General features: G+C 45.3%; 2 protein-coding genes across 6 annotated transcripts; one reads left to right on the forward strand and one right to left on the reverse strand.

The window, feature by feature from the left end:
- Positions 1 to 4,344: 4,344 nt before the first annotated feature.
- On the forward strand, positions 4,345 to 24,265 carry NTMT1 (N-terminal Xaa-Pro-Lys N-methyltransferase 1). Of its 4 annotated transcripts, none has more exons than XM_069985908.1 (4): positions 4,345 to 4,363; positions 18,214 to 18,386; positions 21,079 to 21,331; positions 22,255 to 24,265. In XM_069985908.1, exons 2-4 carry the CDS (start codon positions 18,216 to 18,218, stop codon positions 22,509 to 22,511), a joined length of 681 nt encoding a protein of 226 aa, XP_069842009.1. In that variant the 5' UTR covers positions 4,345 to 4,363; positions 18,214 to 18,215; the 3' UTR covers positions 22,512 to 24,265. The 4 variants fall into 4 exon arrangements, with proteins under 4 accessions (XP_069842009.1, XP_069842006.1, XP_069842008.1 ...); XM_069985905.1 differs by lacking the exon at positions 4,345 to 4,363 and adding an exon at positions 9,364 to 9,445; XM_069985907.1 differs by lacking the exon at positions 4,345 to 4,363 and adding an exon at positions 9,369 to 9,441.
- A 3,536-nt stretch (positions 24,266 to 27,801) lies between these two features.
- On the reverse strand, positions 27,802 to 55,921 carry ASB6 (ankyrin repeat and SOCS box containing 6). 2 transcript variants are annotated; one of them, XM_069985921.1, is made up of 7 exons: positions 55,722 to 55,921; positions 33,260 to 33,404; positions 32,923 to 33,074; positions 31,971 to 32,077; positions 31,529 to 31,637; positions 31,295 to 31,381; positions 27,802 to 29,598 (listed from the first exon to the last, which is right to left on the reverse strand). In XM_069985921.1, exons 2-7 carry the CDS (start codon positions 33,379 to 33,381, stop codon positions 28,925 to 28,927), a joined length of 1,251 nt encoding a protein of 416 aa, XP_069842022.1. In that variant the 5' UTR covers positions 33,382 to 33,404; positions 55,722 to 55,921; the 3' UTR covers positions 27,802 to 28,924. The 2 variants fall into 2 exon arrangements, with proteins under 2 accessions (XP_069842022.1, XP_069842021.1); XM_069985920.1 differs by lacking the exon at positions 55,722 to 55,921 and adding an exon at positions 34,043 to 34,206.
- Positions 55,922 to 72,089: the final 16,168 nt, after the last annotated feature.

Here is a 72,089-nt window from a genome sequence, read left to right on the forward strand (position 1 = left end):
CAATAGATTGTTTAAAAAAAAAGGTCCTGAGTTACTAAGACTGGGTCAGCACAGGTCAGCTTCTAAAGGAAATCTGTCAGTCGCTATTAAGGTTCCAAACTGCTGACACTGTTAGGTCAAGGAGACACATGGTACCTTTCATATATCTGTCTGTGATTCCAGAACACAGGAAAATTATTTTCTGGTGCAAAGTGTCAAAGTGCCCCTAAAGTGATGCAAGGTGTAATGCCTCCTTGGTCCCCTTCCCACACCTGATCCTGAATGACAGCTTACTGTCAGTCAAGCAAGCAGGGATAGGATGGGAAGGGGAGCAAGGAGGCCTTACAGCTTGCAGCACTTCAGGAGCTTGAGAAAGCCTCTTTGACACTTGATACTATAGAGTAAAAGCATGTTTTAGGTTCTGGAAGTACAGACAGATATATGAAAGATACCATTTGTCTCCTTGATCTCAGTGTCAGCAGTTTGGAACCTGAAGATTTGAAACTCATACAAAGAGGGCCTGCCAACTGGGCAGCCTCCCTTTAAGACTTAAAGGGGTATTCCTCTCATATATAACTTTTGATATGTTGGTGGCCATAGTGAGAATAACAATTTATTCCATACTTGTTATTATCTATTCAGTCTCTTTCCCCCAGTTTACAGCTGCTGTTTTCTGCTGAAAACACAAAAATATGTATGTGAGCTATTCTCTCTGTCTCCTCCTCCCTTATGAGATAGCTGATGTGAACAAGTCCTTGACTGGCTTTATCTGCAACTTTGTAGTTTCTTTGTAATGCTGGGAGAGTTATTCTTAGGTCACGTTTCTGATAAACTCACTGTGATTAACCCTCCTGGCATTACAAAGAAGCTACAATGTTGTAGATAAAGCCAGTCGGGGACTTGTTCACATCAGCTGTCTCAAAAGGGAGAACACAGATTTTTGTGTTTTCAGCAGAAAGCAGCAGATCAGAACTGAGGAAAGGAGACCAAATAGGTAATAACAAGTATGGAAGGAATTCCCTAAAGTGGGAAGAAGGAGACTAAATTTAGAACTTAAAGAATCTAGGTAAAAACGAAGAGATACAGGGATAGATTTACTCCAATAATCATCTAGGCATAAGAACACACATCTCTATCACTCCTCCATGATGTGCCAGCCATGAACAATGGCATCAGGATAAAGCTTCTGCTGCAGTGTGGTCATCTCATGAACATTGGCACCCAACAGAACTGCATTCATCTTATTAAAGATACAGAATCTCCAGTCGCTTAACACAATGGCCCATCTATGCACCAATCCAATATGCACCATCCAACTATAAAGGGGCAGCATTTTGTCATCTCCAATACAAAGGGGCCTTTGTATGCCCATGAGGAGCGAGCATGCAAATATATTCATTGTATTCTTGATATAAAGGTTGGCTCCTCCATAGACATGTTTCAGTTTTGGGAACAGACCGGCAGAATGATCCAACTGCGTTTATCCAGGGTTGATTGTTTTTGGCCACAGATAATAGCTGCATTAATTTCTATTTGAGTCAGGGAAAACCAATGAAGCCAAGCGTCTCATATGGGATTTACTGACTTTATTTCTACAATGTGCCATTTCACTCCAGTATATTGCTACGGAAAAGCATGTCCACCATATGTGGAAAATGCTTCCCTAGGGAAAACTGCATTGCTTCGCAGAGAAGGGACAATGAGGGATACATTGTATAGAACAATGAAGGCACCCGATGCCATCTGGAAGAGATTTCACAAACTTGTCTGCTGGTTAAGTATAAATTCTGAGGATAGGAAGACTGTGAGGATACATGTGAGGATTGCAGACTATTGCGGCCTATTGGCTAGGTGTGGCCTTCAAAAACCTTTTTGTGGCCTCCAACGTCTCTAAAGCTTTCTGTATAGGTCAGTGGTCTAAAGTCCTGGTTGTACTTGGTCACTTCCAACCTCCATCCAGAATTAAAGCCGATAAGATAGATCCAATATACCCAATATCCATGACTGGAGAGTAACCATCTACATGGCCAATAGAAGATTATTCAGAGCTCTCGTAAAGGATCCCATCATTCTAGAGGAGTATACGAGGTAGACAATTGAATATCCATTAATGGTATAAAGAAACTGATTGTCATGATAAGAAAAGAGTGGGCTGACGTATCCTCCTAGGGTTCACAAGTAGTGTTGAGCAGAGAGGCCAAACTTCAGGTTCGGCAATATTCTTGAAACCAGAACCCTTACCATCTGAATCCCTGTGGCTACAGAACCAAAACAGTCTCTACTCAACACTATTCATGAGGTCCTCTTTCTAACCTTCTCTTTACTATAATATGAGAGCTTACTATTCATTCCTAACAAAATTATGATTGGATTCCATTCCATTGTCTTTGTGTTTCCAGGTTTCTACATGCTTCTAAACATATTGTAATACTTTACATTATAATTTACCTGAATACTTTTATAGGCGAACACATAGTGACTCCAGAGTCACTGTCTGAAATGTAGCCACCTGCAAAGGAGTACAGAAAGCCTATGAGACTTAAGCGGTCCATGTTGCTACCTTGTAAATCAATTCAAGGGTAAAAGAGTGGGAAAAAAAAAACACAAACATGTTCAGTTCAACCAGAGCATATAAAGCACATCAATAAAATAATATAAAATTTACCCTTATTGGGCAACCTACAGGGGGTCTTGGGCCGGTCGTTCATTAATCCACTAGGCTTGTTGGGTAACAGTTCTTTCATGATAGTTCCTAATGGATCTGACTTAACTCCAGAAATATTTGTTGGTGATGGAGACCTGTCTCCCATAATGGTGTCATCCCTTAGGGTGTTTCTGATGGTGTAATCACCTGTGGTGGCGTGATCTCTGGTGGTCTGTGCGGTAGTGTAATCATTGATGGGCTCTGTTGTAATGTAATCTCTAGAGGTCCTTGTGGTGGTGTAATTATTGGTGGCCTTTGTGGTGGTTGATCGTCTATAGTTCTTTGCAGTGTTGTAATCTCTTGGGTTTTTTGTGGTGTTGTAGTCTCTGTTGGTCTGTGTGGTGGGGTAATCATTGGTGGTCTTTGTGGTTGTATACTCTCTAGAGGTCTTTGCGGTGGAGTGATTTCCAGTGGTCTGCGTGGCGATGTGGTCATTGGTGGACTTTGTGGTTGTGTACTCTCTGAGGGTCTTTGTGGTGTTGTAATCTCCAGTGGTCTGTGTGGTGGTGTACTCATTGGTGAACTTTGTGGTTGTATACTCTTTAGGGGTCTTTGTGGTGGAGTAATTTCGAGTGGTCTGTATGGCGATGTAATCATTGGTGGACTGTGTGGTTGTATACTCTTTGGAGGTCTTTTTGGTGGAGATATCACCAGTGGTCTGTGTGGTGCTGTAATCATTGATGGACTTTGTGGTTGTATACTCTCTGGGAGTCTTTGTGGTGGTGTAATCTTCAGTAATCTTTGTGGTGGGGTAATTATGGGTGGTGTCAGTAGTTGCATTCTCTGTGAAGGTCTTTGTTGTAGAGTAATCTCCAGTGTTCTGCATAATGGGGTAATCATTAGTGATCTTAGTAGTTATATATTCTGTGGAGGTCTTTGTGGAGGAGTAATCTCCAGTGTTGTGAGTGGTGGGGTAATCACTGGTGATCTTAGACGTATACTCTGTGGAGGTCTTTGTGGTGAAGTAATCTCCAGTGTTTTGTGCGGTGGGGTAATCATTGGTGGACTTTGTGGTAGTAGAATCACTGGAGATCTTTGCTTCAACACTGTTGCTTGTCCGTAATGTGTAACTTTGCTTAGCCTCTGTATTTTTGGGTGGACTAAGCCTGCTTTTGAGCTCAACCTTGTTTTGCTCGATCTGAGTGCGTAGAGTTGGAAGATGAAAGAAAGCCCCATTTTGAGCTTCTAGGTAATCTTTCCGAGTCCAGGTTGGCATAGGTATGGCTTGATCCTTGATGATGACAGCATTGCCACCCTGCTGAGGCGTTTCTACTTCTTTTCTCTGCTCATTTTGTGTCTTCTGATATTTCACCTTGGAAAGGAAACTGTCCGGTGACCACTTTTGAGGAGAGGCCACATTTGGAGAGTTCGGTGAGAATCCAAGGATTGGGGACGGTGTCTTTTCCAGACGCGGTAATTTCTGTAGTGATCCATTCCTTCTGCCGAGGTCAATAGCAACGGTAAAAGCATCAGGATATTTCCGGCGGAGCTCATTGTAAAATCCATCTAACGTTTTGTTATTATTGCCAGGAACATCCGTCAACATCTTTCTTGATGCGTCTTCCTAACCCAGTTCACAGCGTTCTGGCATGGTACCAAGACTCTACCTTCTGGAAAAAGAAGAAGCCTTATTTGTAGGATTACATTATCTTTCTACCTACAGGCAACATTTATTGACAGGTACATCGGGTCTAGTAGCTTTTACTAAAGAGAGCGCTAACCATGCCAGTCTTTTAATAGGACTTCAAAGGTCACTTTCCCGATCCATGTGAGATAGTAATGTGGAGCCATGCAGAACAATCTTATAAAGGGACATCTACAAGACTAAGCAATGTGGGGGATCTCATAGTCATTCTTATTCACCCTGCACATAAAGCGTCTTTACACTGGCTTCCAGCTGGTTCATGGACGCAATTTACAGCGCTCTGAACCATGGTTTGTATAGGGGTGAATAATACATTCGTAACAGAGATCCCTATGGATACACTGCAGTCTGTCCATAGATCAGCCTATATCAAAACTTACCTTTACACTCTGAAATGTGCACTTTTCATAGGGTATCATTATCAATGCCATACAGGTAGAGCAGGCTATGCACATATAAGAACGTGATGTCAGCTCACCGATCTGTATCACTCTCTGATGCCCCGGACTCACATCTGGCTGATGCGTGATGCAATACTGGAGAAGAAACGATCGGTAGTCCAGCACTTGCAGAAGAATGAATTTTATTTTCCAATTGCACAAAATAAGATCCAACAAACACCTAAGTGCAGTGACCCCACAGGACGCGTTTCAAGAGCAATTGGAAAATAAAATTCATTCTTCTGCAAGTGCTGGACTACCGATCGTTTCTTCTCCAGTAGAGCAGGCTATGCACCTGCATTGGGATGTCTGCAGAGGGATGTCTGCCACCTGGTCAGGACCGTACAACCATCTAATACATGGGTCTCCAAACTGCGGCCCTCCAGCTGTTGCAAAACTACAATTCCCATCATGCTTGGACAGCTAAAACTTTGGTTTGGCTGTCCAGGCATGATGGGAAATGTAGAATTGCAACAGCTGGAGGGCCGTAGTTTGGAGATCCATGAAATGTGTATGAAGGCCTCCTAACTCTCCCCTACGGTAAGGCCTCATTTACAAGCCTCATCTACGTAGAAGGCCTGTAATGGACTAACCCCTAACGCAACGCTGTCATTATAGTGCGGCGCACACCTGCACAATTCCCCCGCTCCCAGCATCTTTTGACAGATGCTGCCCGGGCAGGGGGGGGGGTTAAATCCGTTATAGGCCTCCCACATCCGTGTTCCGTGTAAATGCGGCCTAACTGGGTTCACACTATGTATATTTGAGGCTGTATTTGTGAGGCTGTATAGCAACCAAAACTAGGAGTGGATTGAAAACACAGAAAGGCTCTGTTCACATAATGTTGTAATTGAGTGGATGGCCGCCATTTAATGGCAAATATTTGCTGTTATTTTAAAACAACGGCTGTGGTATTGAAATAATGGCCGTTATTTACTGTTATATGGCGGCCATCCACTCAATTTCAACATTGTGTGAACAGATCCTTTCTGTGTTTTCAATCCACTCCTGGTTTTGGTTGCTATGAGGACCTGACATGAGGACCAAATACAGCCTCAAATATACATAGTGTGAACCCAGCCTAAAGGGTATATGCACGCTACGGAATCCCAACAAATCACCTGTCACGGATTCCGCAGTTGGCACCCGCTAGTGGACTCTGGCGGCCGCGCGCATCTCTGCTGCTCCCATAGACTCCATTCCATGGTTTGCCTGATTGCGCTATCGGCCCGAAGAATGAGCGGATGGCAGAATCTGTCAAACAAAAAGAATGAAGCCTATGGGAGCAGCTGAGATGAGGGTGGCCGCCTGAGTCCGCCAGCGGGTGCAAGCTGCGGAATCTACAATGAGTGTTTCGTCGGGATTGGGTCTGCTGGATTTCAGCAGACTGATCCTTTTGAGTCTGGGGAGAGAAGCCTCTGGCAGCGGTTTTCTAACATCTTCCCATTGAGAACATATATATACTCAACTGAGCATGCAATAGAGGAACAGGAGAAATAGCAGTCGGCCAAACAAGTGTTAGACAATTTAAAGGAAATCTGTCATCAATTTTGCCCTGGTTGAGCCACGAGTTAATGAGGTAATCACTATATCTAGGGATGGTCCGAACCGAGTTCGGTTCGGGTTCGTACAAACCCGAACTCTCGGCGATGATTCCCGCTGTCTGCCCTCTCCGTGGAGAGGGTGGATACAGCGGGAGGACCGCCTGGAAAACTGGGTACAGCCATAGCCATAGTCTGTATCCCAATTTTCCAGGCGGTCCTCCCGCTGTATCCACCCGCTGCACGGAGCAGGCAGACAGCGGTAATCTGATGCCGAGCGGTCGGGTTCATACGAACCCGAACCTCGGCAGTTTCGGACCATCCCTAACTATATCCGAAAAGGGAGATTAGGTGGGGAGAAGCTGCTGGGGACTGCCATGATTTGGCAGCATGAAAGTGAAGGCAGGTTCCCCTAAATTCCTCCTCTGCCAGGTTGTTTACAGGGCATGCTGGGAGTTGTAGTTTTTTGTTGAGCAACATAAAATGCCATTTCGTCACAACAAGAATGCCTATATGCAATGCTGCTGTCTTATAGTAAGACTTCTACATTGGCTACACCATGGTGCAGCCATAGGTAAGAGAAACCATGATAGTAGGTGATATATATATACATATATATATATATATATATATATATATATTTATATATATATATATATATATATATATATATATCAGTGGTAATAGTTGTGGCACTGCAGAAAATGCTATACAATAATATTTGCTGGAAGAAGACAAGTATACATACATACCTGGATAAGCTGTCCCCTGTAAGTGATGTCGAAAGCATATAGATTATCATAGGGACTTGCATTTTCTGTGTCCGGCTATTCTTCTGTCTATACTCTGTTAGTGGCCGTCCAGGTTTTACATTGAGCTCAGGTGAGCTCTGTGCCTGCGGGTGTGATTTAGTCAGTTACGGGGTGTGATTGTGTTACACTGCTGTCATGGTTGCAGCTCTTGGACAATGGCCTGGTATAGACAAGACTTCACTGTGGAAGTTACTCTGCTATTGGCTGCGGGACAAATATAGGTCTTCAGCAATGCAAACTGTAAGACCGTGCTCATAGTATATAGACTATGGGGAATTGCTTATATTACAATTCCTGTGCCCGGAAACTCTGGGTCCTAATGCATAATCCCAACCTCCATGGTACTTCAGGTATAACGCCATGCTGTGCAGTCCCACCTAGTGCCCTAGGCAGGTGCATAGCGGCTTCCCCTTCGACTCATGTACTCATGTGAATACTGAATTTGACAATCCACATATGAAAAAAAAAAAAAAAATGAAAATGAAGTTGACTTTAGATGCTGGTTGGACGTGGATTTCTGTTTTACTTATCAGCATCTGCCGTGTGAAGCAATAGGAAGTAGTGAGTAGTAACGTTGGTATCTAAGGGGTTAAACCTCAGTTCTCCCAACAACTTACACCATGCTGGAACTTCCCTCCCTAGGTGGCTGTATATACCAGCTATACATATACATATACCAACCATACTATCCATGCTATAATGGCAATGCTCATATTAAATATGAGGGATTTGCACTGTGAGCAGTTTCCTAATAACATGTGAGCCCTAGATGCAAGTCCCAGCCATATCCCACAGGGGTCTATGATGCTTTTAGTTTAGGCCTTTAGACTTTTGGTTGGGCCGTATGACAGACACAGGATTTACATATTACATTTGTCAGCTGGATCCTTCTACCATTACATACGGGTAAATGGAGTAACTTTGATATTACATTAGGAAATCACTTACTATGCAATGCCCTACTGTGTAAAAATGATCCATCCAAAGGATAATTCTTATGGCCTGTCCCCACACTGCAGAGTATTTATTTATATGTTGATGAGGGTCCGAGTCTGGTTATTAAAGGGGCATGCAATGATGCCTGCAATATTGCGTGAAGCAAGAAGGTGTGCCCATGTTAAACTACCCCAACTAGACCGAACAAAACTTTACGACTGCCCCGGCACCTCAACAGGGACATGGTGAACAAGCTGGCTCTAACTGAGCACTAGCGTGGTGCTCATAATACAGGATAGATAATGTCATAATGCCCTGATTTGTGCAAAATTAAGGTAAAAAGCAACGATTGTTTGCAAATCTTGGCAGAACTGTAGCCAGGGACAATACACCCCTGAAAGTATAAGTCTCTTTGGGTGGCCATGGGCCCCCTGGGAGCTCAGAGCCCCGGAATACCATCCGAAACGGACCTATTATACTCCACTACTGCTACCCCAGCCCAGCCTAATCCTAAGGCCATTGCGGCCTCTGCTATGTCATAAACCAGGGATGGAGAATCTGCGTCCCTTGAGCTAAAGGTTCCCCATTCCAGTCATAACCCATGGGTGCAGGAAGTGGTTGCAAAACTACAATTCCCATCATGCCTGGATAGACAAAGTGTGCCCGGGCATGATGGGAATTGTAGTGTCCAACAATTGGAAAGGTGCAATGTGCCACAAAGGATCTGGACAAGAACTACAGTCCTCCATTGGGGCTCATCCTTTGTAGCTACTGATATATATATATATATATATATATATATATATGCATATAGCATTTCCCATTGCATGTGAAACCCCATTTAAATGTATGGATTTGACCAGATTTGGGTGCGGAATCTGCGACGTGCGAACAGGACCTTGGAGAGCCCTAATTGTCACCTAATTGCCCTAATAATCTAATAACACAAAGGCTGATAAGCAATTAGGTGCCATAATAGGTTATCATTAGCTCCTAGACTTTTATTACTGCGCCTATGGCCACTGCTGTGACATTATAAGCCTATAATGCCTGCAGTATTGTTATCACAGGAATCACTGAGAATCCCTCATAGCAGGATCACCCCAGTGACGCATCTGTGTTATACATTTAATTCTTTTATCGTTTAGTTGCCGGCGGTAAGATGATTGGATGTCGGAGCTGTCAATCCAGCAGGATCGTGTCGCTGATTGGATAGGTGGTGTGTGAACGTTTGAGCACTGATTGGCTGAATTGGCTTTCTAGGTTTTTGATTGGCTAGCGTGCTGTCAGGCCGGAAGAGTGCTGGACTTGTCCACATGCGCCCTCTAGCACTGAGCGGTGGCTGGAGGCGGCGGGTGGTGGCAGCGAGGTGTCCGGGTGGGAAGTGAGTGAGTATCGGGGCTTGTGTGTGCTGTGGGCGGGTGTGACGCTGCCGTGTGTGCTATGGAGCCGCTGCTGGCATGTTATAGTGTGAACAGGGAAGCTGACAGAGAGAAACCGCATCTGTGTCCGTACTGTACACTGAGCCTAACGTAACTTCCAGGTGTGAACAGTCACAGCATAAGCACAGCCACAAGGGAACAGAGCCAGTGCCTGCCCCTGAGTACAACTGCCCCCATACTGCCACATCTGCCCCTGAGTACAACTGCCCCCATACTGCCACATCTGCCCCTGAGTACAACTGCCCCTGAGTACAACTGTCCCTGAGTACAACTGCCCCTGAGTACAACTGCCCCTGAGTACAACTGCCCCTGAGTACAACTGCCCCTGAGTACAACTGCCCCTGAGTACAACTGCCCCTGAGTACAACTGCCCCTGAGTACAACTGCCCCTGAGTACAACTGCCCCTGAGTACAACTGCCCCTGAGTACAACTGCCCCTGAGTACAACTGCCCCTGAGTACAACTGCCCCTGAGTACAACTGCCCCTGAGTACAACTGCCCCTGAGTACAACTGCCCCTGAGTACAACTGCCCCTGAGTACAACTGCCCCTGAGTACAACTGCCCCTGAGTACAACTGCCCCCATACTGCCACATCTGCCCCTGAGTACAACTGCCCCCATACTGCCACATCTGCCCCTGAGTACAACTGCCCCCATACTGCCACATCTGCCCCTGAGTACAACTGCCCCCATACTGCCACATCTGCCCCTGAGTACAACTGCCCCCATACTGCCACATCTGCCCCTGAGTACAACTGCCCCCATACTGCCACATCTGCCCCTGAGTACAACTGCCCCATACTGCCACATCTGCCCCTGAGTACAACTGCCCCCATACTGCCACATCTGCCCCTGAGTACAACTGCCCCCATACTGCCACATCTGCCCCTGAGTACAACTGCCCCCATACAGCCACATCTGCCCCTGAGTACAACTGCCCCCATACAGCCACATCTGCCCCTGAGTACAACTGCCCCCATACTGCCACATCTGCCCCTGAGTACAACTGCCCCCATACTGCCACATCTGCCCCTGAGTACAACTGCCCCCATACTGCCACATCTGCCCCTGAGTACAACTGCCCCCATACTGCCACATCTGCCCCTGAGTACAACTGCCCCCATACTGCCACATCTGCCCCTGAGTACAACTGCCCCCATACTGCCCCTGAGTACAACTGCCCCCATACTGCCACATCTGCCCCTGAGTACAACTGCCCCCATACTGCCACATCTGCCCCTGAGTACAACTGCCCCCATACTGCCACATCTGCCCCTGAGTACAACTGCCCCCATACTGCCCCTGAGTACAACTGCCCCCATACTGCCACATCTGCCCCTGAGTACAACTGCCCCCATACTGCCACATCTGCCCCTGAGTACAACTGCCCCCATACTGCCACATCTGCCCCTGAGTACAACTGCCCCCATACTGCCACATCTGCCCCTGAGTACAACTGCCCCCATACTGCCACATCTGCCCCTGAGTACAACTGCCCCCATACTGCCACATCTGCCCCTGAGTACAACTGCCCCCATACTGCCACATCTGCCCCTGAGTACAACTGCCCCCATACTGCCACATCTGCCCCTGAGTACAACTGCCCCATACTGCCACATCTGCCCCTGAGTACAACTGCCCCCATACTGCCACATCTGCCCCTGAGTACAACTGCCCCCATACTGCCACATCTGCCCCTGAGTACAACTGCCCCATACTGCCACATCTGCCCCTGAGTACAACTGCCACATCTGCCCCTGAGTACAACTGCCCCCATACTGCCACATCTGCCCCTGAGTACAACTGCCCCCATACTGCCACATCTGCCCCTGAATACTACTGCCCCATACTGCCACAACTGCCCCCATACTGCCACATCTGCCTCTGAGTACAACTACCCCCATACTGCCACATCTGCCCCTGAGTACAACTGCCCCTATACTGATTCAACTGCCACGAGTACAACTACCCCAATGCTGATACAACTGCCCCCATACTGCCACATCTGCCCCTGAGTACAACTGCCACCATAGTGCCACATCTGCCCCTGAATACAACTGCCCCTATACTGATACAACTGCCACATCTGCCCCTGAGTACAACTACCCCCATACTGATACAACTGCCCCATACTGCCACATCTGCCCCTGAATACAACTGCCCCCATATTATCACATCTGCCCCTGAATACAACTGCCCCCATATTATCACATCTGCCCCTGAATACAATTGCCCCCATATTATCACATCTGCCCCTGAATACAACTGCCCCCATACTGTCACATCTGCCCCTTAATACAACTGCCCCCATATTATCACAACTGCCCCCGTACTAGTACATCTTCCCTGAATACAACTGCCCCTGTACTGCCACTTCTGCCTCAGTTATAACTGCCCCAGTACTACCATGTCTGCCCCTTATTATACCTGCCTCAGTGATGCCACATCTGCCCCTTCCCCTCCACCCCAGATCATAGATGTTCCAGTAGACTTCTGGCCCTGGTCACATGACATAAGATGGCGGCGTTACACTGCTACATCCCATCTAATAATAGTGATAATAACTAATAGTCACCGCAGCCACGACTACTGGCAGCAATACGGACCTGCAGGATATGAGCAGCACAGCATGGTGATCTATAGCCGTGATCAGAGGAGGCCTCCGGGATCAGTATATCAGTGATCACTATATCAGTTGTCAGGATATAAGGGATCAGTACATCCGTGATCAGGATATAGGGGATCTGTATATCAGTGATCGGAGGCCTCCTCTTCCTGTATTCAGGGGCGGTCTTGGCATTTCTGGGGCCCCAAGCGAAGTTATGACTGGTTCCCCCCCGACATGCGCTCCACAACAATAGACCGCTGTATACTGCCCCCAGTAGTATATACCCCTTGTTCGCTGCCGCAAGTAGTATATACCACTTGTGCGCTGCCACCAGTAGTATATACCCCTTGTGTGCGTTCCCCAGTAGTATATAGACCCCTGTGTGTTCCTCCAGTTATGTATATGGACCCCCTGTGTGCTGCCCCTGTTGTACATGGACCCCTTTTGTGCTGCCCCAGTTGTATATAGACCCCCTTTGTGCTGCCCCAGTTGTATATAGACCCCCTGTGTGCTGCCCCAGTTGTATATAGACCCCCTGTGTGCTGCCCCCAGTCGTATAGACCCCCTGTGTGCTGCCCCCAGTCGGATAGACCCCTTATGTGCTGCCCCCAGTCGTATATACCCCCTGTGTGCTGCCCCCAGTCGTATATACCCCCTGTGTGCTCCCCCACTAGTATATAGATCCCCTGTGTGCTCCCCACTTGTATATAGGTCCCCTGTGTGCTCCCTCAGTGGTATTTAGCTCCCCTGTGTGCTCCTTCACTTGGATATAGACCTCCTGTGTGCTCCCCCACTTGGATATAGACCCCTGTGTGCTCCTCCAGTAGTATATAAACCCCCTGTTTGGTTCCCCCAGTAGTATATAGACCCCCTGTGTGCCCCACCAGTATTATATAGACCCCTGTGTGCTCTCCCAGTAGTATATAGACCCCTGTGTACTCCTCCAGCAGTATATAGACCCCTTGTGTGCTTCCTCCAGTAGTATACAGACCCCTGTGTGCTCCCCCAGTTGTATATAGACCCACTGTGTGCTACCCCCTGTGTGCCTCACCAGTAGTATATAGACCCCTGTATGTTCCCCAAGTAGTATATAGACCACCTGTGTGCCCCACCAGTAGCATATAGACCCCCTGTGTGCCCCACCAGTTGTATATAGACCCCCTGTGTGCTCCCCCAGTAGTATATAGACCCCCTTTGTGCTCCCCCAGTAGTATATAGCCCCCCTTTGTGCTCCCCCACTTGGATATAGACCTCCTGTGTGCTCCCCAGTTGTATATAGACCCCATTCTGCTGCCCCAAGTAGTATATAGACCCCCTGTGTGCTGCCCCTAGTAGTATATAGACCCCAAGGACAAAGCGGCCACTTGTGACCGAAGGGAAAACACTTTCTGCGGCCACAAGAGTGACTGACAGGAAGGGAGATAATGGCTCCCGCCCTGTCAGTGCTGCTGCTGCATGTAACTATGAGCGCTCATTACTAGTTCTCATAGTTACAGTTCAGATCGCAGCAGCGAGCGGGGCAGTGGCCCTATCCAGCAGTCTTGAGCACAAGAGCGGGGTGTGGGGGCCCCAAGCGGTTGCTTGGGGTGCTTGGTGCCAAAGACTGCTACTGCCTGTATATCAGGGATTAGTTTATAGAGGATCTGTATATCAGTGATCGGAGGCCTCCTCTTCTTTTATATCAGGGATCAGTGTATCATTTATCAGTATATCAGTGATCAGGATGTAGGGAATCTGTATATCAGTGATCGGAGGCCTCTTCTTTCTGTATCTCAGGAATCCGTATATCAGTGATCACTATATAGGGGATCTGTATATCAGTGATCAGTACATCCGTGATCAGGATATAGGGGATCTGTATATCAGGGATCAGTATATAGGGGATCAATGATCGGGGGCCTCCTCTTCCTGTATATCAGTGATCAGTATATACAGGATCTGTATATCAGTGATCAGTATATTGCAGGGCTCCAGACTAAAAAATTTACCTAGGAGCCATTGGCTCCTAACCTGAAAAATTTAGGCGCCAAATAGAATATTTGGTCGCCAACATTTTAAACCATGTAAAATTAATGTTATGTTAAATGGGACTTACTGTGTGCAGAGGCCGCGGCAGCATCCTCCTCCTCCTCCTCCTCCTCCTCCTCCTCCTCCTCCTCCTTTAGATTCTTTCTTTTCTTAGTTTGAAAACGTTCAACATGGAAACTTGCAACTTGACAACCATATCCAGTCTGACAACCATATACAGTCTGACTCAGTACTTCAGCTTCACTTGGCTAGCCTTTTAATGAGGCTTACTCTTCTGAACTTGAACTTAAAGGGAACCTGTCGACCCCCGTGCCGGGGTGACAGGCTCCCAACCCCCCGTTAGAGCCCCCTATATTCACCTCATGGCGCCGGGTCCCGCTTCTGAAGATGGTCGGGTCACGGAGATCTCAGCCGCTGCAGCCCGGCGCGCGCGCTGAGAGATGAGTCCAACGCTCATAGAGAATGATGGGAGAGTCCAGCGCTCCGTCATTCTCTATGAGCGTTGGACTCATCTCTCAGTGTGCGCGTCGGGCTGCAGCGGCTGAGATCTCCGTGACCCGACCATCTTCAGAAGCGGGACCCGGCGCGATGAGGTGAGTATAGGGGGCTCTAACGGGGGGTTGGGAGCCTGTCACCCCGTCACGGGGGGTGACAGGTTCCCTTTAAAAGCTTGCAACAGTCTATACATACTGAGCTAGACTTATGACTGCAGCCATAGTGACCCCCCACAAGATGTGTATATAGATAGATATATCTCTCACCTAGTGACTAATGCAAGTGACCCCCTACAATACAGACACCTGAGGGGCCCTGATAATAATAATTGTGCATATATCTATCTCCCAGTGTCTGCAGCCAGTTTGCCCTACACTTATAGATGGCCCCCTCCCCTTATAGATGACCCCCTCCTCCCCCCCATTATAGATACCCCCTCTTCTCCCCCCCATTATAGATGCCCCCTCCTCCCCCCATTATAGATGCCCCCTCTTCTCCCCCCCTTATAGATACCCCCTCCCCTTATAGATGGCCCCCTCTCCCCCCATTATAGATACCCCCTCTTCTCCCCCCCATTATAGATACCCCCTCTTCTCCCCCCCTTATAGATGCCCCCTCTTCTCCCCCCATTATAGATACCCCCTCTTCTCCCCCCCATTATAGATGCCCCCTCTTCTCCCCCCCTTATAGATTCCCCCTCACCTTATAGATGCCCCCTCTCCCCCCCATTATAGATGCCCCCTCTCCCCCCCCCATTATAGATGCCCCCTCCTCCCCCCCATTATAGATGCCCCCTCCTCCCCCCCATTATAGATGCCCCCTCTTCTCCCCCCCATTATAGATGCCCCCTCTTCTCCCCCCCTTATAGATTCCCCCTCACCTTATAGATGCCCCCTCTCCCCCCCCCCATTATAGATGCCCCCTCCTCCCCCCCATTATAGATGCCCCCTCTTCTCCCCCCATTATAGATGCCCCCTCTTCTCCCCCCATTATAGATACCCCCTCTTCTCCCCCCCTTATAGATACCCCCTCACCTTATAGATGCCCCCTCTCCCCCCCCATTATAGATGCCCCCTCTTCTCCCCCCCTTATAGATGGCCCCCTCTCCCCCCCTTGAAGATGGCCCCTCTTCTCCCCCCATTATAGATGCCCCCCCTTCTCTTCCCCCCATTATAGATGCCCCCCCTTCTCTTCCCCCCATTATAGATGCCCCCCCCCTTGCCTCTATGCTAAGCAATATTTAAAAAAAAACAAACACACAAACTCACCTGACAACCCGCTCCCCCGGCGATCCTCTTGTTCTTCAGGCGCTGTCCCCGGCTGATGCGCGGCTGCCGGAGGTGTCCCGTCCTATCCCCGGCAGCGCGGCGCGTCAGTGAGCTCCTGTATGCCGGGGCTGTGACTTCTGACACAGGAAGCGTCTCTGACGCGCGCTTCCTGTGCCGGAAGTCAGGGCCCCAGGCAGCTCACTGATGCGCCGCGCTGCCGGGGATAGGACGGGACACCCCCGGCAGCTGCGCATCAGCCGCGCATCTTAAAGAGACAGCGCGCTGCCGCCGGGGCCAGTCGCAAATGGCGCCCAGATTAATAAATCTGGGCGCCATTTGCAAAAAGTCAGTCGCATTGGCGACCATTTTGGTCGCCATCTGGAGCCCTGTATTGGGGATCAGTATATAATTGATAAGTATATCAGTGATCAGTATATCGAGGATCAGTGATTGGAGGCCTCCTCTTCCTGTATATTAGTGATCAGTACATAGGGGATCAGTGATCAGATGCCTCAGGGACCCTCTGTGATCTCCACTGATCTCGGCTGTTCGGTCTCTCTGTTTCTGCTCGGTCTATGATCAGTATATAGGGGATCAGTGATCAGAATATAGGGGATCAGTGATCGGAGGCCTCCTCTTCCAGTATATCAGTGATCAGTATATCGGGGATCAGAGGCCTCCTCTTTCAGTATATCAGTGATCAGTATATCGGGGATCAGTGATCAGAGGCCTCCTCTTCCTGTATATCAGTGATCAGGATATAAGGGATCAGTGATCAGACGCCTCAGGGACCCTCTGTGATCTCAGCTGTTCCATCTCTCTGTTTCTGCTCGGTCTGTGATCAGTGATCTCGGGGTGTTTGTCCTTGTAGGCTCCGTATCACAGTCTGGGGGCCCCCTGCTGACCCTATTCTGGGCTCCTCACTCGGTCCTGAGTACAGGAGGTTGTGGCCTTCGGAGAGGGTCTTGGCCCGGACCCTGGTGGGGTCTTCTGGGTCTTGTGACAGTTCATGTCCTTATGTTTTACAGCTGAATCTATAGCTAAGAATTCCTCCTCCCCCGCCCCCCCCCTCGGGTTATTATTGGAACATTCCGGCGCCTCAGCCACGTGTTTCCAGCAATACCATCTCATCACTTACTCCATCCCTTTATATAGAGCTCCATGTACATCCGCTTACACGGGGAAAGGGGAGGACCTCGCCCCCCCCAACCAATATAGGGGATAGTCTTCTGAGCCATTACTCCATAGGATGAGCGTCCCTTAGCTCTCTCTCTGGCAGACACCCGCTGTTATTCTTGGACGTGTAACATGGGCGATGGTCGTGCGTGCTGCACTGCCAGGGGATCACTATTTTTAGTGATCTTTGTGTGTTGGAACAGATGGGGCCTCGTGGTCGGCCTACCCCCCCCCCCCCCCCCCTATTTAGTTCCCGGCCCGTTTGTGACGTGCACTAACATAAAAAAAGAAGAAGTAGCCAATGGGTTAATCTGGCAAATCCTAAAAATAGTAAAAATAGAGGCGCTGTTGGCTGGCACAGCCGGTGTCCTCCATAAGAAGCTGTCACGGTTAGCTCCCTGCATTGCAGCCGTACAGTGAATCTAATCCGTGATAAAGTTTGGTGCGGAAAAGCTGCTCAGACTGAGGTGGGATATAGACCCCAGAGCGTGCCCGGCCGCAGATCACACCTCAGCCTGCTGCCACGGCACAGTAGTAACCGGGAGACTACAGGGCACCTTAAAAAACAGGAGAGATAAGAGGGAGAACGGTGTGTGTATATATATATATTTTATTTAAATTTTTATTTTAATTTGTATCTTTATTTTTCATTTTTTTTTATCAAATTCTTTTATAATTTTTTTGTTTTGATTTTCTTGTTCACACATTGTATTCTTTTTTTTTACAAGAACGGCCGTTGCTGATGATTATAACAATGGCCGTTCTTGTCAAAAAAATAATACACTGTGTGGCTTCCGTGCACACAATTTATTGCACAACAGTCGCCCTTCCTCTACGGCAGTAGAAATAATTGACTTTCCGGCCGGCAGACTGTGAACAATGGACATTGTTCACAGTCTGTTCACATAATGTATGGCCGTTCTCACTAGTGTATGTTGTATTAAGGTGAATGGTTAATTGGAGAGCAGAAAAAAACAAATTTGCTCACATTCCAATTAAAATAAAATGATGTTCATCCGGCTGATACTGCAGTAAGACAGCGGCCGTTGTTTGACACAACCGTTTTTCTTACATAACCTAAGTGTGTTTATTATTATTTTTTCTTTATATTTATTATTTTTTGTTGTTCCTCCTTTCAGTTATGTCCATCATGTCCACCGACATGGTAGAAGATGAATCCCAGTTTTACTGCAAAGCCAAGAAATACTGGAAGAACGTCCCTCCCACGGTGGACGGGATGCTGGGGGGATACGGTCACATATCCAGCATCGATATCAACGGCTCTAAAAAGTTCCTGCAGAGATTCCTGCGAGTGAGTATCCCCGGAGATCCTGATGAGGCTTGTCAGGCCGCGGCTATATTTAGAGCCGATAAGTCAGCGCTGTGTGCGGAGCTGGGAAATCCGGATGAGCTGTGACAGGCGCTGGCGGAGAGGAGCGATGCCAGGACGGGGGGGGGGGGGGGAGGGGGGAGGTTACGTTTCACAGCTTTTAATTGTTTTATCAGCTGTGGAGATGGAGAGGAGTGATCCATCCTGCTAGTGATTTCTTACAGTCGTCACAGTCTTTATATAGCGGTGACATATTCAGCAGCGCTGTACACGATGGACAAGCCTTATCGACGCATTATCAGCAATCCTAATGAATGTCCCTCAATATGGGAGTGCCCCTGAACTGTCCCCTTAGAGGGGTTATCCAGGGTACAAAAAACACAGCTACTTGGCTGCTCCACCCATGTCCTCAGGTTGTGTGTGGTATTACAATTCAACAGAGCTGAGGTGCAAGACCCACACCCGAACTGGGGACAGAAGAGAAGCTGGATCAGGAAGCCGAAATATTGGTGTACAGTCCTCTGTTAGGGTATGTGCACACTGCGGAATGCCGGGTTTATTCTTTGGGCGAACGGCGGAATCTGGCAAACCATAGAATGAGGCCTATGGGACCAGGGGAGATTCACGCGTCCGTCAGCGGGGGCGAGCTGCGGAATCCACGGTGGGTGATCCACCTGGATTCCGTAGTGTGTACATACCCTTACAGATGGAACAGTCCTGGAGTCTGGAGAGTTGAGTGATCACTAGACCACTGGTATTGCAGCATTAACCTTTTCACTTCCCTTCATCAGGATACTAGTACATATAGCTGTACAACTGAAACCAGCATACAGACTGGGTGAGCTGGGTTATGTCTGAGCATTCATTGTAGGGTAGTCTGAAATGTGCTGCACCTATTTGCCCTAGACCACCAGGGATGCTGGAATAAACCCTAGATCACTAGGTATACTGTAAGGGTCCATTTACACCAGGGGTGGGGAACCTTTTCCATGTCGAGGGCCGGTCGGGCATTAATAAAATCATTCGAGGGCCGCATACCGTGCGCGGCAGTTAGTAGCGGGGGTTTGCAGCACCCAGGGCAAGGCAAAGTATTGTTCCCCTAGTTCCCCTGCTATTGTAGTTAACCCCCAGTAATGCCCCTTGTAGTCTAGTTAACCCCCAAGTCATGTCCCTGGTAGCCTAGTTAACCCCCATCAGGCATGTCCCTGGTGGCCTAGTTAACCCCCATCAGGCATATCCCTGGTGACCTAGTTAACCCCCATCAGGCATGTCCCTGGTGGCCTAGTTAACCCCCATCAGGCATGTCCCTGGTGGCCTAGTTAACCCCCATCAGGCATGTCCCTGGTGGCCTAGTTAACCCCCATCAGTCATGTCCCAGGTGGCCTAGTTAACCCCCATCAGTCATGTCCCTGGTGGCCTAGTTAACCCCCATCAGGCATGTCCCTGGTGGCCTATTTAACCCTCCATCAGGCGTATCCCTGGTGGCCTAGTTAACCCCCATCAGGCATGTCCCTGGTGGCCTAGTTAACCCCCATCAGGCATGTCCCTGGTGGCCTAGTTAACCCCCATCAGGCATGTCCCTGGTGGCCTAGTTAACCCCCATCAGGCATGTCCCTGGTGGCCTAGTTAACCCCCATCAGGCATGTCCCTGGTGGCCTAGTTAACCCCCATCAGGCATGTCCCTGGTGGCCTAGTTAACCCCCAAATAAAAAAAATAAACATCCCACTCACCTTACCTCCGCTCCCACGCTGCCCATGTCCTCTTCTGTCCCAGGTCCTCTGTGCCGGTCTTCTCCTGCAGGGGGCGCGCGATGAAATGACGTCATCGCGCGGCCCGCAGGAGACTGAAGACACACGCTGCTCTAGTGGGGAAGGAGCCGTCACAGACAGCATCCTCCTGTGTCCGGCAGCTGTCACAGACACCGGAGGATGCTGTGTATGCCGGCTCCTTCCTCCTCCAGAGCGGCGCGCATCACAGGGGAGCTGCGGGCCGCATCGGGAGGTCTCAGGGGCCGGATGCGGCCCGCGGGCCGGAGGTTCCCCACCCCTGATTTACACAAAAAGATTATCTGCAAAAGATTTGAAGCCAAAGCCAGGAACAGACTATAAACAGATCAGGTCATAAAGGAAAGCCTGAGATTTCCCCTCTTTTCAAATCTTTGAGAAATGATCTGTGATAATCTTTCTGTGTAAATGGACCCTAAGGCTTTTATTGCCCTAGACCACCAGGTATAATGACATTGCCCCACCTCAATGCTAGATTTACATCTTAGGCTGCTTATTACTGCTCTAAAGTGTCCTCTGTGCTGCTGCTCCTGAGTGTGTATAGCGACATAGATTAGTAGTATCCCATAGAAACCTATCAGAATTCAGCTTTTACTCTTTAAAGTGAATGTACCATCAGGCCCGGGCTGACACACTGGAAGTGGGTCGGCCTGCCTCCAGTGCTTCAGCCCGGGCCTGATGGTACAATCACTTTAACCTACACTGGAAACATGAGAGCTGGAACCCGATTGGTGGTTGGTACGGAGGAGTTGTTTATAGTGTGTAACCATGGAATCTGGTCTGCATGGGAGCTGTGTACACAAAAGTTTTTTGTCATTGGCGTAGTGAGTGAGTCCCCCTCCACATAACGTGGACACCCCTAATCCCAGCTGTATCTTCTGTCTTACAGGACGGCCCCAACAAAACCGGCAACTCATGTGCGTTAGACTGTGGAGCCGGCATCGGGCGGATTACCAAACGTCTCCTGCTGCCGATCTTCAAAACCGTGGACATGGTCGACGTCACGGACGAGTTTCTAAGCAAAGCAAAGAGTTACCTGGGAGAAGACGGGAAGAGGGTCGGTAACTACTACTGCTGCGGCTTACAAGACTTTGTCCCCGAGCCGAATCGCTACGACGTCATCTGGATTCAGTGGGTGATAGGTGAGGCCATTGCTGAGATTTGTTCTTATATAGGCACTGACATGTCAAACGTTTTGGATCAGTTGGGGTCTGGGTGTTCAGAACCCCACCAGTCGCTAGGAAAGTGCTGTCCCCACTCTGTCCTTGTGGCAGGAGAAGGCTCCAATAGTAAGTCTATGTGGGTGTCTGCTGCAGCAAGGAGAGATATGGAGAGAGAAGCACTCAGATCAATGCTTCTCACTGCTCTCTGTATCAATCAGTGGCCTGTCTCCTGCAGCAAGGAGAGATATGGGGAGAGAAGCGCTCAGCTGAGTGCTTCTCTCTGCTCTCTATAGCAATCAGTGGCCTGTCTCCTGCAGCAAGGAGAGAATAGGGAGAGAATCACTCAGCTGAGTGCTTCTTATGGCTCTATAGCATTCAGTGGCCTGTCTCCTGCAGCAAGGAGAGATATGGGGAGAGAAGCGCTCAGCTGAGTGCTTCTCTCTGCTCTCTATAGCAATCAGTGGCCTGTCTCCTGTAGCAGGGAGAGAATAGGGAGAGAATCACTCAGCTGAGTGCTTCTTATGGCTCTATAGCATTCAGTGGCCTGTCTCCTGCAGCAAGGAGAGATATGGGGAGAGAAGCGCTCAGCTGAGTGCTTCTCTCTGCTCTCTATAGCAATCAGTGGCCTGTCTCCTGCAGCAAGGAGAGATATGGGGAGAGAAGCGCTCAGCTGAGTGCTTCTCTCTGCTCTCTATAGCAATCAGTGGCCTGTCTCCTGTAGCAGGGAGAGAAGCGCTGAGTGCTTCCCCCTATTATTTATAGCAATCAGTGGGAGTCTGAGCACCCAGTCCCTGACCAATCAAAACTTTCAACATGTCAACATTTTTTTAAATGACCGGTGCACTTTAGAGGAGTTGTACCAAGATCTGAGAAGTTCAGTGTGTCCCTCTTCCCTATGACAGGACACTTGACCGACAGCCACTTAGTGGATTTCCTCAAAAGGTGTAAAGCTGGCCTGAGACCGAACGGCCTAATAGTCATCAAGGACAACATGGCCCATGAAGGAGTCATCATGGACGAGGTGGACAGCAGCATCTGCAGGGACATGGACCTAGTACGTCGCCTCATCAGACAGGCCGGACTCGCTGTACTGGCCCAGGAGAGGCAGGAGAACTTTCCAGAAGAAATCTATCACGTTTATTCCATCGCCATGAGATAACTTTAGACGGCGCTGTTCCTTTAAATAAGACCTCGCCACTGTTCTACTTTGCCAAAAAAAAAAAAAAAGTCAGATCTTGTTAGCATGCTGCTTTCTGAGTACTCTGCCAACAGAAATGAGGACTGCTGGGTAAAGAGTGCCCATCGTGAGACAGGCATGATGGGAATTGTAGTTTTGCAACAGCTGGAGGGCCATAGTTTCCCCATCCCTGCTTTAGAAAAGCACTGCTGGTGTCTTACAGAAACTCTGCCACCCCTGTCCACAGGTTGAGTGTGGTATTGCAGCTTAACCTGATTCACTTCAGTGTACCTGAGCTGCAATACCAGATGATGCAGCCCAGAGAAGACAGCAGCCATGTGTTTTCCTCATCCTGTTTAACAAGGTACATTACATTGGCCACTCGGAGGTCTTGAAAAGCTGGGTGACGAACCCAAAGGCGGCCATATTGGAGGAAATGCTCTTTTACGCTCTCAGTTAGTCTCATAGCACAATGAATACACTCAGCAGCATGATAACTGATAAAAAAGACAATTGAAGAGATTGTCTCGTGGATAGTGTTGGGGGTGGCTTGTGATTGTTTGCCAAAAAAAGATGTGTGGTGTTGTGTGATTAGGAAATGTAGTGAATCCGTCGCCTGTTAGGACTGAGGAGTACACAGTCGCTTTCTTTCAGTAACAGCGCCACCCTTGTCCATGGGTTGTGAGTGGTATTGCAGTATTGCGGCCAGGCTGCAATACCAGACCCATCCCTTGGAGAGCAGGGGTGCTGTTTTTCGATGAAAACACAAGTAGTGAGAACTGGTCATGATTAGAGAGGAGCAAATCTTGAGCTCGACATGTTTTCTACACAGCTTTAAAGTGATATAGTCGCCCCCTTTCCATACAAGCACAATTCTTAAGCTTATATTCAGGAAATTTCTTATCTCACTGTAAGTAGGATTTATTGGTGGTCTCTCCCCTCAAAAATGCAAGCTATTGTTGGTGGACAGTGCCGTATGGGCGGGGCTTAACTATGTAGGTGGGTGCCTCGCCTGCCCCCTCAAGCAGCATCATCGGAATAGATGACCGAGAGGCCTAGGCCATGATGGAGTGGAGGGGTGGAGCTTAGATGTCGATGACGTCATGGAGGGGGTGGAGATATGGGACACCACGGCTGTGAAGCCCCACCCATACGGCACTGTCCACCAGCAATAACATGCATTTGTGAGAGGAGAGACCACCAAGAAATCCTTTATATGGAAAGATATGCAATGTCCAGAATTTAAGATTAAAGGGGTACTCTGGGCTAGCTGGTGTGAGCTGTCGCTTGAGATGTGACGTCTCAAGGCAGCTCAGCCATCCAGCGGTCCTAGCGGGGTCCCAGCTCATCTCAGACCAGGAAGCAGCAGCGGACGGGAGAACGGGGTGGTGCGATCCAGGACCCGGCGCTGGAACCAGGGAGGTAAGTGACCGGCGCCTTTTATATCCACCCCCTCCCCAGCCACATCTTAAAAAAAAAAAAATGCTAGCCCGGAGTACCCCTTTAAGAATGGTGCTGAGATCTGCTTATATGGGAATCCCTTTAAAGCTGTATCTAACTTCTTCAGCCACCGGTAATCAAATGCAGAACGTCCAGATTTGTTCATCTCTAGTCATGATGATACATCAGGCGGCGGCTGTGTACTGCGTGTCTTCGCATACTAAGATGATACAAGAATCTGCGCCCAGTGTGAAGTGAGATGTATTTTGAATATAATAAATTATTTTTTTGGTAAACGTCTTTTTATTTTTTTCTTGGGGGATTTCCTCTCTATCGGTATTTCTCATTGATATGTAACAAAAAAATTCATGGCACTCAAGAAAAATATGAAAATATGGGTGCCAGCATGCATGCCGCTGAGCCACCAGGCAAGCTGTATATGTTTCCAAAAAGACTTTATTCACATCCCAAGTGCAAAAACAGCGACGTTTCTGACCACAGCAGTGCTTTTTTTTTTTTTTTAAGCTTACTGTGGTCAGAAATCTCGTTGTTTTTGCACTTGGGATGTGAATAAACTCTTCATCATTTTCTGCTACTTTGGAGTGCTGCTGCTTCTTTTTGGAAACAGGTATTCCTCATTGGATACCCCTTACCTTCTGAATGACTAAACAGACCTGTCATTCAGGTCCTGGAGTGTGGTTAGAGGAGTCATCTTGGGTGGTGACAAAGTGATCTCAGCGCCCTCACTGCTGTTACTAAGCCCCTGAGAGTCCCCTCCAGGGGGCAGGACTAGGCTGTTTGCCAGTAGTGCACACACAGGTCTTCCTTTCCCTTACAGCTCTGGCCAGTCACAGCACAGCACATACTCCTCCCTGCAATGCCACAGCATAGTGCTAGTGACATTGTACTGGACTTATTGTGGTGCACCGTGCTAGGGGACGATTCACAGAATGCAGTATATAGATGGCATGTGAGGGGGAGAAGTGGTCACTGATGCAAGGTGCTAAGTAAGTAGAAAGAAGCAGCATCTTCTCCCTGCCCCAGCAGCTTTGGTTTTTAGAGATCCCTCTCCCATATAGACTGAGATCTATTAACCAGGTTACCAGGGCAGGTAGAAGCCATCGGGGACCACCTGATGCCTTAGCCAGCATGAAAATGAGGACAGGTTCTCTTTAACCCCCGATCCCTTGAGATTCGGCCTTGTCTTGGTTGGGGATGACCGGGGTGGATAGCACTCTAGGTAGTCCAGAAGAACTAAAACACTGTATCCTATAACTCATCTGCCTGTCACCATTACAATCACTGTGTGGTCAGGGCATATGTATTCTCAGTGCAGCTCCTAATCTCCAGTCATTGGTGTTGTCAGTGGCTGTAATTCCAGGCATACACCATTAGGTGGCATCACCAGTTATAATAAGAATACAGTCCTGTTCACACATGAGCTGCTGTGGCTGCATTTTCAGCCTTAAAAACAGCAGGTATTAATGCAAAATGACTGTTAAAGTGTGGCATGTATTCCAGAGGCTGAGCCCCGGATTTGTGAAGGGGGTGTGCAGCCAATTCACACAAGGATTATCTGCCCTCTTATTATTCTATGAAAGTTTCTGCCACAAATAGGTGACCCTGATTTCCACTGCAAAAATTAGCAAAAAATGTTCTGCTGAAATTTCACGTTTAGAGCCATTGTCACAGGTATATATGAATATCTGTATGTGATTCTCAGCGACACAGGCTGCTAATAGGACCTGAGGTAATGGGGGATATCATACTGCACAGCACTGTGTACCTCTGTATGGAGTGTTGTAGTCAACTATTTCCTACAGCAACGAAAAAAAGTATACCCATACCTATTTTACAGTGCTAGAGATCTCCTTTAAATATTATTGTCTCCACGTAAAACATTTAAACCAAATTTTTTGTGTTGTTACATTACCCGGTACTTTTTTCAACGCCGCCCAGTTCCCGCACTCAGCGCCATTCTCTTATGCACCAGCCCTGCTCTATGCACTGGAGGCAGGCCCGGCGCCCCCCCAATGTGATAATATCCCCTCCCGGGACACGGCCCTGTTGATTCTAATAGAAGCGTGTCACAGAGGGAAGGGGATATTGTCACTTTGGGGGGGGGGGGGGGGGGTGAATAAGAAGAGAAAAAAGGACCACGCCAACAAGGTAGTTTAAAAAAAAAAGTTTTGTACCTAATGGTACATTCACTTTAAAGCGTCACAAAACTTTTAACACATTTATAGAGTCCATCTAATACAAGGAAATAAGAAGTGCTTAGCCGAGTGCTTCTCCTCTATAATAATAGGTAGGAGTCTGGGCACCCAGCCTCCCAATGGCTCACCTTTTGACATGAAAGACACTTTAAAGACACTGTACCGGCACCTTGCTGCCCCCAAACTGGCCATACTGTGTTGTAGAGGTACTCACACCGTGCCTGGTTCGGGGGTTGGCCTGTCTCCCGATGCTGGTATTAAGAGGAAAATATGACGGCATCAGTGCCCTAGGCCAGCGGTGCCTCTCTCCCTGGCCTGGATGGAGACGGGGGGAGAGGTGCCACAAACCTAGGGCACTGATGCCCTAGGCCACGCTAGTTTGACTGCCCACCCCCATGCATTGATAAAAGTTGCTTTTCTTCTAAATACCAACACCAGGAGACAGGCCAACCCCCGGCATGAGTAGATCTACAACACGTTGCCCTAGGCCTGTGGCTTCTCTCTCCCCGCCTCCATCCAGCAGCAAAGTGGGCCGTACAGAGTCACCCTAATGAAGACTATGCAAAACAGCTGACCTCCAGAAATAAATGCATTTGATTGCTGATGCCTTCCCGGTCCGTGGGGAAGGAGGAGAGTGCCTGGGTACCGACAGGAATTCCGGGATTCCAGGCAGTACCCGGGCTGTCTCCTCCTTCCCCACGGACCAAGAAGGCATCAGCAATCAAATGCGGCAGGTTAGAGTACGATCAAACCTACGATTTTCCGATGTTCGATCGTCTCTAATCACCAAACATCATCTCCTCTTTTGAGTTATGGAAACGGCACAGAGCGGACCGGACCCAACGTTTAAGGCTCTTTAAACTGTACAACTTCTGAGGCTTCCTGGTGCCGCGACCCCACTGACTGCTGGATCGAAGGGACATAAACACTATGGGGGAGATTTATCAAACTGGTGTAAATTAGAATTCTCTCAGTTGCCCCTAGCAACCAATCAGATTCCACTTTTCATTCCTCAAAGTCTTTGAAAAATGAAAGATGGAATCTGTCTGGTTGATAGGGGCGCCTAAGACAATTCTACTTTACCCCAGTTTGATAAATCTCCCCCTTTGTCTCTATTTCAACTTGATGTTTCTTGAGACGGATGGATGCTATCACAGTGTTGATGTACCTGAGTGAGACTGTCATGGTGTCTTGTACTTCATATCCCTTAAAGGGGTTATGCTACTCAAACAAACTTTTTCATATATTGCAGTCCATGGTGAGACTAACAATTCCTTCCATACTTGTTATCTATTCAGTCTCCTTACCCCAGTTCTCAGCTGCTTCTTTCTGCTGAAGACACAAAAATGTGTGTGCTAGCTTTTCTCTCAGTCTCCCCCTCCCGAGACGGCTAATGTAAACAAGTCCCTGGCAGGCTTTATCTACAACACTGTAGCTTCTTTGTAACGCTGGGAGGGTGAGGGTACGTGCACACTACGGAGTCCCAGCGGAAAACTCGCTGCAGATTCCACCGTTTGCACCTGCTTGCGGTTACTGTCAGCCGCACACATCTCCGCTGTTCCCATAGGCTTCATTCTATGGTTTGCCAGATTCTGCCGTCAGCCCAAGGAATGAATCTGCTGATTCTTTGGTTGGATGGCGGAATCTAGCAAACCATAGAATGAAGCCTATGGGACAAGTGGAGATGCGCGCGACCGGGGCGAGCTGCAGAATCTGCTGCGATTTTGTAGTCTGCACATACCCTTAAAGGGGAACTATCAGCAGGTTAGACAAATCTGACCTGCCAGCAGCTATCTAGTGCGCATGGGGAGCTGAGCATGAAGGTATGTCCCTTACCTTTATCCTTGGTGCCATTCCTGTGCTGTCTGTTGTGAAATCCGCTGGCCGGTAAGACCGTTAGGAGCACTGGAGGTGGGGCTACCAGTCCGGCCAGCCCGCTCCATTGATTGGCCAGGAGATCGGCGCGCAGGGGTGGCAGCCCTGTTCCTCAGTGCTCCTAAAGGCCTTATCAAGCAGTGGATTTCACAACAAGCAGCACGGGAACTGCGAAGAGGATGAAGGTAATAGACATACCTTCATCCTCAACTCCCTATATGCAATAGAGAGCTATCAGCAGGTTAGATTCGTCTTTCTGTCCAGTCTGACACAGTGCTGCCACAAACTATCCAGAGCAGGAGAGGTTTTCTATGGGGATTTGCTACTGCTCTGCACAGTTCCTGACATGTACAGAGGTGGCACTGTGTCATATCAGAAAGAATATACCACTTCCTGCAGGACATACAGTAGCTGATAGGTACTGGAAATTAAATCAAAGTATAAATAAAACGGAAATTTCATTTGACAGACTCCCTTTGAATGCATACTGGGAGTTGTAGTATCATGCCAGCGGAATATAAAAACAGAAACTGGACCCACCTTACATCCCATAACCCAACCCATTACCGGACTATACTCAGACGTTACCCCATGATGACTCCGCACCTAGCTCACTCACAGCTCCCTTTATTAGAATAAATAGCATGTTCTCCTCATGGGGTGAGAGGAGAGGGGTTCATGCAGAAATTAATTCCCAAATATGGGGTAAATACCCTGACGAGATGGATCGGCCTTCCATAACTACACAAACACAAGAGAGACCTCTGCGGGATGGGGGTGGGGACCTCTGCGCTGCAGAAACTGAAGTTCACGTGTTGGGTGGGAACATAAAGACGGGGGACAAAGTCTCCTCCTGGGCGGCCATTATAGATCCTCTTCATAGGAGGCCGCCGGGTGGATAAGAAGATACAGTTTCAGCCGGTCTGGAAGGGGCAAGGATTTCACTTTAACCTCCACGGGCCAAGGCCTGAGCCTCTGGCGGATGTAGACCCTGCACAGATGCTTCAGGGTAAGGGGCGAGTTCTCCAGCTGTTTCAGGGACTGGTGGAGGGTCTTCACTTTTTCCGCATGGACGCCGCAGCTCGAGGTGTTAACGTCAAAGTTCCTGGGGAGGGAAATCCTGGAGGACTGGGCCACCATCAATTCCAGGACGCTCTCGGCTTTGTTCAGCAGGTCCACAGAATCGCAGTCCTCGCAGCTGCCCAGGTAAGAGCACAGCCTGTCAAAGACCATGTGAAAGCCTGACCAGCAGGAGGCGCCGTGCTGGGAGCAATTGTAAGAGGCACCAAATTCTAGGAGGAAACGCAGGAGAGGGAAGTGGAGCTTGAAGCTCTTGAGGCACGTGTGAGTGAGGGACTCGTGGGGCGGGCACTCGCTGGGGTCAGCACCATGGACCATCAACAGCTGGCTGACCCGGAAGCAGAAGTGGTTGATCAGCTTTGCCTCCTCTTTATCAGCTCCAACAGTCTCTCCCAATAGGAAGATGATGCTTGAAAATACGGTGTCGCAATCCTTGGTGGTGGCCTTGACATCGGCGCCTAGAGAACGGAAGCAGAGGTAAGGAGCGGCCACAGCCTGACACATTGCATACACTTCTATTATCACTATTACTTCTTATTAGAAGGTTCCTTCACCATGTTATCTGCTACCAAGACCTCCAGCGATCAGCTGCGTCAGAAAGTGATCAATTCACCTGCAGCACCACCGCAGGACAAATTAAGTACTGCACCTTTCCTATGACCATATGATGTATGGATCCTCTGGCACAAGAGACATTGGCAAATGAGGGTCCTGTACAAGGAATCACCTCTATTAACACAAAGTCTAAACACTCAGACGACATGAAAATGGTTTTTAACCCATTAGGGTATGTTCTTACTGAGCAAAACAGGTGGAATTCTGCGGCGGAGCTCCCCGCCACAGTGTCACACAGTGTCTCTATGGGATGGCTCCCGCCGCCCAAAGAAGTGACATATCAATAGGTAGGATTTAAAGGAGGAGAAAATTTTTATTAAAGTATTGTATTGCCCCCCAAAAGTTATACAAATTACCAATATAAATTAATGACGGAAAATGCACATAAAGTGCTTTTTTCCCTGCACTTACTACTGCATTAAGGCTTCACTTCCTGGATAACATGGTGATGTCACTTCCTGGATAACATGGTGATGTCACGACCCGACTCCCAGAGCTGTGCGGGCTGTGGCTGCTGGAGAGGATGATGGCAGGGGGACACTGAGGGACACTGAGCATCCCCCTGCCATCATCCTGTCCAGCAGCCACAGCCCGCACAGCTCTGGGAGTCAGGTCGTGACATCACCATTTTATCCAGCAAGTGAAGCCTTGATGCAGTAGTAGGAAAAAAGCTCTTTATAAGTATTTCCCATAATAAGTGTATATAGGTGATTTGTATAACTTTTGGGGGGCAATACAATGCTTTAATTAAAAAAAATTGCTGGACTTTTCTTTTAAATGGCTTAGCATACCTGTCTTTAGTCGTCCAGTGGCAAGAACAGCTCCCCGCAGCGAGATTGCCGGGAGGTGATCAGAAGTCAGTGCAGCCTAAGGCCTCTCTTCAAGGTCTCCCAGGCTGCCTGACATCTGGGATTGCTGCAGCCTGATGCAATCAAGACCTGATATGGATCAATGCAGTATATAGGTATATGCATTGATCCCTATGAGCAATCAGTGCATTGCTCATATGAGTCCCCCCCCCCCTCCCAAGGTGGCTTCAAATCACTTTTCCTTTTCTATTAAATAATAATAATAATTATAAACCCACTTGCTATCCACACGTGCGGAATCGCCTAAACTATTAAACTATCACATCCCTGATTTTGCACAGTAAACAGTGTAAGCGTAAAAACCTGCCAATGTGCACAATTGCTGATTTTTGATCACATCCAGAAAAGTTTAATAATAAAAAGTCACATACACACAAGCAAGCTCCCAATAGAGAAAACAGATCATGGTGCAAAAAATGACGCCTCAAATAACTCCATAGACCAAATAATAGAAACGTTATAAGGATCAGATTAGAGCAATTGTAAACACACATACATTTACAAAGTACAATTGGTGTCGCAAAAAATGCAAGCGCTGTTGCTTATTAAACACGAGGAGGTTAAAACAAAAAAGTGCAAAAACAAAAATTAGCTTGGTCATAAAGGGGTTAAAGCGACAGGCACACTGTTCAGGCTCAGGGGTCCGCCAATACCATCCCCAGTCACTTACCTCCTTCTAACAACAAGCGGATATTCTCAGTGTTGTGTATCAGGACGCCATCACTACTGGCCAGGGCATGCAGCAGCGCCGTCTTACCTGCCGAGACCAAGACAATGCTTTAGGATTAGGGTAAATTTAAAGGAATTGTCTACTTCTAGATGCAGAACTGACAGCAATGCTAAATAGGTGAGGGATCCTGACTAGGACCGTGTTTCCTCTACTCTACCTGCGCCGGTCACTGACCATTTTTGTCTGCTGCGTTCACATCCGCTCCGAGTTTAAGAAGTCGCTGCAGACACGGCAGCCGCTCCGCCTCCTCGCAGGCCAGGTCCAGGGGGCTGCTTTCATGAATCTGGACCAAAGAAAGTATTCACCATGAGTGTGCAGAACTGTAAGGACTACTGTCTGCTGATCATCCTGTACACAGGGCTGAGATATTACCAGCTGATGCTGACAACCATCTAATGTGTATGGGGGGGGTCAGACTCTCCAATGACAGATGATGTCAGGGGAGAGAAGGATCAGCCATATTAGATTTCGACTGCCCAACTCCAGAGCTGTCTGGCAGCGGCTTACCTCCCCTCTACTAATTCAGAGCACATGAACGCTCAGCTGATACCGGGTATGGGGTGAGCAGTAAAGACAATTATACCAATGGGTCACTAGGGGGGAGCTGGATTCTCACCCGGTCCCTCTTGTTAATATCGGCTCCACTCTGCACCAGCAGTTCCACCATGTCAGGCTGGTTCCGGAGGACTGCGATGTGGAGAGGCGTGTAGTACGTCACAGGATCTGGGAAGACAGAACAATGAGGACGACTCTTATTAACTTATAACATGTTACCAGACTTCCAGTAGTGATGGAAACGAGCGGGAGTGAAGTGCTCAGCTGAGAGCTTCTCCCGACTCTATCTATGGAAACTCTGGGCATATCTCTAAGGATTGTTAAAGGGAATCTGTCAGCACCCGGTCCGGATCAGACATGCTGACAGTGTAGTGTAGGTGACAGGCCCCGTGACAGCCTGGTACCTGTAGTAAATGTGTCTGTGCAGTGGATTCTATACAATCTTGGGTCCCAGTGTAATCAAGAGTCAAAGAGGAGTAGTGGCTTTGCGTTAGTGCCGCACTTTGGTACACCTCACCACTACTTCTTCCTCCCTCTTTTTGATGCATATGTACTGCTGCCCTCAGTGCATGCGCCGCTGATCTCTTAGGCTATGCGCTCTTGATGGCACCAATTGCGCATGCGCTGTAGAAGCAGCACACACGCTAAAGGACTGAAGCCTATGCCCTGAGTTGGGACGTGCATGCAAGATTGGTGATGTCAGAAGTGCACGGCCCGAGAGATTAGCGGCGCAAGCAGTGAGGACTACAGATACAAGATACAAGGGGCCACCAGACACCTACACTACACTGTCAGCACCTCGGGTACGGGTTCTGACAGATTCCCTTAAAGTTTTTTTGTTTTTTAAAGTGACGGTACCCTCTTAACAAAGCTGCACAACCAGCATTTGCCATTCAGGTGTCTGAGAAAGCTGAGTGACATTCCTGGTGTCAGATGCTACCCAGCTTTTTAAGGAAAGAGCAGAACAAAATGAAAATAAAAACAATTCCAAAATTGATAGGAAGAATATTTACCCTCAAAGCTGAGGTCGGCCCCGTACTGGAGGAGGATCTCGGCGGCAGGGACCAGCCCCAGCTCGGCCACCTTCAGCAGAGCGTAGCTTATACCCTCTTGGTAGAACGCAGACTTGGAATGTCTCTCCAGCAGTTCATTCAAAGCAGGAAAGCTGTAGACAAGCAGAACAGGAAGTGTGAAGCGCACCGGAAATATGTGTCCCCTCACCACATAACATGTAAACGTGCTGAAGAGAATGGAGCTGAACTGTAATACCACACACAACCTGAAGACAGGGGTGGCGCTGTTTTTGCAAGAAAGTAGCTGTGCATACAGTATGACAGAGCTGTTACTTACCTGCCAGTGTTCTGCGGCACCTCGGTCTGCTCGGGGTCGTGTATGCCCACCGCTCCCAGGATCTCATCTACCAGCGGCTGGTATTCAAATATTATCCTCCGGAAGCCATGGAGGAAAGGCATGCTGGGAAATAAATGGCTGCAGTCTGATGGATGAGATAGAAGTCAATAGAGACTGATGGATACCACATGGCGCCATAGCAATTTAACATATACCTCTGTTTGGCCATCAAAGAGGTTTAGGCAGTTGCTTAGCAACAGGCACTACTGTTGGTGGGTGACTACCTCAGATGCAGCAGTGTCATTCACCTAGTGTTGTGTCAGGGGGTGCAGCCATGGTCACTGCATTGTCCACCTATAGGGGGAGAGCTATAAGCTGCTACTACATGCTATAACAACATAATGAGGAAATGTAGCAGAGCTGAACTTGTTGTGTCTCTGCTACATTCATTTCAATAGGATTCTACATTCGTAGCCTCCTGTGGCTCTCCAGCTGTTGCAAGACTACAACTCCCAGCATGCCCTGACAGCCAAAGGCTGTCAGGGCATGCTGGGAGTTGTAGTTTTGCAACAGGCTGGGGACACTAATCACATATAACATGTACAAAGAAACCAGCTATGGTGATGACATCATCGCACAATGCATTACGTCAAAATTGCAAAAAAAAATACACCCCCTCCGTACAAAAGTCGCAGCGGGTTGTTTGCGACGCTTTTCATATTAACCCTTTAGATCCAATCAACGGTATGACAGCCATCACATAGACAGTACTACAACTCTCACCTGCAGCACAGGGCGCCTAGAATCTAAAACGGAAGCGGATGTTGCGACAAAATAATAAAAAAAAAATACATGTCCCGGGTATGGAGGCGTAGCAGGCAGGGCGGACAGCGGTAATGATTAACTCTGACCACCAGATGTCAGTAGAGAGCGCTGCCCATCGGAGATAGAGGAGAGGTGTCATGCATCGGAACCTCCACCGGAGGGCAGTGCAGAGCTACTGGCGGAATAGATGAGCGCTGCAAAACGCTTTCTCCTCCAGCAGATGGCAGATGTGAGGCGACAAATATATATGTATAATTTTATATTATAGATAGATAGATAGATAGATCTTTTTTACTTGAAGGGAGTTTTATAGCAAATATATATATATATATATATATATATATATATATATATATATATATATATATATATATTTGCTATAAACCTCCCTTTAAGTAAAAAAGATATATATACCCCTCATCGCACAAAACAGCTGTCTGCCTGTTCCTTTTATTGCACCCCCAATGAATAGTAAGGTCGCCCCTCTTTAGCAGCCATCTCTATGGAGGGAGGACCTTAGAGTTCATTAGGGATGTTGCCACAGCCATTTTGGTGCACTGAGGGGTAACGTACATAATACTAAAGGGCTAATTTTATAAAAATGTCACACCAGTGTGTGCCTAATGTCTGCCTAATGTCCACCATTAGCTTTATCATTAAGTAAGGAATGCTAATAGATTCCCTTTAAATGGTCGCTTTAAAACACTTCATGTTGCATGCACAATTAAAGGGGTTATCCAGTGTTAGAAAATCATGACCATTTTCTTCCAGAGACAACACAACTCTTGTCTCCAGTTCCGATGGGGTTTGCGATTCAAGAGTTATTCCGGATATGGGCTGTTTTAACTCCAGTGCCGCTGCCGCAATTCTGCCGCTGTTTGGCCTCTTCCAGGGCAAGTTGCAGGCCCAGCCAGCCAATCTGGCTGCCATGTTTTAAAAAACACCCCTTGGCACGCAAAACAACAGCTGTTGTTTTTAATATTGCAGTGAAGTATATGGACAATGGCCGGAAATAATCGTTATTTCGACAGCTGTAGCTGTTGTTCAATATACTGTGTAAAGCAACGGCCATTGTTTGAATTGACTTCAGTGCAAATCATTGCATTATAAAAAAAAACAGCCGTTTCGTAAATTGAAAGCAACGACCATTCTTTTAAAAAAATAATACGTTGTGTGAACATGGCCTTAGGCTATGTTCAGACTATGTAAGAACAATGGCCGTTGTTTGACACTGCCGCTGTCTTATATGTTCAAGCCAATACTGCAGTATCGACCGCATGAACATAATTTTATTTTAATTAGAATGCTGTTACATTCAGGTGTTCCTGCAGTCCAATTAACCATTGACCTCAATACAATGTACAGCCATGAGAACGGCCGTACATTATGTGAACAGACTGTGAACAACGGCTGTTGTTCACAGTCTCCTGGCTGAAAATAATTGACAATTATTTCCACAGCCGTAGTGGAACAGTGGCCGTAGTGCAATACATTGTGCGCACAGCAGCCGTTGTTCCCCATAGGATTCTACAGAGTGTATTCTTTTTTTTTACAACAACGGCCGTCCTTGCCAAAAAAGAATACACTGTGTGAACATAGCTTAACGCTCCATTTACTTAAATGGAAATGAGTTGCAAAACTGCACCCAAATTGAGACAAGAGTCGTGTTGTCTCTGGAAGACAGAGGCCATATTTTTCTAACGCTGGATAACCCCTTTAAAGTGAGATCTATCAAACCTTGAGCAGTTGCCCATAGCAACCAATCAGATTCCAGCTTTAATTTTTGAAGAGCCTTTTTAAAAACGAAAGGTAGAAGCTGATTGGTTGCTGTGGGAAATGAGCTCCAAACAGGGAACTATGGGATGTAGAGTGAATGGACACTTTATTAGAAGCGTACTCCATCTGTGCCCACCCTGGAGGGCATCTTGGGTCTCAGTGGAATAGATTCTTCCATGTAGACCAACACGCTTTACATAGTCTCTGAAACCCCCTTTAACATATGCTTTTATGCGGCTCCGGGGGTGAAGCTTTACTTTAAATTACATTTTCATAAATGTTACCTTCATAAAACGACCACCTCCGGCGAGTGAGCGAGGGGCACTGCGGCGGGCAGAGGCGAAACAAGGACCCCGCTCATAATGTAAATGGGCCGGGGGAACAGGAAAACACAAAAATATTAATAGCGTTACTTATTCCAAATAAAAATATTCTGCTCCAATGAAACTTTATAGAACCAAAAATAAAATAAAATTGTATATTGGCCCCGATCCAACCCTCCACCAGTGACTCCAATAAAGTGCACCACCAACAGGGCTGCGCTTAATACAGTGTTTAGTGTAATAACTCCCATCTGGCCGGCCCGGCCGCTGCGCACCAGATGCTGGAGGGATGGTGCTAATAAAAGCAACATGGACCCAGGCCTGGTATCTGCCCGACAGGAGACGGCGCACAAATTACCCAATAAAGATACCGAACCCTGATAGTGATCTGATAATGATAGAGAAGAGACACAGGCGGCCATTACCCTGTAAGATCCCCCATTGTCCCTCAATTGTCCTTATTATGCCAGTAGTTATGTCTGTTCCTGGGTAACAAGCATTATTATAGCTGATCGCAGATAGCAAGAGGATATGGGGGAAATGTTAGTTATGAATTAGTCCCAATATACCAGTTTCATCTCCGACATATGACATGTGAGGCGGACACAAGCTCTCATTGCAGGTGTCTTCCCTATGATGGTGCTATTCATGGGATCCCTGCAAGGGCACTGATAATAGGATCACTATGATGGCACTGATAATAGGATCCTTAGGATGGCACTGTTGATGGTATCCCTGTAATGGCACTCTTATTAGGATCACTATGATGACACTGTTATTGAGATCTCTATGAGGCCACTAATAACTGGATCACTATGATGGCACTATTAATGGGATCCCTATAGTGGTACCATTAATAGGATCCTTACACTAATAAGAGCTAATATGAGCACTATCATGGGGCTGTTAATGAAATTGCTGTAATGGCAGTGCAAATGAGATCACTATGAACCATTAATGGGATTACTATAGTACTGTAATGGAATTGGTAATAGGATCACTATGATGGCACTGATAATAGGATCACTATGATGGCACTGTTAATGATGAGATACCTATGATGGCGCTGTTAATGGGATTGTAGTGTCCCAGCACAGGGTTCTGTTCTAGTGCACTTGAGTGAGTAACTCCCTCTGATTAACACAAGTGGGAGATGGTGTACTGTTGTGTTTTCCCCACTAGGTGTCAGTACTTGCTATGTGTATTGTGTATGTAAAAAGCCAGCTGAAGGTACAAAGGGTTAACTATGTTGTATGTCACGTGTTATGTATTGTCCAGTCACAGGTGCAGGTGCTTGTCTTTCTGCCTCTATCCTATCCTATCTTCTCTTTCTCCATAAACAAACGCAGCCTCCCACCACTCACAGGAGGGCTTAGTTAGCCCCTGAAGGAGGAGTTAGTTCTTGGAGGGAGGGAGTGTTCAGTCTTAGCTGAGTTTTCAGTGTGAGAGGAAGGAGAAAGAGGAGTCTCTGCTGAAGTTAAAGGGGTTATCCTACGAAAACATGGCCACTTTCTTCCAGAGACAGCCCCACTCGTGTGTCCTGTTCAGGTGTGGTTTGCAGTTTAGTTCCATTCATTTTAAAGGACCGAGTTACAAAGCCCCACCCAAACTGGAGACAAGAGTAGTGCTGTCTCTGGAAGAAAGTGGCCATGTTTTTGTAGCGCTGGATAACCCGTTTAAGCCAGGGCCTGGCTTTGGCCAGGTCCTCTGACAGGGACACAGACCAGCAACCTAAAGAATTTCTTTATGCAAGTAACTACTTAACTATACGAACTGGAGAGAGTGGAACGGCTGCACATCCCATCTATGGCTGATACTAATGCCGCTAGGCCTATATTAAAAATCAACACCAGAGTTTCTGTATATGAATTGATCAAGCCATATTGCCCCGTGTACCACCGCGCAGGTCCTCTGGTCCACACGGGTCCCTACGCTAACTCCACACCGTGTCGGTCAGCGACCGCCAACCCCGCAAAGCGTGCACGTGCAGGGAAGGGAGGCCATGGAACGGCCCTGCAACCCCAATGTCACAGGACCAGACCCAAAAAGCCCCACCAAAACCCAGCCAGCACCACTGGCGGGGAAGGCTGCCCCCAAACGACACAAGTATGGATATGGTATTACACTTACCATTGCTGCTCTCACAGAATGGGGAAGACATAGGGTCCAGACATGTGAGCACAGGCATATCCTGCTAATTTTGGTCATGTGGGTCTTATAAAGGAGTGCGAGCTGTTCAGAGAGGGAGAACTGTAAAACACGAACTGGAGAGAATGGAACGGCTGCACATCCCATCTATGGCTGATACTAATGCCGCTAGGCCTATATTAAAAATCAACACCAGAGTGTCTGTATATGAATTGATCAAGCCATATTGCCCCGTGTACCACAGGTCCTCTGGTCCACACGGGTCTACTTAACTACTTAACTATGCAGCGCTAAGCATTCACCAAGGGAGAGAAGCCAAACAGGGATTCACCTTGCCCACGCCAGGAACTAAAACGTGCAGTTACCTGAAGCTATAGGAGCTGACCCCAGTGAGACAAAGCTACGGAACATTTATGTATCCTACTGCACAGTGCAGGACAACTGGGAAGGCCTGGGAGTCTGCTTCACCCAGGTAACAAAGGACTGGGGCTCATACTACCCACCTAGGACGCGTAGCCCGAAACAAGGAGGCATAAAGCAGTCAGGGACTAACAGGTCATTCGTGAGTACAAGTAGTCTCTTTCACTTCTTATGTTCACTCAAACTGTTCCAGCAGAGCACATCACTACATTGGGCAGGGCCCCTCTGGCAACTCCTCTCTCTCTTTACTGCAAAAAACTCCTCTTTCTACCTAAAAGCATCAATGTTCTACCTGAACTATCAGCACCTAAGTATTCTGCAAGATTGTAACTGTTATACTGTACTGGATTGCACTGTTATTACGTGTACTGGTGCACTACGTTGATCCAAAGTAAAAGTACTGTATTTTTACCCAACACACTGGATTCTGACTAACTCCTTGCGCACCCACACACACCTGCACACTTGCGTTAATCTCTTTCTGTGTCGGGGAGGCGCCAATTGTCTGGGGTGGGTCCAACACCCCACCAGGCTACCGTGACAAGTGCCCAAGTGACCCTAGACCCACACAGCTACCACACCACCATCAGGGCCGCATCTGCCATGAGGCGAAGTGAAGGCAGATCACACAGCCCTGCACTGTGAGCTTCCATATTTACTTTAAATGGATGCTCACCATGCCGGTATTGGCTGTGCTGTGACCGCTGACTGCCGACCACAATACAATATAGCAGGAGATCTGCTGCACAAGGTGTAGGCAGTCTAGGCACAGTATACAGGGGGTTACTGGGCAGTCCCGTCCCCCTGCAGGAGGAAGCTCCGTCCACACACTGCCCAACAACATACAGAAGAGGAGGACTATGTAAGTGCCTCAGTGTACTACAGCATTGTTTATGTGTATATATGTGCCTAAATTGTGTGTATGTGACTGTATTTATATATAGGTGCATGAGTGTGTGTATATGTGACTTCATGTGTATATATGTGCCTGACTGTGTGTATATGTGACTTTATGTGTATATATGTGCCTGACTGTGTGTATATGTGACTTATGAGTATATATGTACCTGAATGTGTGTGTACATGATACTGTATATGTTTATGTGACTGTATGTGCATATATGTGCCTGACTCTGTGTGTATATACTGTATGTGTGTTCTTGTGTGTGTGTGTGTTTGTGTGAATATGTGTCCGTATAGAAATAGAAAATGCCAAAAAAGCAAACCATAGCCCCCATGCCTGTGATTTTTATTCGGTAACAATATGGTGGTATGACATGATTGACATCATTAGGCGATGGTAATATGTGGTCAGGATTTGGCCCTTGTATAGCATTTTTATTGGCCTTTATATACTGGGTTTTATGCTCTAACAATACAATGATGACCAGCACAGTGTGGTGGTAATACATGTTCATGGTTTGGTGGTATTATTTGTTCTGTATATGACATATCTCTCAGTATACTGGAGTGAGGCCAGTGAGGCCAGTGGCTACTATATGGGACACTTGGGGGGCTGGTTACTATTAAGGCACTATTGGGAGGGCTGGCTAATATGTGGGGCAATTTTGGTTGGGTTGGCTACTACATGGGGCAATATTGGGGGGGGGGCTGGCTATTACATTGGTTGGGGTTTAATCATGTCATAGCAATTTATCATGTCATTTATCATAGTGCATAGTGCTGGGAGACGCACACCACTGACTGTGCCAGGAACACCGCACATGGCTCTGACAGTGCCAGGATTGGCAAATTCGCGCTTCAGTAATTATCAAGGTTGGCCCGCAACTTTGTCCAATTTTTTAATTTTGGCCCACTGTGTATTTGAGTTTGACACCCCTGGTATAGACCATACACTTTGCTGATACTGTTGTACATGCGTTAAATTTCAAATGTGTTTGTTTTGGTGCAGAAATACCGTACAGTAGATCTGCAGCAGGCCCGCAATGTTTGGAGAGGATCCGGTCCACTTACTTATGATCTTCAGTGTGTGTGTGTGTGTGTGTGGGGGGGGGGGGGGGGGGGGGGCATTAGGTCAGTTCTCACCTCAGACGGCAGAAAAGCTAGAATCAGCCACCATAAGAGCTGACCTGGCAGGGAATACCACCATTCCTCCGTGCCTAGCCCCACATGGCAGGATCGCCATTATAGGGCTGTTAATGGGATCACTATGATGATACTGTTAATGGGATACCTGATGGCACTGTTAATAGGCACTGTCAATTTGATGGCGTTGTTAGGCTATGTTCATACATAGCATTTAATTAGCATTATTTAGAACTGTTTTGCAGCATGTTGCGCAATCGTGGTAAGATAGCAATATTTTTGCCGAGATTCTGTCAAAATCGCAGCAAAAAGAGCATTGCTTTACTGTGACTTGCGCAATTTGCAGTAAAACAGCTCTAATTAATGCTAATTATACTGTAATTTAATGTGTGAACATAGTAAGCTCATTGGCTCATGATGAGGGTGTGGTCTGCATATCTTAAAGGGTTTAAAGGGAAACCTAACCCAATCTAACCTGCTCATATGTCCCTTTTGTGCACGGAACTCTGAGTATGAAGGTGTGTCTGTTACCTTCATCCTCTGCGCCATTCCCGTGTAGTTAGTAGTTAGATCCTTATGCTAATCTGGTGGTTTGGAGCACTGGGGGCTGCCACCTCCAGAGCAACAATCCGCCCCCGGCCCCGGATCGGTGCCTGGGAGGAAGGAGGGGGCAGATCTAACTACTAACTTTACAGGAGACAAAAGGAACATATCAGCAGGTTAGATTCATTTCCCTTTATCATTGAAAAAGACTGACTTTGGCAGACAATACGCACCACATCTTGGGTCTCCCTTAAAATGGTTCCTAAAGAACACAAGTGAAGTACTTATAGGGGTGGAGCTGGGTCTTCAGCCTTGGGGTATGTTCACACTACGGGGAATCTGTCTGACCACAGAATGGAGTCTATCGCATGGGGGCCAGCAACGAAATCTCAAGTGTCTCACTTGAGAAAGAAGTCGGCACGTCTTCGAAACGCATTGTGTTTTTTAAAATAAATATCTTCATTTTATACATATTTTTATTGCCTCTCTTGGACCTACGCCCGATATTACCCAAGGCTTGGAGTGGAGGAATTATTGACTTTTAGTAACCTGTTTGGTTCCTGGGAGTGGCTGCGCTTCACATACATACTACTACTGAGTGTTGTGCCGTGCATTTGCACAACCACATCAGGTGAGAGTCTCCATTTTACTCTCTTGTTATTGCTCTATTTGTCGCAGACATCACACCATTGAGCACTGTTCACATTTGTATTACCACGTTAAGGCGTCGTCAGAGACATGGTCCTACTCTAGCATTCTCACAGTAGCAATTGCCTCTCCTGGGCTGAACAAGCCTACAACTGAGCAGATAGGATCCAAATGATCTCGTTTTATAGCACCCTTTCGACATGGGTGGAGTGCAAGCCAACAGGAGGTAGCCACATTCAACATGCCGCTGCATGTGGCTTAAGTGTGGTGTCCTACTAGGGGTGTTGCAGTTGCATTACACCCTTCAAAAAAGTCTGTATTTATTATGTCATTATTGTGATAATGATAATGATAATATAGTACTGAAGTTCGCCACTGAATGTCGCTGTATTGTGTGTATGTGTGTGGAGGCTGCACAGCTGAAGAATTGCAAGGGGGTTATTGTTTTCTATGTGTCACCAGAATCTGTAGATCAGTAGGAGTTCTTCTTTCCTGTCATCTCCCTCCTTTCTTCTTCTGTTGCACTCTTTCACCCACTCACAGAGTGTCTTACACGCTAGAGAGGAAGTAAGTCACATGGGTGGAGAAGGAGCATAGGAGTCTTTCGTTCTGGACATTGTGGAGGAAGGCCAGATAGTTCTCCACAGTTGTCCTATCTGGGCCCTGGAGCTCTGCCAGGTCCCCGTACCCCAAGTCAGTCTTAGTCAGTACCCCACATGGGAAGGACGCAAGACAGCACGTCTCTCACAACTTTCTTACCAGTAACACTCCAAAGCACTATGCACTGTTAAACTCCTCTTAGGAGAGGACAAGCCAGAGACAACCTTAACCCATGCCAAGGACAAGGAGAAGTCACAGAGCAGGACAGTATCCACAACAGAGCCAAAGAGCCAGGAACTGATCCGGACAGAGCAGAGTTGCAGTAGACTATGATCTCGCAGCACGGGTGTAAGCAGGGAACCCTCAGCATACAGCTCATCCCAGGTAACAAGGTCTGGGGCCTGTGTCACCCATTAGGAAGGTTCAGCCGAGTCTAGTGGGCATAAGGTGGTGTGAAGACTGAAGTCAAAGGTCAATACACGGGCACAGGTGTTCTTCTTATTCTTATTCTTATTAGTATTCTACCTCATCCTCCCACATCCCAGCAGAGCACAGCACTTCATGGGTTGAGACTCTCACAGCATGCACTTGTACTACAGATCTGGTCGTTCTCTTGTCAAGTCTTTATTGGGAACTTTGTCAAGTGTGTTTCAGAGACTTTAACCACAGAAACCTTATATTGTGGAACCTGTATTACCTGCTGCACAATTACAAGTAGTAAACCAACTCAACTATATCTCCGAGACTCTGTGATTATTCGCCACCACCGACACAGCACACACTGCAGCCTTGGGACATTCTCCCCTTTCTGTGAGTGGCGGGTCCTACCATCTGTGAGGGTCACTATACCACTCTGTCCAACCGTGACCCCAAGGGACCCAGTAGCAACCCGGAAGGACACTGACCACAGGGGAAAAGGGTACAACCGCCCTTATAAAATAAAAACAGGCGTGCCACCTCACCTGTGTGCCCACCAGGCACTGGTGCCACGTGACAACACCTTAAGGTCCGGCTGTATATCGGCCATCCACCACCGGAGTGGTGTCACACTTCACCATCTAGCAAGTGACCGGCTGCTCCTCCGAACAACACCACCGGGAGTACAACACAGAAGTACAGACAAAAAAAATGGAAAGTGCAACAGCAACTTGTCCCCAGGGTCAGGGGCGTAGCTAATGACTCCTGGGCCCTGGTGCGAGAGGTCAACTTGGGCCCCCCCCCTTCCTCGACCAAGTGATGCTATTGGTATATGTGTATAATATATATATATATATATATATATATATATATACACCAAGACAGACATTACGAATAACGATCTTAAGATAGGAAGAGAAAATATTATCACCACACATATTACCGCCATATTGTTACTGACCAAATCCTGTATACTAAGACCAATAAAACATAGTACCAGATAGCAAGTAACAAATAATTCCACCACATACTGACTAACACCACCACTGCTACTGACTAACACCACCACATACTGACTAACACCACCACATACTGACTAACACCTCCGCTGCTACTGACTAACACCACCATATACTGACTAACACCACCACATACTGACTAACACCAACGCTGCTACTAACACCACCACCTACTAACACCACCGCTGCTACTGAATAACATCCACTGTACACGTATCACCGCATCCAGTCATATAGAGGTGGACGCAGCTCCACACAGGCTCTAGACACCATATACATTACAGTGCAGTTACATCAGGTGACTCATAGGGGACGTCTTCTCTGATCGGAGTTCTTCCCTCTTCATCTTCTTCTCCATCTGCTCTCGGCCATTATGAGAACTTCTCCGAGCCACAAATCCACAGAATCTGCCAGACAGACTTATTAGACTCCTCACTCTGACACCATCGTAATCTCTCTACAAACTGCACATTTGTATTGGCCTCATTTAGTGGGTAACCCTGACACTATGTGACCTCCTTATAGTGTATGCCCTATATGTAGCCTCCTTATAGATGGTCCCCACTCTGTGTATCCCCCCTTATAGTATATGCCTCCTACTATGTAGGCTCCTTATAGATGCCCCCTCTGTATATCCCCTCTTATAGAAAGCCCCCTCTCCCCCTATGTTGCCCCCCTTATAGATGCCCCCCCCTTATAGATGGCCCCTTCCCCCCCCTTATATATTGCCCCCCTCTCCCACCCTCCTATAGATGGCCCCCTCTCCTATAGATGGCCCCTTCCCCCCCTTATAGATGGCCCCCTCTGCTATAGATGGCCCCTTCCCCCCCCCCTTATAGATGGCCCACTCTCCCCTCTCCTTATATAGATGGTCCCCTCTCCCCCCCCCCCCCTTATAGATGGTCCCCCTCTCCCCCCCCCCCTTATAGATGGCCCCCCTCCCCCCCCCCTTATAGATGATCCCCGTGTTTCCCCCCTTATAGATGGTTCCCTCTCCCCCCCCCCTTATAGATAGTCCCCCTCTTCCCCCCCTTATAGATGGTCCCCTCCCCCCCCTATAGATGGTCCCACTCTTCCCCCCCTTATAGATGGTCTCCTCCCCCCCCTCCCTATAGATGGTCCCCCTCTTCCCCCCCTTATAGATGGTCCCCCTCCCCCCCCTTATAGATACCCCCCCTCTAGAAGGTCCCCCTCTCTTGCCCCCCTTTATAGATGGCCACCTCTCCCCCCTCCTTTATAAATGGCCTCTTCCCTCCTATAGATAGTCCCCTCTTTCCTTTATTAAAACAAATAAAAATAAATAAAAAAAACACACACAACTCACCTAACAACGCGCTCCCCCGGCGATCCTCTTCTTCTTCAGCCTCTGTCTGCCCCGGATCATGCGCTGCTGCCGGGGGTGTCGCGTCCTATCCCCGGTAGCGCGCGCATCATAGAGTTCCCTGTGCTGGGACCTCCAGCACAGGGAGCGTCTCTAATGTGCGCTCCCTGTGCCGGAGCAGTGAACTCTATGATGCGCGCGCTGCCGGGGATAGGACGCAACACCCCCGGCAGCAGCGCATGATCCGGGGCAGACGGAGGCAGCCTCTTGTGACCGCAAGCAACACAATGCTTGCGGTCACAAGAGTGATTGATGAGGGTAGGCCTCAGGGGCCCAGCGGGCCCCGCGGGCCCCCCCTTGTGGCGGGCCGGGTCGCAGCGGCGACTGCTGCGACCCTGGTAGTTACGCCACTGCCCAGGGTGCTATAAGAAGAGATCATTTGAATCCTATGTGCCCAATTGTAGGCTTGTTCAGCCCAGGAGAGGCCATTGCTAGTGTCATATCTATCTATCTATTTATCTATCTATCTATCTATCTATCTATCTCCTATCTATCTATCTCCTATCTATCTATCTATCTATCTATCTCCTATCTATCTATCTATCTATCTATCTCCTATCTATCTATCTATCTATCTATCTATCTATCTATCTATCTCCTATCTATCTATCTCCTATCTATCTATCTATCTATCTATCTATCTATCTATCTATCTATCTCCTATCTATCTATCTCCTATCTATCTATCTATCTATCTATCTAAACAATAAACAATGTCCAGCAGCACTTCAAGTGAAAAAATCTTCAGTGGTTTATTCCATAAACGTCATAAAAAACATAGGTTCAGCACAGCAAATTAACAAGGATATGATGCGACGTTTCGGTGGCCTCCGCCACCTTTTTCAAGCATACCCATCCAGTGAACAACTTCCTTTTTATACATGTGTGCAAAATTAACACGCCTACTAATTAGTTCATGCAAATGTTGTGCAGACTCTTTACTAGTGATCCACCCCTAGTGGCTAGGGTACGCCTCCTCTAATCTGGCGTACTACACTTAACATTTAATTCATTATATGCATTCCATATCGTGAAAAAATTCCATTTAAATTGTAAAGTTCAGTGCTCTCCAATAAGTGATAACAACCTGTTAAAAAAAGGCTTGAATATAGGTTGCAGAGTATTTCATGCTCAATTACATAGATTGCTTCAAATACCGCAGCGTCTGAACTCACCACCTCAACTGAATCGGACTTCGGGAATTAGTTACAAGGTGAGAGTCCATGTAATGATATAGCGATCATCACCCTCAGTATCACTTCGGACCATCCAGGGGACATACTCATAAACGTAAATAGTTACACTATCGTTTGGCACAGGTAACATGTTCTGGACGAATAACCCCGGAAATCTTCCCTGCAGCAAACCGCTACTAAGGTTGACATCCATCTGGTTCATGACGTCCACATCTGTTCCGGCCGTATAAGCCTCTCCAGGCTGTTGTATACGATTTGTACAAGAAAAACGCACGTCCCTCCGGTCCATGTGAACACTGCTTTAGAGGCTGTTACACTCATTTTCCCGTCCTAGTGGTGGTGAGTTCATCTGCCAGGGTTAACAAGTGAAAATTCTTATCTGTGAGAAAATAAGAAAGAAAAGATTAATAACAAATACTCAGAAGTTGTTACATATATAGATACTGCTGGAGAAGACATTCAATTTGGGATAATATGGGGAATTGTTCACCTTCTTACATGTTTAGTAGTTTTATATTCTACATTAAGGCCCCAAGGTCCCAGTGCTTCAGTGTCAAAAATCCATTTTAATTCTCTCTTTTTTAATATTAGAATTCTATCACCACCTTTTTCCAATGGTGGAATACGATCCACAATCATACACTTCAGATCCCTTTCATTATGTCCTGCATCAGAGAAATGTTTGGAGACTGGTAAGTCTTGTTTTTTGGATCTTATTGTGTATCGATGTTGGTTCATCCTAGTTTTAAAATCATAACTAGTTTCACCAACATAGATTTTGTTGCACGGGCACCACAATATGTACACTACCCAATCTGAGTTACACGTTAAGTAGTGATTGATGTTGTACTCCAAGCCAGTCTGGGGATGTACAAATTTTGGTCCTTTTACCATGTATTTACAATTAATACAATTCAAGCAAGGGTATGAACCTGTTTTTTTCTTATGTGTCAAAGAAGTTTGTGTTACACTTTTTTTACTAACATCAGTTTTTACTATTCTGTCTCTCAGATTCGGCACTCGTCTATAGGAATTCAACGGGGGTGTCTGGAACTCAGGAACCTGTGGGTAAGTATCCCTGATGATATACCAGTATTTATTGACAATTCTTGTAATTTTGGGAGAAAAATGTGTATAAGTTGTGATGAACGGAATTCTTTGTACCTTTTGCTGTTTAGGTTGTTCTTCTAATAATTTCCTTCTATCTAACTGTGTCACCTCTTCTCTACTTTGTTGTATGACCCTTTTCGGGTAACCCCTGTCTTGAAACTGTTTAGACATTACATTAAGGGATTTCTGTAAATCCTCAGCTTGTTCTGTTATTCTAAATGCCCTAAGCATCTGACTTTTTGGGAGTGAATCCTTCATTTTTGGTGGATGACAACTTTGATATTGTAGAATGTTATTGCAGTCTGTGTCTTTCACATATAGTTTTGTTGTCAGTTTGTCATTTTGTTTGGTCACAGTCACATCTAGATAATGGATAGACGTCATGTCACATGTCATAGTGAATTTGATCGTGTTGTCTATTGTGTTTAGATACTTCATGAATTCCTGCAGTGCACTCATCTCACCGGTCCATATCATAAACACGTCATCGATAAAACGTTTCCAGGTAAGTACTTTTTGAAAGTGTGTTGTATTGTATATGCAGTGTTCTTCTAATTAAGTGACAACAATATTTGCATACGTAGGTGCAGCGTTCGCACCCATAGCCACTCCCCTTGTCTGCATGTACCATTTACCATCAAAAATGAAATAATTATATGACAAAACAATTTCCAATAATTGCATAATAAAATCTTTCTCTTTACTCTTTAAAGACAATTCTTCTGTGGGTTTATCTATTGCTCTTAAACCCATCGTTTGTTCAATAGAAGTATATAGGCTTGTTATATCCATAGTTACCAGTATGGCTGTTTCTGGAACTTTAAGATCTTTTATCTCTCTTAAAAAATGTGTAGTATCTTTTACATATGATTTAGCCTTCATAACTAGTGGTCTAAGGACCTTGTCCAAGAATATTGAGACACGACTGAAAATCGAATCGCGCCCCGATACAATTGGTCGCCCTGGTGGTCTAGTGAGGTGTTTATGTATCTTAGGTAAGAAGTAAAGTTGTGGTGTCTTAGGAAACTTAAGACTTAAGTTTCCTAAGACACCACAACTTTACTTCTTACCTAAGATACATAAACACCTCACTAGACCACCAGGGCGACCAATTGTATCGGGGCGCGATTCGATTTTCAGTCGTGTCTCAATATTCTTGGACAAGGTCCTTAGACCACTAGTTATGAAGGCTAAATCATATGTAAAAGATACTACACATTTTTTAAGAGAGATAAAAGATCTTAAAGTTCCAGAAACAGCCATACTGGTAACTATGGATATAACAAGCCTATATACTTCTATTGAACAAACGATGGGTTTAAGAGCAATAGATAAACCCACAGAAGAATTGTCTTTAAAGAGTAAAGAGAAAGATTTTATTATGCAATTATTGGAAATTGTTTTGTCATATAATTATTTCATTTTTGATGGTAAATGGTACATGCAGACAAGGGGAGTGGCTATGGGTGCGAACGCTGCACCTACGTATGCAAATATTGTTGTCACTTAATTAGAAGAACACTGCATATACAATACAACACACTTTCAAAAAGTACTTACCTGGAAACGTTTTATCGATGACGTGTTTATGATATGGACCGGTGAGATGAGTGCACTGCAGGAATTCATGAAGTATCTAAACACAATAGACAACACGATCAAATTCACTATGACATGTGACATGACGTCTATCCATTATCTAGATGTGACTGTGACCAAACAAAATGACAAACTGACAACAAAACTATATGTGAAAGACACAGACTGCAATAACATTCTACAATATCAAAGTTGTCATCCACCAAAAATGAAGGATTCACTCCCAAAAAGTCAGATGCTTAGGGCATTTAGAATAACAGAACAAGCTGAGGATTTACAGAAATCCCTTAATGTAATGTCTAAACAGTTTCAAGACAGGGGTTACCCGAAAAGGGTCATACAACAAAGTAGAGAAGAGGTGACACAGTTAGATAGAAGGAAATTATTAGAAGAACAACCTAAACAGCAAAAGGTACAAAGAATTCCGTTCATCACAACTTATACACATTTTTCTCCCAAAATTACAAGAATTGTCAATAAATACTGGTATATCATCAGGGATACTTACCCACAGGTTCCTGAGTTCCAGACACCCCCGTTGAATTCCTATAGACGAGTGCCGAATCTGAGAGACAGAATAGTAAAAACTGATGTTAGTAAAAAAAGTGTAACACAAACTTCTTTGACACATAAGAAAAAAACAGGTTCATACCCTTGCTTGAATTGTATTAATTGTAAATACATGGTAAAAGGACCAAAATTTGTACATCCCCAGACTGGCTTGGAGTACAACATCAATCACTACTTAACGTGTAACTCAGATTGGGTAGTGTACATATTGTGGTGCCCGTGCAACAAAATCTATGTTGGTGAAACTAGTTATGATTTTAAAACTAGGATGAACCAACATCGATACACAATAAGATCCAAAAAACAAGACTTACCAGTCTCCAAACATTTCTCTGATGCAGGACATAATGAAAGGGATCTGAAGTGTATGATTGTGGATCGTATTCCACCATTGGAAAAAGGTGGTGATAGAATTCTAATATTAAAAAAGAGAGAATTAAAATGGATTTTTGACACTGAAGCACTGGGACCTTGGGGCCTTAATGTAGAATATAAAACTACTAAACATGTAAGAAGGTGAACAATTCCCCATATTATCCCAAATTGAATGTCTTCTCCAGCAGTATCTATATATGTAACAACTTCTGAGTATTTGTTATTAATCTTTTCTTTCTTATTTTCTCACAGATAAGAATTTTCACTTGTTAACCCTGGCAGATGAACTCACCACCACTAGGACGGGAAAATGAGTGTAACAGCCTCTAAAGCAGTGTTCACATGGACCGGAGGGACGTGCGTTTTTCTTGTACAAATCGTATACAACAGCCTGGAGAGGCTTATACGGCCGGAACAGATGTGGACGTCATGAACCAGATGGATGTCAACCTTAGTAGCGGTTTGCTGCAGGGAAGATTTCCGGGGTTATTCGTCCAGAACATGTTACCTGTGCCAAACGATAGTGTAACTATTTACGTTTATGAGTATGTCCCCTGGATGGTCCGAAGTGATACTGAGGGTGATGATCGCTATATCATTACATGGACTCTCACCTTGTAACTAATTCCCGAAGTCCGATTCAGTTGAGGTGGTGAGTTCAGACGCTGCGGTATTTGAAGCAATCTATGTAATTGAGCATGAAATACTCTGCAACCTATATTCAAGCCTTTTTTTAACAGGTTGTTATCACTTATTGGAGAGCACTGAACTTTACAATTTAAATGGAATTTTTTCACGATATGGAATGCATATAATGAATTAAATGTTAAGTGTAGTACGCCAGATTAGAGGAGGCGTACCCTAGCCACTAGGGGTGGATCACTAGTAAAGAGTCTGCACAACATTTGCATGAACTAATTAGTAGGCGTGTTAATTTTGCACACATGTATAAAAAGGAAGTTGTTCACTGGATGGGTATGCTTGAAAAAGGTGGCGGAGGCCACCGAAACGTCGCATCATATCCTTGTTAATTTGCTGTGCTGAACCTATGTTTTTTATGACGTTTATGGAATAAACCACTGAAGATTTTTTCACTTGAAGTGCTGCTGGACATTGTTTATTGTTTAGCTATTGGTATCGTGGGTCAGATACTATCCGGCTGGCACTCGGACTCTGAAACTGAATGGTGGTGCCGCTGGTAATACGAGTGGATTATCTATCTATCTATCTATCTATCTATCTATCTATCTATCTCCTACCTATCTCCTATCTATCTATCTATCTATCTAAATCCAAGAATTTTGCGGCACATCCGTATAGTGAAAAAAAGTTGTGGTATTTATTGGTACATCAAAAAGCAAGTGCAACGTTTCAGTCTCATCTCGAGACCTTTCTCAAGCAAATACAAACAGTAACTCATATCCTTTTATAGTGTGTAGCAAATCATGATTAACAGGTGATTAGAAGTGATAAGGAGTGATACAAATCTGGTGCATAAAATAGTGATAAATAAGGTTCTATATACTGAACAAATTATGAGATGTGATTACATATGATACACTCAGTGTGTTATACATTCATATGTGTAAAAGTATATTTAAAAATATACTTTTGTGAGTACTTTTCTGATGTGAGCCAGTTGAAGCGCGCAAGCGCGAAACGTCGTTGCTCTTATCTGTGGAACGCACCGCTTGTTTGTACACTGCTCTGTCCCTGAAATAAAGCATCTGATTTTTCGCTCCATTTTGGTGAGTTGCCGTTGTACTTCTACTTGTCTTCAGCTGTTCAGTGGACTCTGGTCTCTTACAATCGGCACCACCGGAGCGGCTATGTGGTATATGGATCGCTGGACTGTTGGAGTGTATTGAGTGTCGTAGTGCCTGCCTTTCTCCCTCTTCCTGTGTATTTGTTACTATATGGGAGAGGGAGCACACAGAGGTCTGTTTAACTGGGAGAGCGCACATCGGGGGTCTATATAAATGAGGGGAGCACACAGGGGGGCTATATAACAGGGGGAGCACACAGGGGGGCTATAGACTAGTGGGGCTTCACAGAGGGGTCTATATACTACTGGGGGCAGCACACAGGGGGTCTATATACTACTTGGGGCAGCAGAATGAGGTCTATATACAACTTGGAGAGCACACAGGAGGTCTATATCCAAGTGGGGGAGCACACAGGGGGCTATATACTACTGGGGGAGCACACAGGGATCTATCTACTACTGGTGGGGCACACAGGGGGTCTATATACTACTGGGGGAACATACAGGGGTCTGTATACTACTGGGGCAGCACACAAGGGGTCTATATAATACTGGTGGGGCACAGAGGAGGTCTATATACTACTGGGGGAACCACACAGGGGTTTATATACTACTGGAGGAGCACACAGGGGTCTATATCCAAGTGGGGAAGCACACAGGAGGTCTATATCCAAGTGGGGGAGCACACAGGGGGGCTAAATACCCCTGAGGGAGCACACAGGGGGCCTATATACTAGTGGGGGAGCACACAGGGGGTATATACAACTGGGGGCAGCACACAGGGGGTCTATATACAACTGGGGCAGCACACAGGAGGTCTATATACTTCTGGGGGAGCACACAGGGGGCTATATATAACTGGGGGAACACACAGGGGTCTATATATTACTGGCGGTAGCGCACAAGGGGTATATACTACTGGGGGCAACACACACCGGTCTATTGTTTTGGAACGTGTGTCGAGGAGGGGGGGGGCAGACATAACTTTGCTTGGGGCCCCAGAAATGCCAAGACCGCCCCTGTTTGCTACACACTATAAAAGGATATGAGTTACTGTTTGTATTTGCTTGAGAAAGGTCTCGAGATGAGACTGAAACGTTGCACTTGCTTTTTGATGTACCAATAAATACCACAACTTTTTTTCACTATACGGATGTGCCGCAAAATTCTTGGATTTATTTAGTGGAGATTTTTATCCAATCTCCGTTGGTTGGCACTCCAGCACTGGAACTGGGAGTGCGCTCTATTGTGGACATTATCTATCTATCTATCTATCTATCTATCTATTATCTATCTATCTATCTATCTATCTATCTATCTATCTATCTATCTATCTATCTATCTATCCAGGGCCGCTTTAACCAGAGGGCACATGGTGCACGTGCACCAAGCCCACTGGTTAAAGGGGCCCACCCTGCGCAGGGCCGGCCTTTGCTCTGTGCGACCATTGCGGTCGCACAGGGCTCCGGCCACCAGCCTGCCAAGGGGCCGACATCGCGAGAGGGGAGAACGGCCTCTTGTGACCGCAGGCAAAGCCCTGGCCACAGGGATGAAGTGATGAGAAGAGGAACGCGCGAACCCAGGTGAGTATAAAGTGTTTTTTTTTTTTTTTAATTTGCTATATGGGAGGGGGGAGCACAAAAGGGGGCTATATAACGGGGGGGGGGGGGGAGGAACAAACAGCGGGGGTCTATATTTCTAGGGGTGCCACGGGGGGGGGGCATGCACGGGGTATATATAACTGGGGGAGCTCACAGGGGGGTATATATAACAGGGGGAGCGCACAGGGGGTATATATAACTCAGGGAGGGCACAGGGGGGCTATATACTACTGAGGGTGCACAAGGGGTATATATAACTTGGGGAGTGCACAGGGGGGCTATATTCTACTCGGGGGTGCATAGTGGGGTATATATAACTGGGGGAGTGCACAGGGGGATATATATAACTGGGGGAGCCCACAGGGGGTATATATATAACTGGGGGAGCCCACAGGGGGTATATATAACTGGGGGAGTGCCCAGGGGGTATATATAACAGGGAGCGCACATGGGGGCTATATACTACTCGGGGGCGCACAGGGGATATATATATATATATATATATATATAACTGGGGGATGCACAGGGTATATATATATATAAATGGGGGGGGTGCACAGGGGTTATATATAACTGGGAAAGCGTACTGTGGGGAGCACAGGGAATATATATACTACTGGGGGGTGCACAGGGGGACTATATACTACTGGGGGGTGCTCAGGGGGACTATATACTACTGGGGGGAGCACAGGGGATATATATACTACTGGAGGGTGCACAGGGGGGTATGTATACTACTGGGGAATGCACAGGGGGACTATATACTACTGGGGGAGCACAGGGGGTATACATACTACTGTGGGTGCACAAGGGGAGTATATACTACTGTGGGAGCACAGGGGATATATATACTACTGGGGGCTGCACGGGGGGTATAAATACTACTGGGGGATGCACGGGGGGTATATATAACTGGGGGAGCACAGAGGAGGCTATATACTACTAGGGGCAGCACCTAGTGGTCTATAGTAGTGGGGGCAGCACACAAGGGGTCTATATACTACTGGGGGGTGCACAGGGGGTATATATACTACTGGGAGCAGCACCTAGTGGTCTATAGTACTGGGGGCAGCACACAGGTGTCTATATACTACTGGGGGCAGCACACAGCTGTGGGGGAGCACATAGGGGTGTAACTACTATATAGGGGGAAAGAGGGGGTAACTACATTATAGGGGGAAAGAGGGGGGTAACTACTGTATAGGGGTACAGGGGACCTTACTACTGTATGTGTTGGAACCAAAAATGTTTCTCTGGCAGATTCTGGAGAGGAGATTCACAGCCAGGGAAGACTTCAAGGTGGCCTAGGCTGGATGGAGTGAAAGAAAAGGTGACAGACTCTGATCCGAGAAGACGCCCCTGGTGAGTAAATGGATGTAACTGTTATAGGGGTGTAGTGATAGTGGTCATGGTGTGGCGGTATTATATAATGGTATCATTGGTGATATTGTTATGAGGTAACTACCGTATGTATTGGAGCTCTTAATACAGTGTGGGGGCATTTTCAGGGGATTATACTGTGTGTGGAGCTCCGATTCTGATAACGCTGGGTTGGGGGGGGGGGGGGAAGGGGGCATTCTTGAGGCCTGTGCACTGGGCCCACCAATGTATTAAAACGGCCCTGTATCTATCTATCTATCTATCTATCTATCTATCTCCTATCTATCTATCTATCTATCTATCTATCTATCTACCTATCTATCTAATGCTTCAAAAATCGCCCACAGCACTCCAGTATAATCAAAGCAAACCTTGAATTTATTTCATAGTGAATACAGCACAGCAAAAAGTCATAAGCGACGTTTCAACGACCTCCGTCGTCTTTTTCAAGCCTGACTACACAACAATAGTGGACCTTCTTATACAGGTGAGTAAATTAGTGTTCAACAGGGATTGGTGCAAAGGTGCACATGGTTTAGGTTTGACAAGCAAACATAGTGCATTAAGGTATAAACATACAAAATGTGACACAATTGTATAAGTGATATATACAGTGATTTAAAAGAAAGCTCGAGCCGGACGTCGGATCATTTTAAAAAAAAGGTCCATAATTACAAGGTATATTGATTTATCCAAATAGTTGTAGCGGTTCTGACTCACCACCAGTTGTGTCAGGACTTGAACTTCGGCAGCAGTGCGCATGTGAGCGCCATGATGGTTAACAAGCAGATGACGACTCCCATCGTCTGTAGTGTAACGATACCATGTTGGGAGTAGTAGTCTTCAGTATCGGTACTAAGGGTAGTCTGTGTGGAGTGGCATAACCCCAGGTACACTGACCCGGTACCGCCACTCTCCCACATTGCATCACCCTTTTCCCGAGTGTGCACAGTCACAAAACCTCTTAGGCAGAACAGTATTTTCGGTACTTGGGACAACTGTGGGATAGCATCACCCCGATTCACATTCCGTGATCCGGTACCGCCTTTCCCCAGCGTCCTGTAGCCTCTCCAGGCCCCTTCCCTAGGACCGTTCAAGAAAGTACTTGACACAGCAACCGCTGTGTGTGAACAGTGACTGTCATTTCCTGCATGTTCTTGAAGAGGAATTAAAAGATAGAGATATAACTTGTGCTGCCTCGGTTCGCCTTGCCATCGGTGGGTGGTCAGTCCGTCCGTTACAATCCAGTATACATATCCACTAGTAATCTATAAAAAATACAAAACAGTAGATTAATAATTTGAAGATCCATAATTGTCATTTAACACCTCAGAAAAAACAGTGTAGACCTGGAGATATTCTAGAGGTTTATATAACCAATTACCTCGTCATATATTTAGAGGTCTTGTATTCGAGATTGAGACCATCCGGACCCAATGCCTCTGTTCTAAATATCCATTGGAGTTCTCGTTTACGTAACAGGAGCTGTCTGTCACCTCCTCTTACAGGCATGTTTACTTTGTCCACTATCATGCACTTTAGGTCATTTTCTCTGTGTCCAGCCTCAGTAAAATGCTTTGACACATCCATCTTCTGTTTTCTAATACTGTATCGGTGTTGTGTTAACCTGGTTTTAAATTCCCAAGTAGTCTCTCCTACATAAATTTTATTACACGGACACATATTACATGGTCTGATTTGCAGGTAAGGAAGTGATTAATTTTAAATTCTCGTTTTGTTTTGGGATGAATAAAGCTTTACCCTTTTACCATATATTTACAGCTTACACATCCCAGACATGGAAAACAACCCATTTTTTTGTGTTCTAAGGTAAGTCTGTGTATCTATTTTCTTTCTAGATATGTTTGTTTTGACTAATTTATCCCGTAGATTACATCCACGTCTATAAGACAGTAGAGGGGCATTCTGAAATTCTGGAATCTCGGGGAAACTCCGTTTTATTATTGGCCAATGTTTGTTAATTATCTGTCCTATTTTAGGGGAAAAGTGTGTATAAGTTGTTATGAAAGGAATGCGTGTTCGTTTATCATCCCTGTTTTTGCTAATGAGTAACGTTTCCCGATCCATACTTTTAACACTTGTTTTACAGTCATCAAGTAATCGTTTAGGATAGCCTCTGTCACTAAATTGCTTACTCATGTTCTCTAAAGTTTTTTCCAGATTATCAGGTTTTTCTACAATCCTCCTTGCACGAATCATCTGACTTTTGGGAAGCGATCTCACCATCTTCCCTGGGTGGCAGCTGTTAAAGAGTAAGGCATTGTTACAATCTGTTGGCTTGGTGTATAGACTAGCTACTAACCTGTTGTCCTCTACTATGACCTGTATGTCAAGAAAATTCATAACACATTGGTCACTAGTAACCGTAAACTTGATGGTCTCGTCAATCCCATTAAGCATTGTTACAAAGTCATCTTTTTATAGATTACTAGTGGATATGTATACTGGATTGTAACGGACGGACTCACCACCCACCGATGGCAAGGCGAACCGAGGCAGCACAAGTTATATCTCTATCTTTTAATTCCTCTTCAAGAACATGCAGGAAATGACAGTCACTGTTCACACACAGCGGTTGCTGTGTCAAGTACTTTCTTGAACGGTCCTCGTGAAGGTCCCTGGAGAGGCTACAGGACGCTGGGGAAAGGCGGTACCGGATCACGGAATGTGAATCGGGGTGATGCTATCCCACAGTTGTCCTAAGTACCGAAAATACTGTTCTGCCTAAGAGGTTTTGTGACTGTGCACACTCGGGAAAAGGGTGATGCAATGTGGGAGAGTAGCGGTACCGGGTCAGTGTACCTGGGGTTATGCCACTCCACACAGACTACCCTTAGTACCGATACTGAAGACTACTACTCCCAACATGGTATCGTAACACTACAGACGATGGGAGTCGTCATCTGCTTGTTAACCATCATGGCGCTCACATGCGCACTGCTGCCGAAGTTCAAGTCCTGACACAACTGGTGGTGAGTCAGAACCGCTACAACTATTTGGATAAATCAATATACCTTGTAATTATGGACCTTTTTTTTAAAATGATCCGACGTCCGGCTCGAGCTTTCTTTTAAATCACTGTATATATCACTTGTACAATTGTGTCACATTTTGTATGTTTATACCTTAATGCACTATGTTTGCTTGTCAAACCTAAACCATGTGCACCTTTGCACCAATCCCTGTTGAACACTAATTTACTCACCTGTATAAGAAGGTCCACTATTGTTGTGTAGTCACGCTTGAAAAAGACGACGGAGGTCGTTGAAACGTCGCTTATGACTTTTTGCTGTGCTGTATTCACTATGAAATAAATTCACGTTTTGCTTTGATTATACTGGAGTGCTGTGGGCGATTTTTGAAGCATTAATTGGAAGTCCTGGTCAAGACTACCTGCTGGCACCAACCTTTTGTTTTTTTGTTGTTCTGCTCAAGATATATAGAGTATCTATCTATCTATCTATCTATCTATCTATCTATCTATCTATCTATCTATCTGTCTATCTTCTATTTATCTATCTGCCTCTTATATGCACATTTGCTGTATGGTTTCTTTTTTTCCCCAAGAAAATAACGCCCATGTTTTCTTCCATAATCCTGAGACGGATCCTTCATATTCAGTCATCCCTGATATATTCCCTGAGTTCCTTGGAAATCTGAAACTTTCAGGTAATCCTAAACTACCCAGTCTAAGGTTACAGCCATGAGAAATGTATGAGCGGCCCCTGACATCTTGTTACCTCCACATTATAGCTGTAACTTATCTGAAATCTAGGCAGAAATCTCAGCTGGACGCAGACGACACATCCCAGCCGTGATAACAGACGCCACCTTCTAATGACAAATCTAAAATCACAATTTTCCCCTGAAAAATTTAATAAAATATATTTATTTTTATTTTTTTATGTTTCGTTATTTTATTATTATTCCAGAAAAACATTAACAAATATTTTCATTGATGCAAGTCTTTTTTCATGGTGAATTCATTCAGCTGCCATCGGCTCGTCTCCATTTCATCAGGTACTTTGGTTTTGTTTTTTTTCCCTCCAGTCCTTTCTACTCATTGTGAACGTTCAGTAATCTTTTCTGTCACAAGGTGGAGATAAAGCATCTCTGATAAGAAATACATTGAGACGTACAATTTCCTTGATTTTAAACCTTACAAATGAGAAAGAAAATTTTAAACAAGGAATGAAAAATATAAAAAAAAAAAAAAAAAAAAAATGATATAAAGAATAAAAATATTAATTTGAACGACAATGATACAAGCAAATATCAGATTTGCCGCTGCTGGCACTTTTTATATGGCAATTTATAACATTAAGGGACACATTCCCTTTTAAAGGGGTAACGTTATTGTTATGATTTTTTAAAAAGTTGTGAAAAGCTAAAATTGTATAAGAAAAGTAATGAATCAATTGAACATAAAATGCATTTGGCTGGTATATATGTATTATCACATAAAGAACAGAAAGACAATAGGATGATATAACAAAATTTGTACAAATAAAGAAATAAATAATTTTTATTGTATACTAAATATTCAAACCAACTACGTTTTCTAGTTTTGACCCAATTCTAGGGCAAAAATGCTGATATTTTAATTTGCCTGTTATCTATATTAACTTTTTCCATCACACTTGCACTCAATTTTCTGATTTTAAATTGATGTTGTTGAGTTGTTTTATGTGTTTTCTCTCACACAGAATTTATGGCATTTTTTTTTAAAAAAACAACAAACAAATAAATGACAACTAAGGTATATAAGCCATAAGAGAAAAGCCATAGAAAAAAAATATTTTCATACAATCTAAAAAATTAGATTTTCGATAACATTTTCATGACATTAACATTTATCAATATTTTAAAGAACAAACTCAGTTGACTTTTTTTTTTGTCATTCGCCGTTTTGTTTTTCGTCACTATCAGTATACTTTTTTGTACTGTAAATTTATAAAAGTTTATACATTTTTGGAATGTGAACATATTGCCCTTACGCGTCTCTAATGATTTTCAAATATCGGCACATCTACAGCCTGGAATTTTCCTTGTGAGTGGTCATGCTGCACGTTGGGTAATAGGTTACAGACAGCAAGCCATTTCTCGGAGTGGGCAAGCTTACACTATGCCCGGGGGGTGAGACATATTAGTAGCGAACTAGGTCACATAACTAAGCGTGACCCTACGTCACCTTGTGTTTTGATTAACCTTTAAAAGTACAAGATGACAAGTTTAACTAAAATGATTAAATAATAGCCGGCTGGGTTGTGCGCTGCAGGGTGTGAGCGCGGAGGCAACGCTAGATTAGCATTGGCCATAAGGGGTTAAGATCAAGCCCCCAAATGCTTTATTTCTGATGCTGTAAAGTTCAAGTTGACAATTGTAGAATAAGCCTGGGCTGAATTATAGACTGGGAATGGGGGGGGGGGTAAACATGGGAAATTGATTAAAAAAATATTTATAGGTTAAAGCATGTATTAATAGCTTGCAAACAGAATTAAAAACAGTCACCAAAAATGTGCAGGGAACCACAGTGTTAAATAAAAAAAAATATCTATATATATATATAATAAAAATGTAAAACTCTACATATGTAAACCACACGGCTCCTGAGGAACAGAGATGTGTTTATGTAACTAGATATGGTTACTCCACAAATCCACGTAAACCCTATAGTCAGGCGAAGTGTATGGGCGCGAAAAAAGCCGGAATATTGTACATGGCGACCATTGTCCGCACCGTGTCTCCCGCTATGATTATTAGTAGTGACAGGGACTAAACAGTTTATTTATTTTTTAAAAATGTAACGTACATTGTGGATCCAATGTATGTTGGGGGGGGGGGGGGTTGTTTCCTTTTTCCAGAGACAGATTTTTTGCAAAAAGTGCTGAATTATCCAACAAGCAGTGCGATATACGCAGAGAAAGGTCTGATAGAACTAAGCTATTCCTTGCGGAGAGAACAGAGAGCGTCTGAAGAGTTCTATTGGTTACCAACGATTCAGCTATCCATCAGATAGTATTAACTACTGAGATAGATAGATAGATAGATAGATAGATAGATAGATAGATAGATAGAAAGATTTTCATTGGTTGTTCCAATGACCTTAGAGCAAGAACAGAAAGGAAAAAAAGTGTAAAAAAATTCTAACTAAACTTACTGACTATAGGACGTAACAGTCAATAATATTTTACATCTATCTATTATCTATCTATCTATCTTCTATCTATCTATCTATCTATCTCCTATCTATCTATCTATCTATCTATCTATCATCTATCTATCTATCTATCTATCTATCTATCATCTATTTATCTACTTATTATCTATCTCCTATCTATCTTTTATATATTATCTATCTCCTATCCGTTTACCTTATCTCCTATCTATCTATCTATCTCCTATCTATCTATCTATCTATCTATTTATTTAACTATCTATCTATCTTCTATCTATCTATCTATCTATCTATCTATCTATCTCCTATCTATCTATCTCCTATCTATCTATCTATCTATCTATCTCCTATCTATCTATCTCCTATCTATCTATCTATCTATCTATCTATCTATCTATCTCCTATCTATCTATCTATCTATCTATCTATCTATCTATATCTACGTATCTATCTATTTATGTATTTGTCTATCTCCTATCGGCCCGGGCATTTTTCTCCACATAATAACTTAGTACTGTTGTTCTCGGACACTTTCCCCAGCAGGTGTGAACACCCTCCTATGTGAGCGAGCCTATGATTAGACATGGCTGCCCATTACCTGATTGCCTAATTGACTAACAAGATTGGAGGAGATGAGAGATAAGACGACAGGGGTCTTTGCCGTCTCCAATTCCCGGGCCATTGCCTGTTTACTTTACAAGCGTGCTCTTCAATTTAGATCCAAGCTGTTTTTAATAAAAGGCTTCATTTAAGCCCTACTTCATGCACTAAGTACTAAGGCACCATGGACAGGATATTACCACCCCATAGCCTGTAGGGGGCATCGGTGCTCAGCTGTTGAGGCCGATCGCCTGATACATTACCGATAGTAGTTTTTGGTTTTTTTTCCTGCGGCTGTTACACTACATTAAGGATATTTTAAGGAAAAAGTCACATGATTACAATTTATGGTAATGAAATGCAGCATTGCTTCGGAACATGCCAAGAGGGGCTCCTGGGAGTCAAGTGAAAGTTATTTTGGAAGCAGTTTGTTTGTCTTTTTGTATAATTCATCCTGTGTTAGTGGTTGCATCTACCATGCTAATAACTTGCTTTCATGGTGATAATTCGGCTTGCTCATTTACTGCAGCGGGCAGGAGTGGCGGTTCCTCCATCTTCTGGCAGCGGTTCATAACTTCCATTTACAAAGTCATTATGATTGCCCATTCTTTACCTTAGGACATGGGCGGCTTATTTCCCCTGTCACCCAGAGAGCGGTCGTATTACTGTCAGCTCATAAGACCATGAACGTTGATGTAAGTCAGGGCTTGTGCGTATGGCGTTATACCAGATCCAAGATGGTAACCTATAACTAGTGATGGGCCCATACTGTGCTTTCACTGATTCTATAACATGGCATATTATGAAAGTATTCAAAGAGGCTCCATATGGCAGTACATTCCACTATACAGGCCCATAGGGACTCCATATGTTGCCATACAAAGTCCTCGCACATGGCTTTACTGTCTCCACAACATCTATATGAGAAGTCTACAACTTGTGACTCTCCAGATGTTACAGCTATGGCTCCCAGCATGCCCTGACACATGCCACCTCGTCGCCAGAGCCTACAAAACCAGTGGGATCCCTCAATAAAAGGATGATGTCTGTGCTCAGCTGTTGTTTTGCCAGATCCCACTGGTCTATGTGGCTGTCTATGGTGACGTGATCAGACGCCAATGTTAGCTGAGTTTTCAGGCTGCTTTATCCTTATGGAATATGTTTGCATTACTGATGCCATAAGAATGTATTACCTATAATGTAGAGATGAATTACTATGTGACATGTGGATGCATTAGTGATGATATAGGGCTGTATTACTGGTGACATTAGGATCTATAACTAATGACATAAGGCTGGATTACTGATGACATAGGGATCCATTACTGATGACATACAGATGCAATAATAATGACATAAGGATGTATCACTGAAAAAATAGGGATGCTTGACTGATAATAAAAGGGTGCATTAATAATGACATAGATGACATATGGCTGCATTACTAATAACATAGAGATGCATTACTAATAACATAGGGCTGCATCACTACTAACATAGGGCTGCATTACTAATAACATAGGGCTGCATCACTACTAACATAGGGCTGCATTACTAATAACATAGTGCTGCATCACTACTAACATAGGGCTGCATTACTAATAACATAGGGCTGCATTACTAATAACATAGGGCTGCATCACTAATAACATAGGGCTGCATTACTAATAACATAGGGCTGCATCACTAATAACATAGGGCTGCATTACTAATAACATAGGGCTGCATCACTACTAACATAGGGCTGCATTACTAATAACATAGTGCTGCATCACTACTAACATAGGGCTGCATTACTAATAACATAGGGCTGCATTACTAATAACATAGGGCTGCATCACTAATAACATAGGGCTGCATTACTAATAACATAGGGCTGCATCACTAATAACATAGGGCTGCATTACTAATAACATAGGGCTGCATCACTACTAACATAGGGCTGCATCACTACTAACATAGGGCTGCATTACTAATAACATAGGGCTGCATTACTAATAACATAGGGCTGCATCACTAATAACATAGGGCTGCATTACTAATAACATAGGGCTGCATCACTAATAACATAGGGCTGCATTACTAATAACATAGGGCTGCATCACTACTAACATAGGGCTGCATTACTAATAACATATGGCTGCATTAATAATAACATAGGGCTGCATCACTAATAACATAGGGCTGCATTACTAATAACATAGGGCTGCATCACTACTAACATAGGGCTGCATTACTAATAACATATGGCTGCATTAATAATAACATAGGGCTGCATCACTAATAACATAGGGCTGCATTACTAATAACATAGGGCTGCATTACTAATAACATAGGGCTGCATCACTACTAACATAGGGCTGCATTACTAATAACATAGAGATGCATCACTAATAACATAGGGCTGCATTACTACTAACATAGGGCTGCATTACTAATAAAATAGAGATGTGTTACTAATAACAGGGACGCATTACTGATAACATAGAGATGCATTACTAATAAGAGACACAAAAAGGAAAGAGAGGGCGGGGACGCCTCCTGGTGTAGTATATCAAGGGAGCAAATTAGGAGGGGGAAAGATGAGTAGCACTCACCTAGTGGAGTTGTGCGAAGATAGGCACAACTCTATGTAGCATGTCAGATAAGGTGAAGCACCGCAGCTCCTGCCAGGGATACGTCAAGAAAGGCGTACCAAACGTAATTCAGAAGATGGGCCACAACGGGCTCCTGGACCATAAAATCCTGGCTTGATCTGGGCGCGGGTGCTCATTAAAACCACACTATGCCGTGGTTTATTCCATACAAGAGGTTTATTTGAAAGCACAACGCGTTTCGGCCTCCTATTCCAGAGGGGCCTTTCTCAAGCCTGTTACTAATAACAGGGACGCATTACTAATAACATACGGCTGCATTACTAATAACGGGTGCATTACTAATAACAGGGACGCATTACTAATAACATACGGCTGCATTACTAATAACAGGAATGCATTAATAAGAACATAGGGCTGCATTACTAATAACATAGAGATGCATTACTAATAACAGGGACGCATTACTAATAACATAGGGCTGCATTACTAATAACGGGTGCATTACTAATAACAGGGACGCATTACTAATAACAGGAATGCATTACTAATAACATAGGGCTGCATTACTAATAACAGGGATACATTACTAATAATATAGGGATGCATTACTAACAACAGAGATGCATAACTAATAATATAGGGGTGCATTACTAACAACAGAGATGCATTACTAATAACATAGGGCTGCATTACTAATAGCATAGGGCTGCATTACTAATAGCATAGAGATGCATTACTAATAACATAGGGCTGCATTACTAATACCAGGGATGCATTACTAATAACATAGAGATGCATTACTAATAACAGGGCTGCATTACTAATGACATAGGGCTCCATTACAAATAACATAGGGCTGCATTACTAATAACAAGGATGCATTACTAATAAGAAGGATGCATTACTAATAACATAGGGCTGCATTACTGATAACATAGGGCTGCATTACTAATACCAGGGATGCATTACTAATAACATAAGACTGCATTACTAATACCAGGGATGCATTACTAATAACATAGGGCTGCATTACTAATAACAGGGCTGCATTACTAATGACATAGGGCTCCATTACAAATAACATAGGGCTCCATTACAAATAACATAGGGCTGCATTACAAATAACATAGGGCTGCATTACTAATAACAAGGATGCATTACTAATAACATAGGGCTGCATTACTAATAACATAGAGATGCATTACTAATAACATAAGGCTGCATTACTAATACCAGGGATGCATTACTAATAACATAAGACTGCATTACTAATACCAGGGATGCATTACTAATAACATAGGGCTGCATTACTAATAACAGGGCTGCATTACTAATGACATAGGGCTGCATTACTAATAACATAGGGCTCCATTACAAATAACATAGGGCTGCATTACTAATAACAGGGATGCATTACTAATAACATAGGGCTGCATTACTAATAACAGGGCTGCATTACTAATAACAGGACTGCATTACTAAGAACATAGGGCTGCATTACTAATAACAGAGATGCATTACTGACAACAATTGAATGAATTACTGATAACATATGCTGACACTGAGATGCATTACTGATTAAAAAGGCTGCACTACTAATAGCAGGGATGCCTGACTAATAACATAGGGATGTATTATGGACTACACAGGGCTATATTACTAATAACATAAGGATTAGACATGAGCGAACCTGGAGCATGCTCGAGTCCATCCGAACCCGAACTTTTGGCATTTGATTAGCGGTGGCTGCTGAAGTTGGATAAAGCCCTAAGGCTATGTGGAAAACATGGATATAATGAACCTTGAGCAACTTCAGCAGCCACTGCTAATCAAATACCGAACGCTCGGGTTCGGATGGACTCGAACCCGAACCCGGTTCGCTCATCTCTAATAAGGATGCATTACGGACTTCATAGGGCTACATTACTAATAATATAGGGATGCATTACAGTTGACATAAGGATCCATTGCTGATATCATAGAGATGCATTACTGATGACATAGGGATCCATTACTGATGACATAGGGATCCATTACTGATGACATAGGGATGCATTACTGATGATATAGGGATCTATTACTGATGACATAGGGATCCATTACTGATGACAAAGGGATGCATTACTGATCAAATAGGGCTCCATTACTGATGACATAGGGATGCATTACTGATGATATAGGGATCTATTACTGATGACATAGGGATCCATTACTGATGACATAGGGATCTATTACTGATGACAAAGGGATCCATTACTGATGACATAGGGATCCATTAGTGATGACATAGGGATCCATTACTGATGACATAGGGATCCATTACCGATGACATAGGGATCCATTACTGATGACATAGGGATCTATTACTGATGACATAGGGATGCATTACTGATGATATAGGGATCTATTACTGATGACATAGGGATGCATCACTGATGATATAGGGATCTATTACTGATGACATAGGGATCCATTACTGATGACATAGGGATCCATTACTGATGACATAGGGATCCATTACTGATGACAAAGGGATGCATTACTGATGACATAGGGATCCATTGCTGATATCATAGAGATGCATTACTGATGACATAGGGATCCATTACTGATGACAAAGGAATGCATTACTGATCAAATAGGGCTCCATTACTGATGACATAGGGATGCATTACTGATGACATAGGGATGCATTACTGATGATATAGGGATCCATTACTGATGACATAGGGATGCATTACTGATGATATAGGGATCTATTACTGATGACATAGGGATCCATTACTGATGACATAGGGATCTATTACTGATGACATAGGGATCCATTACTGATGACATAGGGATCCATTACCGATGACATAGGGATGCATTACTGATGACATAGGGATCCATTACTGATGACATAGGGATCCATGACTGATGACAAAGTGATCCATTACTGATGACATATGGATGCATTACTGATGACATAGGGATGCATTACTGATGACACAGGGATGCATTACTGATGACATAGGGATGCATTACGGATGACATAGGGATCCATTACTGATGGCATCGGGATCCATTACTGATGACATAGGGATGCATTACTGATGACATAGGGATGCATTACGGATGACATAGGGATCCATTACTGATGGCATCGGGATCCATTACTGATGACATAGGGATCCATTACTGATGGCATCGGGATCCATTACTGATTACAGAGGGATCCATTACTGATGACAGAGGGATCCATTACTGATGACATAGGGATCCATTACTGATGACATAGGGATCCATTACTGATGGCACCGTCGGGTGTGCCCGCAAATCAATTAGCCCTTCACATTGTGTAAACAGCTATTATCAGGTACATTATTTTATCAGGTACATTATTTTAATGCCGTTCTAAAGAACGGGCCTTAAAATATTGATGTGTGAACACAGCAGGCAGCATTGCATTGACTTCAATGCAATGCCGCTCCAGCAGTAAAGAACGGACAATTATTCCAATGTGTACTACTTTTAAACTAATCTTGCCAACATTGATTCATATTGTATCAGTGTAAGGATTATGAACCCACAGAAATGAATGGCGGCTTAAAGTGACTGTACCACCAGGCCCAGGCTGAAGCACTGGAGGCGGGCCAGCCCACCCTTAGTGGGAGGAAACCCTAGCTCCTCTATGATAGGGTTCCATTGATTCTAATGGAGTCATGTCATGGAGGTGTTGGAGTTTCTTCCCACTAAGGGTGGGTCGGCCCGCCTCCAGTGCTTCAGCCTGGGCCTGGTGCTACAGTCACTTTAAGTCACATGACAACCGAGACTAGCCTCAGTATCAGGGTAGCTGTACATCTTTAATAAGTATTGGCCAATGCTTATTTGGGATTTTTCACCTAATACATGCATCGACTTGGTGTAAAGGTGTTTTTAATGGGAAAAGGAGAAAAAGCCGCTGCCAGACACCATGGATGTGGCTTATCTCTAAGAAAACCAAAAAGAATCAACATATCCGATCTTTACCTTCCCTGATCTCATCTGTTGGGGGAGAGTCTGGAGCCGCCCAATCTAAGAGTAGCATAAACTAGTGAGAGAGAAGCTAAACAGAACAATGTATCTCTTTTATTCTCCTGTGCAGCTGATCCAGAGATCTCCTTCTGAATAACATGGACAATAAGTAGTCCTCTCCATTATGTGCATGAGCTCAGTAGTCCTGGATATTCATGAGAAGCAGAAAAGCCCGCCCCAGCTGCTGATTGACAGTTATCTATCCATGCTTTGTATAGACTGTCAGCTGTCAATCAGCAGCTGAAGGGCGGGAGGGGATGTGGCAAAAATCCTATTCTCCTGCATATTAGGAGAACGGCTGAACAAAATGATGTAATACACCGATCTGTTCAATATTTGTGTCACTGGTTTATGCTGCCCTCATTTAAGGCGGAATATACCTACAGACAGATTTCCTTTAAGGAAGGGAGACATCTTTTTGAAAGTCACACAACAGATTGGTCTAACATAAAGCCATCCAACTATCACACGTCTCTCTGTCATCCTCCTCTGGGGCCCCTCAGGGCCCATCTCTTTCGACATACAGCACGGCCATCTTGTAAATAGGAGGTTGTGGCAGAAGTCCACGTGCGCTATACATGATGGATCCTGTTTTCTTTCAAGACCCGTTTCTGGCATCCAGACGCAGCCATTGTAGTTAACGTAACGTGCTCCCTTGCCGTGTTGTAAGATAGCATTCCTGCCATAAAGGCCCTGCAGTATATATGTATACCCTTGGGTCGTATATAGTGCAGCCATCTGCCGAGCAACGTGTCTCAGTGGCATAGATCACTAGAACGGCAAAGAAATCTGCATCCCTTTCATTTTAATGAGCAATAATTCACCGTCTGCCATGAGGCGGCCCATGTGAGACGTGCTTTTTGCAGCGCTGTTCCCCACCATTTGAAGTGGAGGCTTGTGTCTTAGGCCTCCTGCATTCTTATCACCTCCCCTAGGGAGAGAGGCTCCACTTCTCTTTCAAGAACTTACGACTAAAATAGTTCTCTTCCTGTAACATATGCTGAGCACGCAGCTCAGGAGATCCAGATCTCTCGGCTGCATGTGACGGTTCTCGCCACCCCTCAAATGGTGCTGAGCCAGAAAATGAAGGCGGAGGGGGGCGCGCTGGGTTTTCAAAAGAAAACAAAATAGACGGGGGTCGCAAAAACAGGAAAGTCATGGGGAGCCTGTCAGCCGGATACAAGCTGAATGTGTCTTTTGCAGGCTCCGATCTTTTGTGCGTTTGCCCAAAATACAGTCATCTTTTGTCCGTCCTGTGGGTCCACTCTGCGGATTGAGGCCTACAGGCCGGGATCGCTGCTATTCTGCCTCCCAGATGCACAGAACGCTTTCTGTATCTGATCCAGTGACACGTCAGATTGAGAGTGATGGCAAGGTACAGAGCACTGACATCTGTATCCTCTGAGCGGCCGATTACGGACTGGACAGAAATGTGATCTCTCTGAGAACAGTGATTTGTTTATGTGCTCTGCCAGCTCCTTATCAGGCTCCAGCCCCTTCCACACAAAGGTCATCTCTTTCCAGACCTGTTTTTAGATCTGCACTAACAGATCCAAAGGGGATGGGGCCTTCTATGAAACCAGGGTCAGTACGTGGAAGGTATTTACAGTATATACCGCAGGCCGGCTATTCACCCATACACATCCATTCCCATCTATGACCAACTAAAGAATAGAAAGTCTCCTTTTTTTCTATAAGATACAGCACAATTCCTCATTTAATTGAGTAAGGCTCAGTTGCAATACCAGATCCAGCCTATGAACAAGGGTGGAGCTCTTTCTATAAAATCAGCAAACTATTTTTTTTTTCAAGTTAGTGTTTTTGCTCTAGTAATCTTACATAGACATCACATACACAGTGTATACACATGGTCTGATCCTGTACATAGATCTGCCCCAGTTTACAGAGCTCTTACAAGGGTCAAGCATTGGGCGAGAAGGGATGGAGGAACGATTACTGGATTATTCAAGTGGCCTTTTGGTGCAATCAGCCATTGGCCGCACATCCCTTATTACATGGGGAGATGTGTGGCCGACCGCTAATGATTATTTCGACAGGTCAAACAAGCCGATGAATGATATTTGCCCATATATGAGCTGAGTGCTGGCCACAGGGTGATATCAGCCTGTTCACCGTGTAACAGGGCCCATACATCAGTCCCATGTACAATCTACTTTCAGCCAATGTAGAATACAAGGGTCAGTTTAAAGGGAAGACCACTGGGTATGTCTTTGGAGTGTGGGAAGAAAGTTCTTCACCCTAGCCCTTGTTCTCCAGTCCTATAGATGTTTCCCTGAGGCAGACTGTAAACTGCTTGGCTCATAGTTTCTGTAGGAGTTACTAAATCACGGCACATCTAACTTTTATTGAATTTGAAGGTTCACAACTTGAACGCCAAGCTGCATTAGGCCTGGCCAGAATCCCACTTCGGTCCAAGTATGCAGCTATGGGGCCCTTGCACAACTTTCCCCCAAAGGCTGAACTGTTCCTTTCTTCTCTCCTCTTGCACTCAGATTAGGACTATCTTAACTTAGTGTCCTGGACTGACTTCTTAGCAGGAGCTAACTTTGTCGCTGGCTGTCCTGACCTATTCTCCATTCTGGCAACTGGCATTGCACTGTTCTCCAAATACAGACTAAACTTCTTCTTCCTCACACTAGAGAGGCTACACTAGAGAGTTTTTCCTTCCTTTGTGGATGGTTCTGTGCTCTCAGCCTTGTCTGGTAAACAATGGTATAACATAAAAAAACATTCCAAAAAAACCTTGCAAATCAGTCATTATAAATATCACTTGCACATCTGGAATGTTCATCTAACATAGAACACCCTACCTAGTCTCCACAGGGATCCCAGTGGGACATTGCAACCTTATCCTTTAAAGGTGACCTGGCCCTACAAGTAAGGTTCCTATTAGACAAAGAGATTTTTAACGATTAATGATCAATGATCGCAATCGAGTTCATTTATTGTTAACCTGAAATCATTCACCATATTACATAGAACGATAGTCATAAGTCACGATCATTACTATGATTGTTTATTCCATCTGATCCCAACAAATGAAGGAAAGATGTGGAATTACACTGAATAATTAGTAAACAAATGATTTTGGTGTCCCCACCAAATCAACGATGAACGATTTCTCGTTGCCTGCATTTACACGAAACAATTATTGTGTAAATTCAAACAATGTAACGATAATTTGCACGATAATCGTCTTTTGCACTTTTTGTAAAATCTGCCTACCAATACCATTTCCAATCACTGAAACATCTACAAAATGATGTTGCTCACCATATTCCTAGACTATCCAGAACATGCCAAGTGGTTGGCACCATTTGCCTCCTGTTTCTACTCACATTACCATGATACCCCTTTCCTGACCTCCTTTCTAGCTCCATATTGTGGCTAACCTTGTTTGTTGTTCTCCTTTCTCAGTTATTGGATATTGTAGGCAGGGGAGAAGCTGATTGTAGTTTTCTTCAAAGGGATCAGTGATAGAAAGGCCAGAAAATTGTCTGGCCCATGACCCCTACTACTTCCCCTCTAATCCTCAGAAACATTTACAAACTCTTGCATGATTATTTCTTGACATTAATAGTTCACAGGGTATCAAGAAGACCTGCTATATATTCT

This window comes from Dendropsophus ebraccatus, chromosome 10 (genome assembly GCF_027789765.1).
Source record: "Dendropsophus ebraccatus isolate aDenEbr1 chromosome 10, aDenEbr1.pat, whole genome shotgun sequence".
Lineage (NCBI taxonomy): Eukaryota > Metazoa > Chordata > Amphibia > Anura > Hylidae > Dendropsophus > Dendropsophus ebraccatus.

Excerpts from the sequence above, each read along its gene's own strand:
- NTMT1 (XM_069985908.1), top strand. The coding sequence starts at position 18,216 with ATGTCCATCATGTCCACCGACATGGTAGAAGATGAATCCCAGTTTTAC. Across the intron at positions 18,387-21,078 it reads TCCTGCAGAGATTCCTGCGA|GACGGCCCCAACAAAACCGG; the intron begins GTGAGTATCCCC and ends TCTGTCTTACAG. Across the intron at positions 21,332-22,254 it reads CTGGATTCAGTGGGTGATAG|GACACTTGACCGACAGCCAC; the intron begins GTGAGGCCATTG and ends TCCCTATGACAG.
- ASB6 (XM_069985921.1), bottom strand. The coding sequence starts at position 33,381 with ATGCCTTTCCTCCATGGCTTCCGGAGGATAATATTTGAATACCAGCCG. Across the intron at positions 33,075-33,259 it reads GTGCCGCAGAACACTGGCAG|CTTTCCTGCTTTGAATGAAC; the intron begins GTAAGTAACAGC and ends GCTTGTCTACAG. Across the intron at positions 31,382-31,528 it reads GAACGCAGCAGACAAAAATG|GTAAGACGGCGCTGCTGCAT; the intron begins GTCAGTGACCGG and ends TGGTCTCGGCAG.